The 71,763-nt window shown below is 41.6% G+C and overlaps 3 protein-coding genes across 8 annotated transcripts; 2 read left to right on the forward strand and 1 right to left on the reverse strand.

Annotated features, from left to right (window-relative positions):
• The first annotated feature begins 14,727 nt into the window (after nucleotides 1-14,727).
• Nucleotides 14,728-35,881, forward strand: LOC111230037 (sodium/potassium-transporting ATPase subunit alpha-3). 2 transcript variants are annotated; one of them, XM_022756574.1, is made up of 23 exons: nucleotides 14,728-14,941; nucleotides 15,085-15,179; nucleotides 27,426-27,542; nucleotides 28,032-28,091; nucleotides 28,350-28,553; nucleotides 28,784-28,897; nucleotides 29,735-29,869; nucleotides 29,982-30,099; nucleotides 30,304-30,572; nucleotides 30,916-31,114; nucleotides 31,231-31,475; nucleotides 31,604-31,796; nucleotides 31,954-32,129; nucleotides 32,247-32,383; nucleotides 32,473-32,623; nucleotides 33,342-33,510; nucleotides 33,756-33,910; nucleotides 34,050-34,173; nucleotides 34,422-34,567; nucleotides 34,687-34,817; nucleotides 34,993-35,094; nucleotides 35,213-35,304; nucleotides 35,754-35,881. In XM_022756574.1, exons 2-23 carry the CDS (start codon nucleotides 15,174-15,176, stop codon nucleotides 35,780-35,782), a joined length of 3,072 nt encoding a protein of 1,023 aa, XP_022612295.1. In that variant the 5' UTR covers nucleotides 14,728-14,941; nucleotides 15,085-15,173; the 3' UTR covers nucleotides 35,783-35,881. The 2 variants fall into 2 exon arrangements, with proteins under 2 accessions (XP_022612295.1, XP_022612296.1); XM_022756575.1 differs by having other exon boundaries at nucleotides 14,729-14,941; nucleotides 27,465-27,542.
• Nucleotides 35,882-39,035: 3,154 nt separating this feature from the next.
• On the reverse strand, nucleotides 39,036-43,022 carry rabac1 (Rab acceptor 1). 3 transcript variants are annotated; one of them, XM_022756683.1, is made up of 6 exons: nucleotides 42,949-43,022; nucleotides 41,777-41,912; nucleotides 41,226-41,438; nucleotides 40,831-40,928; nucleotides 40,225-40,326; nucleotides 39,036-39,983 (listed from the first exon to the last, which is right to left on the reverse strand). In XM_022756683.1, exons 2-6 carry the CDS (start codon nucleotides 41,896-41,898, stop codon nucleotides 39,895-39,897), a joined length of 624 nt encoding a protein of 207 aa, XP_022612404.1. In that variant the 5' UTR covers nucleotides 41,899-41,912; nucleotides 42,949-43,022; the 3' UTR covers nucleotides 39,036-39,894. The 3 variants fall into 3 exon arrangements, with proteins under 3 accessions (XP_022612404.1, XP_022612405.1, XP_022612406.1); XM_022756684.1 differs by having other exon boundaries at nucleotides 41,777-41,909; nucleotides 42,949-43,014; XM_022756685.1 differs by having other exon boundaries at nucleotides 42,975-42,993.
• Nucleotides 43,023-44,274: 1,252 nt separating this feature from the next.
• Nucleotides 44,275-56,407, forward strand: dedd2 (death effector domain containing 2). 3 transcript variants are annotated; one of them, XM_022756653.1, is made up of 7 exons: nucleotides 44,275-44,324; nucleotides 44,673-44,876; nucleotides 45,465-45,988; nucleotides 46,134-46,262; nucleotides 46,883-47,029; nucleotides 54,485-54,850; nucleotides 55,176-56,407. In XM_022756653.1, exons 3-7 carry the CDS (start codon nucleotides 45,514-45,516, stop codon nucleotides 55,187-55,189), a joined length of 1,131 nt encoding a protein of 376 aa, XP_022612374.1. In that variant the 5' UTR covers nucleotides 44,275-44,324; nucleotides 44,673-44,876; nucleotides 45,465-45,513; the 3' UTR covers nucleotides 55,190-56,407. The 3 variants fall into 3 exon arrangements, with proteins under 3 accessions (XP_022612374.1, XP_022612372.1, XP_022612373.1); XM_022756651.1 differs by having other exon boundaries at nucleotides 54,485-56,407; XM_022756652.1 differs by having other exon boundaries at nucleotides 44,673-44,779; nucleotides 54,485-56,407.
• The last annotated feature ends 15,356 nt before the right edge of the window (nucleotides 56,408-71,763 follow it).

Here is a 71,763-nt window from a genome sequence, read left to right on the forward strand (position 1 = left end):
TTTATCCTTGTACTAGTTGGAAATTTTGCATATTAACAACAGTAGCCTATTAGAGTGAGGGCGTTATAGATGATAAATTAATGGTGCTGGGCTCCCATGAGCCACTAAAACAGCTCTGTCTCTGTAAGTCTCTTGATCTGTACTGTTGGTATGAGCACCATTCTTCCAAATGATATTCCCTCTGTTGGTTTTTTGATAATGGTGGTGGAACATGCTGTCTAACGAGCGCTATGTCCCATTGGTGTTCATTTGAGTTGAGATGGTGAATATGAAAGATGTAGGATTTACATTGTTTTCATACTTGTGAAACTATTCATGACCCCTCACTCTCTGTATGGAAGCATCTGTATTCACTATGTTTCTGCACTCATGTATTCATCCTTTTTTGTCACTTGTCGGCAGATAAACAAATAATCAAGTGAAAAGCTACTTGTAGCTACACCACTTGCTTACATGGATAAATAAGAGGTATTCATTTAAATAAAATGACTCAAAGTAGTTGAGCATTTAATTAATCAGGACTACTGTATGTACAATAGAGCTACCCCTGCACTGAGAGTGGCAGACTTCCCAATTAGCCTCAGTTATTCTGTGCCTTATTATGTGTCTTTGTGACTGAGCAAGTAAATGAGTAAAACCAGCCAGTCAAGGCCACCACACCAAAACACTGCCAGATGTTTCATTCCCCAGTGATGACACAACATTTGAACGACTGAGTGCCTCTTGGGTACTCATCCAAACTCCCTCCCCTTCATCATCCCTCATTTCATTCAATCCGAAATCACATTTCTGGGCACGTGTGCAACCTTGCTGTTTCATACACAAACATACACACACACCCGCCTACATCCAAATGGCTGCCAGGGAAACACTTGAATAACAACATGTTTTCACAGAGTGATGAATGGCTCAACTGATCATTCAGTTGGAGTAAACACGGCTTGATTTCATTGCACAACATTAGTTAGTATGTGCTAGTGAACATGGCATAATCTAATGAATCATTACTTATATGTGTGTAGAGCTACTCAAGTTAATGAGGTGTATGTGCGTGTGTGTGTGTGTGTGTGTGTGTGTGTGTGTGTGTGTGTGTGTGTGCATGCGCTGCCAGGGTGTGTCCAGATGTTCATTTCAATCAAGCCTGCAACCACACCCTCGATTCTCCATAACCCTCAGGGAAACAGCTGGATGAGATTTGAATTTATCAATGAAATCTACAAGCACATTCAGCAGATGTCATGAAGACACAAAGATGTCAGTCCTAATTATATTCATGTCTGTTTCTCAGTTCTCTTGTTAAGCAGATTGAGTTTAACCTCTTAACATTACAGGTCTACTGTATATAATATGGAAGAACTTAATCCTAATTGACCTCTGCCACTGCCAGCTTCCTCAGGCTAAATAATGTGGCTAATACATCAGCATTAGTTAAACTGCGAACAACGTTTTTTATATACAGTCTATGCTAACAACCACAGTTTATGCTAACAAATAGTGGTGCATGGTGGGTTATGTGGCTGAAAGTGTTGCCAGGCACTCAATAATAGCTCTATGCATAGATCCATTCTTGAAAATATATTTCTGATGTTTAACTAACAACAAAAAAATTCAGATTCCACTTAATCTTTCAATTGTGTCTTATGGTCATGCTCACTTATTATGATGTTTTCAGGTGTTCTCAATTGTCACATGATGACAACAGAGCATTCTCCATGACAACAGAGCAAACTGAACACCTGACATATGGTTGAAAACTAGAAAGTGCTAGGTTGATAGGTGAAATCGGCGACTATAAGACATATCAGAACGATAAGTGTAGTTATTTGTTTATGTTGTTTGTTAGCTTGTTAGCTTGTAACTGTCAGTGGCTGATACAGTGTTAGGGCTGTGCTAATGCAAACCCTTTCTCTCTGCACTGACAAGGTTTTGTTGACCGGTGAAAGAATAGTGCGTATCAAGATGTTTAGCAAACGTCAGAGACTCACCCACATGTTTGAGCCTCAGTCAGACCCAGACTCAGACTGAGGAGTCTGTTTTGCACTAAAATCAGCAACAACAGACATACCAGAACGTTAAGTGTTGTTGGAATCTTTTATTTGTTTATGTTGTTTGTTAGCTTGTAAGTGTCAGTGGCTGACACAGTGTTAGTGGTTGTTCTAATGCAAACACTCGCTCTCTGTACTGACAAGGTTCGGGTTTTATTTTGCCCACCAAGACCTGTTCTTTAGGTATATGATGTATGAAACTCTGGCTGTCTGAACCTTTTCTTATTAGACTGTCATTGGTTCACTGCAGTTCCAAGGTGGAAATATGCAGTCATGATGTTTACTTCTTATTTCCCTCATGCTATTTCTTGTATTATTTAAAAAACATCATATGGGCATGTCAACAAGGTTAAAAACTTGATTTTCATCAGAGGGGATCTTTTCATTAGATTATTTAAATTATAGCATACTAAATGCCTATCGATTAATCATTTCAGAACCATATTTGTTCAGTACAAAAGAAACTGAAAAACAGACAGCATTATTTTTCAACAGGGTTGCTACCAAGAGTATCTGTTTATAGTTAAGCCACACGAGATAGTGTGGCTTAACTATAAACAGATACTCTTGTCCGTCCCTCACTTTGCTCCTCTGAGGATGTGAATGTCCTGTGATTTACTGCTATAACATGTCTGTAGTTTAAATGGAAATGTGATAATCCCCCAGGCTTTGCCAAGGATAAGGTTCTGCTTCACTTGTCTGTGCATGTGTGTGTGCAGTTGTGTTGCACGCTGCATGTTCCCATGTGTTGGCATGCATAACCTTGGGAGCTATCCTTCCTCTGAGCATCATGGGATGGCTCAGAGGACAAGGAATTAGCCAATCAGCCGTTAGGGTCACCTCAGTCAAATGCCCCTGGAGACTTACTGCTTCCCATCCCCCTCCCCTTTCATCTCACTCCTCATCACATTACTCATCTGTTCCACACATTGCTGTCTATCTCTATATCTACTACTTATCTATCTATACTCTATCTATCTACACACACACACACACACACACACACACACACACACACACACACACACACACACACACACAAGATGTTTGACATAAAAATGCAAATGTGAGATGCAAATATCTAGGGCATTAAAATTTAAGTATAATCAATGTATTCCAGCTAAAATCAGTTTCATCATGTGTCCACTCACAACAGAGACAGACAGAAAGGAGGAGATGGAAGAACAGAGGGAGTGAAATGTGGGAGAGTGGTAAGGAAGGAGGGAACAAATAGAAATCTGTAGAGGACGTAAGACAGGGTGACATACAAGAGAGAAGCTGCAACTTCAGCTATTTTCTACCATTAGCACTTGTGATCTGTGTACCATTTCTGCTCATTCGAAATTTCTACTGCCCAGGTGACTTGGTGGTAATAATAATAATAGTAATAATAATAATAAATTAATTATTAATTATTATTATCTATATTATATTATATCATATTTTATAATATATTATAATAATAATAATAATAAACAACAATAATAATAATAATTATTAGTATTATTATCATGATTATTATTATTATTATTATTATTATTATTATTATTATTATTATTATTATTATGGCAAATTAGGCACAGGACCATATTTTTTATCAGAAAAGACTGAAACAAGAGCATTCAAAATTAGTAAATGCCCTCCTAAACATAGAGTCTGGGGGCCCACTCATAGATATAAGAAAGTGCATTTCAGCAGTTGGGCTGGGCAGCTTAAGGTCTGATTTCTCATAATTCAAAGCTTAATAAAGGGGTTGCAAAATGTCAAAAGGTCATGTGATAAGAGGTTGGAAAATGAACCTTCTTCCTAGAGATTACATTTTTGACAATAGAAATTAGCAGTATATCAACATCATTTCTGGGAGACTGGTAAACTGGTGCATTTCTATACATGCAATACGCTGATTGGATTGGAGAAGAATTACAGACTCCTCTCCTGAGGGAGACAGGTAACCAGTGTAGTTCGTGGAGGAAAGTGTTCATGTAACCACACCCTCATTAGTATCCCAGCAGCAGGCTAGAGGCTCCGGGCAGGAATCCAAAGGTATGGCACACTGCGGTAGTCCAGCCTTGAGGAGATGAATGGACCAGCTTCTCAGCATCAGGGAGGAATTAAATGGGATGTAGCTCGGCAATGTTCTTGAGATGATAGAAGGTTTTACAGAAACGTTTGATGTGATTTGCACGCGTCATCACCTTCTCCTTCCTTCTCCCTTTTCCTTTTGAAAGTGGAGTTACGGGGAATCTGAATTAGGTTTAACACAGCAGGCGCACTAGAATTATCTATGTGTACTTTATATATACCCCTGTATTATACATCTTGTGTGGATGTGTATATGTACTGCATGTGGGAAAGATGAGTAATGTTGATGACAAGTGAAATGAAAGGGGGATTGGAAGGAGGAGGGCTGGTAGTTGCCAGGGTGACCTTCTCCAGTCTCCAGGGTCATTTGATGGGATGATCCTGACAGTTAGCATTCCCTTTACTATTCCGCACTACACCTACTGTATCTGTTGAATGACGAGTGTCTCAGTCAAGATCGAAGGCGTAAGGACAGCACCTGTCGTACAGACGACATGGCTCTCACAGACCATCAGCTTACATTTGGACTGCAGCCTTTGACTGTACGAGTGAGTGCACACAGAGGGGACAAAGCAGTGGCCGGTGGAGAGCCAATTATCTAGTCACTTACACACACTCACACACACTCCACACTCCCACTGAGGGAACAGTGTCTGTGAGAGTCTTACAATAACGAGCACACAGCAGCCTATTTCTGTCAGAACAGACTCAGGATGAGGGCACGAATACACATCCAGCGGACAAGCCTTGAGGACAGAAGACAGAAACACACACACACACACACACACACACACACACACAAAGCTACTTATGCACACATGAGTGACACACACTCAGAAGACAAATGAACAATCAAAATTAGCACACAGAGTAGAGGCATACTTATTTTTCTGCAATCTTTACCTTTTAGTTGTGTGTGTGTGTGTGTGTGTGTGTGTGTGTGTGTGTGTGTGTGTGTGTGTGTGTGTGTGTGTGTGTGTGTGTGTGTGTGTGTGTGTGTGTGTGTGTGCATGTGTGTTTGTTTAAAATGTGCTTGTCACTTGTGATCCATTAGACAGCAACTGCAGGACAGGGTGGGGTCCCATGTCTGAGGTGACTGGGTGCAGCAATAGTGAAAATATTGCTGAGTTTGCCTCGCTAGCATAGTGTCGGGCTAGCACTTCATCACACTGACTCATTGGGCACAGCAGCAGCACAGCAGGCCCCCAGTCACACATGCACACACGCAAGGATACACACACGCGTCACATATACATGCACACACACACAACCGCACACTACTAGTCCCATGGCTAAAAAACACATATTGACGCACACGGTGCATGAACAGATCTGCTGACGCACACAGGCAAGCAGCATATTCAGACACACTAATTTTCTTTGGTGCAATCTTCCTCTTACATAAAAAAGGCAGACACACACAAATACAAACTTGCACAAACATACTCTCACTCTATCATCTGGAACAGAATCGGGTCACACACAAGGCAACACATCTGGTGGGGCCACAGCACTGCTGTGTCTGCTGCTGACACCACATATGCAAGAGGAATAGTAACCTCACTTGGCACTCTGAAAGTGACCCCGTCATTAGGCTTTTGTTGAGATTATGTAGGTTATAATAGGGAGTGAATGCACTGAATGAAAGAGTGTTCACAAGCATAATCACTCCTGTATCTCACTTTAGTTTAAATAATTCTGTCTAAATTTTGTTTTTATTCGTTAGACATTTTGGAGATACACTTATCCACTTTCATGCCAATAGTTACATGGGAAGATTGATACCTCTATAATGTCTGTACAGTAAATGTGACTTTACAGCTAGGTCGTCACCTTAGCTTAGCATAACAACTGTAAACAGAGGGAAACAGCTAGCCTGGCTTGTTTTGTCCTCTTTACAGTTTAGTTTTTCTATGGATTTAACAAACAAAATATTATGTGTGTAAGTGATCTTAAGAGATGCTGGTAGACAGATTACGTTTGGACTGAGCCAGGCTCTTTCCCCTTGTTTCAGGTATTTATGCTAAGATAAGCTAACCGTCTCTTGGCTCGAACTTCATACTTACCATACAGACAGGAGAGTGGTATCAGTCTTCTCATCTCAACTCTCTCTTCAAGAGAGCCAATAAGCATATTTAAGTTGAATATTTTCTTGAAGGAATCTCCCATTTTCTCCCATTTTCTCCTTTTTTATCTTCTTCAACCACACTTTTTGTGTCTACGTTATTACCACTTATAAATCTGAGCCCTATTCTTATTCCTCTCCTTTCATCCCTTTCAGAGAAATTCTTATGCAACATAAGAGTGTGGCATGCTTTCAATTTAATCTGGACGGGATGACGTCTGCGTGTCTGTCACAGACGGAGAAAGAGACAGAGGTGGAGTGAGGCAGAACTACGCAGCTGAACTTTAAATCCTCTTAGTGTCCTCAACTATCTATCTCTCATTCATCTGTCTGCATCGACCTATCTATCTATTGATTTATTGCATCCATGTCGCTTTCATGTAGTAGTAAATTACCTCTATGGTACAGATGAATACATTTTTGCATCTTTCTTAGTGCGAATTTTCTCTCTTCCCCCTGATTTCCTCCATCATCCCAGCACTTTCTGTACCAACCCCTCTTGTCCTCCCTTCATCTATCCCCTCTGTGTGCTCTTCCCTGTCTACCCTCTCCATCCGTCGGCCCCCCTGCAAGGTCGTTCCCAAGGACGGCCTGCTCCCAGCATCCCCTGCCTGATTGGCTGATAGGTATTAAAGGGCCGGTTCTCCCACTGAGCACATGGCTCGACTCAAGCTCCGCTACGACACTGTCATCGTTCCCATCACTCTTGAGGCTGCTCACTGTACTTGCGATACACACATACACACATTTACTGGCTCACATGTACATGCAGCAGCGAACCCAAAGACATACTCAGCTAACACAAGATGCTGACAAAATATCTGACATACATTCACAGACCATCCTGTCTCTTAAATCAGGTTGGGGCTGCTTGCTTTACTCCAAATGAAATATCACTTATCAGACAAAAGATGCTTGCTTGCAAATACGCAAACATACATATGCGATGAGAAAACACTTGACCCATGCTTACAGACAGTCAGCACCGTTTGAACCAAGCAGATCTCCTCCCTTACGATAAGTGAGCGTGACATACAACAAGCTCAGCAGACCTGAAAAATACAAAGCAGCCAGCTTCAAAGCAGCTAGAGCAGATAGATAGTCAGCAAAATGGCCACCACTGTGAACAAATTTAGCCAAATATGCTGCCTGGAACTAAAAGAGGATTACAGGGTGGTTGTTAAAACATAAGAGTAAAATTCTGAAATATTTCTGCACCCCTTAATAGGTTTTACAGAGTCCATCAGTCCCCATCTTAGGCGAAAAGCTCATCTGCTAATCTGCTGAATAATCATAGCACCCAAACGCCATTTTCCCTCATCCTAGTGACCTCCTTTATATCTCTGTCTATCCAACCTAATCCTGAGCACAGGTCTAATCAGCCATGATTACAAAAAACACATACCTTTAATAAAATAATCAAAGCATATTACTGTGAGACATAAGGTGTAGAAAAGGCAGGGAATGAACAAACATTTTAGAGTATTACATTTGTGCTACTTGGAACACAATGAACAACTAAATATTTTGCTAAATAACCTGGAGGATTTTGTCAAATGCTCTTTCTCCGACTGAGAGGCTTCAGTGAGGCCTTGTCATTTCTTTATTTTTGTCAGAATGAGTCATTTGAACTACTGTAAGAATAACCCACGATATCATAGAAAATAACTGCTTACAAGGTAGGAAGCTTCTGTTATATATAAACTTTATGTAATCATGTAACCTCATTGCGGTTCGTATCCATTTTTCGAGAGACCATAATAAGACAACCACACAACCAGATTTAAAAAAAACAAACAAAAAACACAAGGGCGTAAGACAACCGCAATCGACAATAAACGAGTAAAAGATGTTAAAAGAATCCTACTACTTAGTTCCGCCAAAATTAGTGCACACATATGGAATATCTATGGTTACGTAGGTATTGAATTGTGTAGTATAATTACAAGTTTGAAATGAGAGAGGAGCTATAATTGTAGAGCTTTACAGATAAATATGAGATGATTATTTCTTCTTGTCAGTAAGGAAGTGCATCCAGGTTTGTGGCTGAGCAGCGATGAGCATGAATGAAATGTGTCAGGGTTTAGCTGCTGAAGTAATGATCAGTACAGAATATCTGTGTGATCAAGAGCAGACATCAAAGTTTACTGTGCAATAGTTTAATGGTTAAGAAAAAAACAGATGAGTGAACCTAGTTTGACTTTTAATTCAGTCAAACGCTGAATATGAATCTTGAATGACAGTTTGCTATCAAGTCAGTTTCCTAAATTTTTGAACCAGAACGAGTGATATGGGTACCATTTCAAGCTTTAATGATATCAGCATATTAGGGTTTATGAAGTCTTAATGGGAGTTTAAGTGTGCCTTTAAGTGCATACTAAGAATAAATACCAACTAAAAGGCAGTTACATGAAATGGAAAACAAGTGGATGGATGTTTGCTCTCTAATGGCCTTGCTGACTTTCATTAAATGTGCTTTAGTTTCACTCATAAGTCTTTTAGTTTTTCCTCTGTGTTTATAAAAAGATGTCATATTGAAACCACTGACTGGAGCACAAGACATTCGCATCTGATGATCTTTCGGGGGAAATGCATTAGTCAAACCCACCTGAAACAATGAATATTTCAACAATCGAATGCACTTAAATCAGAAAACATAGCACAGACCAACCGCATCTTCACATTAGAAGCATGGTGTTCCCAGTCCTTTGTTTGCTATTTGCAGAGATTACTGAAGCTGCATGTAAGTGGTATTCTGTAGCTAAGATGTAGGTGTAGTAAAAAAAAAAAAAAAACATGGTGTTAAAGGTAGAGTGGAGCAGAGTTTTGCTGCAGTGGTTTTGGTGCTGAAAGGACAGCTACGATAGGAGGAGGAGGGGTCAGAGAGGACGGAGGAGAGAGGGAGGAAATGCTATATAACCAGATGGGATGAGGGAGGAGGTGACTGAAAATGAATTATAATAATGGCAGGTTGAAGTCATGTGTACATTTATCATGAGCTGGTGAAAAGGTTTAATATACTGTTGGTGTGCAGTATGTACATCTATCTGTGCATTGAGGTGTATGAGTCCTAAGGAAGTTCTGTATGTATCAAGAGCTCTGTTTGCATTTTGTGAGACTTAAGAATGAAATCATGTTTTTCATGTCACAGCAGGAAAAGCACAGGTTTAACTAATACCATGGTCAATGGCTGCATTATGTGCCCCAGGTCCAGAGCCTGTGAGTTATAGATGCTGGCATGTATTACTGGGCCATTGTAAATGTTATTACTGTGTAAGACCTGTCCTGGCCTTTCCTGCCATGACAAGTTCAAATGTCTGCTGAAAGAATTTGTCTGTTCAAATTCAGGGCGTGTTACCAGGATTTTAAAATACTGAGGTCATGAGTTCAAGTCTTTTAATGTATCCCACAAAGACACCAAAAATCCATTCTGTAAGTGTATTTCCGTTAGATTTTATCCCCTGACATAAAGGTCTAATTGCCAAGCCAGTTTCCAAGCCATCGCTACACTGCCAAAAATAAAATTCTGTGGGAGACACACTGAGTCCTCAGAGGCCCTGTATACCCATGCTATACCCACACAGGTGATTTCCATTATTTTTGGTTGATTTGATGTCCTCTCTCAGCACTGTGTGTGGGCGTGTACAGACTGTATTTGATTGAAATCTCCCCTCTCTCTCTGTTTTCTTATTTTTTTGTTGGCCTAAAACAAGTCAAATTTGAACAGAGTCCAAAATACTGGAATCGTAAAAGCATATAAAATACTCGCCATGTGTTTATTTCTAATTGCAGATTAACTCCCTTAGGTTTATAAAACCCATAAATTCCCAGAAGAAACACACTTCAGACAAAACCGCAGTCTCCTCAGTGGTTAGCTACAGCCCTGTTGGAATTTTGCTACACTGGAATAACCACAAATAGGAAAAAAGAAACACACTGCAATACAGTATCATACTGTCTATACTACAGTATATTGTATAATACTGTACTGTAGTCAAAGAAAAAGGGAATATGTATGTTGTCATGAAATAATCAGTAGTTTCATAACTGAGTGTAATGGTAATGTTGAAACCAAATAAAAATGAAAGAGGAAGCAGATGTTGAGCGAGCTCTGTACACATTCATGTGTTGTTCCTCTTGTTTTTCCTCAGGCTGTGACATGTTCCTGACACGTTTGACATAGTTGTCTGCCTTTTCTCCAAGCAAACACTGATAGAACAAATCAATATAAGTCTCCTTTTCTCTTTCTCTGTTTCTAGCCAGTCATGTGCCTGTGTTTTCACTTACACGTGCACACATGAGTGGATTTTGATTCCACACAAACCCACAGTCCATTATATTGGCACATTCCTGTTTTCTCCTCTGCCTTTTCTGCCTTCTTTATCAGATTTCTGATTACAGACTCTGGCCTACCCCACCTCTCCTTTCTTCTCCTTTGTCCTTTACCACACTTCTGCCATTTCATGATAACTGAACCTTCATTGATAGTCCTGTGTCACTCTTTCCAGACTAAATCCCAGAGGAATTTTCCACCACCCACCTGCCTCTTTCCTCCTTCATCTCTCTTACTCATTTCTTGTCCTCTTCTTCCCCTCCGTCCCTCCCTCGTCCTCCCAACCCTAACCTATGTGTCTTTCCATGATCCATCCCCTGTGATCTCAGCCCTCTTTTTGTTCCTGTCGCTCTCTTTCCCTCTTTCCTCTCCTCTCCAGTCCTGTCTGTCTGTCTCTGCCTCTTTTGCTCCCTTCTCCCTGTTCTGGACACTGTGAGTGGAACACAGATTATGTCATTTATAAAACCGGATTAGCTCGGATCACCTTCACACACGCACATACACATGCGCACAACTACAAACGACTACCCACACGAAGCCTTATTTTAACTGTCCAAAAATAGACAACATGGCCAAAAGTATGTGAACACCCTTTTTTACACACTTTTGGGACTGTTTTTTATAGTTTAAATCTTAAGAGAAATTTAACTCAGTGTCCCTGTGCTCATAAAGAAATGTTTTCTTTGGAGTTTGTTGGAATAATTTGACTTGCCTGCAAAGAGCCGTGACTCTAAACTCATCCGACAACTTTGAGAGGACCTAAAATGTCGACTGCAAGCCTGGCCTTGTCGCTCATCATCAGCGCCCACAACCTCACAAGAGCTTTTGAGGCTGAATGGGAACAAATCCCTGCAGCCAGGTTCCAAAACCTTCCCAGAGGAGTAGAGACTGTTATATCAGCATATTAATGACCATGGGTTTGGAATTAGATATCCAGCAATCACATACAAATGAAATGTTTTGGTTGCCACATACTTTGATGATGATCATGATGTCTACGTATACATGGATACACTAACACATACCGCACTCATACACGTGCTATTTTAGTCTGACTCACACATATTTTCCTAAATCCTACACACATGACCTATGACACTAAAACCTCATGACATACGATATTCATCTGCAGCTCTGACTCACACAGAGCATCTCAACGTCTTTTCAAAATCTCAATCTTGGCTGAGTCCCGTGTGTTCGGCTTCTCTCCAAGACACACAAATCAGCTTCATGTAAATTAGCATTACACAGCACTGTCTTCATGATCAGCAACCACAGAGACAGAATCAGTTAGAATGAACAGTAAGAATAACAGCGTTCTCTCTGTGTCATCTCTCTCTCCGTCTCTTGTCTTTCTCCCTCCTGTTCTTTCCTCCCTGCATCCCCCTCACCCATCCCTCAATTTCTGACTCAGCAGAACAAGTCAGAGACAAGGTCATCTGACTGCTGTTGCTGTGGAGACGGAGAATTCGGGGATTTTTCCCTCCCCCCCTCCTTTCTTGTGCTGCAAGGCATGGAGTTGTGGGGTGGTGGGGGGCAGGAAGGAGCGAGAGAACATGAAGGTATGACAGAGGTTAAGAAAGGATAGCCTACTAGTGGCAGCCATTTTGGTTGAAATGAGATTGAATAGAGCTTTATTAACAGCAGCACAGTGACAAAGTCACCCTCATGGACAGCATGGTGGGTTTCAGGATCAAATTCTTTTAGTGCTTACTGTCCATTGCCTACATGGTATACATGTCTCAACACGTCTGATGTGCAGAAATCTTTTTAAGAGATTCAGTGGGATTTATGATTATATTGCAGGCTTAAGACTGACTAAACCAAGACCCTGAAAGGCTACAGACTTTCATTAGTGTTTCTGTTTTTTAGTGCATCCCTTGTATAGCTTTAATCCCAACATCCATCCCGATATTTTTGGGATTTTGTATTATTTTGTATTATTAGAACCTTGAAAGAGAAAAGAAAAAGGTATAATTATCTTCTTGTACTGCATGACACAGCCAGAATATAGGAAGCCACCTTTTTTTTGCTTCAGCTTTTTACTATGCTTTTAAAACAAGATGTTCATTACTCTTTTAGAAAATGGCCTCAAAGACTAAAAGACAAAAGTCTGATCTCTCAATACATACACTGTATTACATGTGTATGCATATTCATGTCTGTGTTAGCAGTAATATTTCTTCATAGTGCTAGCCTCCCACAGACAAATGAGTGATTAGTAAAAGATTAACAACCAATATTCATTTGAATTCACTTGCAGTAGCTTGCCAATATACAAATGGTGCAAACAGTTTTTTGAAACCAGACCCGGGTCAAACAGTAATGTAAGTGTCAACATTTAACATCCTGCGAGTGCTGTATGAGTGGGATTTGCAACAGAATGTGTACTTGAAGCTTTACCCTGTCCATCTGGTGATTCAAGAAGGTTACAGAAACTACAAAATTACTACAAACAAAATAATTACTCACTGCAAAATGAAATTCTTGCCATTAGTTAGTCATCTGCTCTATTTCAGATAGCATCAATAATAAAACCAACTGCACCATATCAGCATGTTTGAAGAGTGTTGTAGTTGACTATCCTCTAACCCTGAGCTGACCCTATTCTGATGCTCTGGGGCTTTATGGTGCTGTGTGGTCATCGTCTGGGCCCACAGCGAGGAAGGCAGTGAGGCATGGCCACAATCTGCTGCAGGGACAGCACGCATGACTCTCAGCTTTCCCTTGCAAAATAGGCAGGGCTTTATATGCATGCATTTGTGCATGAGTGTGTGTGTGTGTGTGTGTGTGTGTGTGTGTGTGTGTGTGTGTATGCAAGTTAGTGACTCTGTGTGTGTAGTCTAGCTGCTGCATCGTCTCTTCAGTGAAAAGTACAGAGGAAAAACGTGACCAAAGGCCTGCAATGGCATCTCACTGCTGCATATGGGCCAGCTTCCTCTTGCTCTCTCATGTCCTCTGTCTATTACTCTTTGAGGCTCTCTGTCTTTGAATCTCATTGGCGCTGTTTCTGAAACATAGTCTGTCCACCTATCCCTTTTCTTCCATGTCCTCATATTTTGTTCTCTGTAACTACACTGTTCTTGCCCTTGGCATGCCTCCCTTCCTGTCTCTTCTCTGTCATTTTTGTGCCACTCTCTTTCTGTCTGTCCAGGGTTTAAAGGATGCAGCCTGATCTGTTCAACTACTTAATTCCCCTCTTAGTATGGATAGTTACAGCTGTCAACAGCAGATTACATTTCTTTTTACAACTGTCCACATAAATGTCAGGCAAAGTTACAGCTCCAGAGACTGTTGAGCGTTAACTGAGAAAATATGGTGCTGTAACAAGCCAGGTTTGATTCCTTATTTTACTTCCACTTGGGTACACCCAATTTCACCTTTGTTGCGGAGTGCAAGTCTCTCCACCTCAGCTAAATCGCTGACCCTGCATTGTCAAAACTGTACACCTGCTGATATAGGCAGTCAGGTTGCAGGCTGTTTTCTGCAGCTGGTGCCCCTGATGTGCAATGACACTGTGATGACTTAAATGTGAAAGGATAGGATCACATATGAGTCTGGCTTCACCATACTCCTTTCTATCTGCATTTTTCTCTCACACACAGACACACACTATTTTCACCCCACCCACACACACTCACACACTATGACTTTATTGCTGTCACCTCTGTCTGCTGCGCCCAGGCCCACTTGTGAAGTGACATATTGAGGTGCACAACATGCTCATGACAGGACCAACACGACTGATGAGACATCCAGGGGTGCTTATAACATGCGATAATGCACACAAATCCACTAGTTTATGTTACATGAATACATTACATAATGAACAAACACAATCACGACAACTAGAATCTAACCTTGTGCGTCCATTTATACAAAATTTCAGCCTAGAGACTCGCGACGTTGCTGGCTGCAAGCCTCGGAAATCTGCAGTAATGCAGGAGGGGCAGAAATGGCTTTCTATTGGCTCGCTTCAAGAGTGAGCTTAAACCGATTGGCCAGCGATCCCATCAGCGATGAGACGCTCCGAATTATGATTGGCCGTCTGTCTGAGGGGTAGGCGGGTGTAGTTGGCCCCTCGGTTCAGTCATTTGCTCGAGGCGGCGCTTCTTCCACTGGCGGAGTGGTGCAGCAAGAGGAACGGAGTACTGCGGCAGCAGGCAGAGCCGCGGATGGACACCAAGTGCTGAAAAGGTAGCAGTGCGGCACGTTAGTTTCGCCGGTCTTTCACCGCAAGTATCAGAGAGCAAAGGAAGGAAGCGCATCCCCGCGTGATGCTCCGCTTGAGACCGCAACATTTCATTTGAAAGACGTCTCACGGAGGAGAACGACTGTAGCCTAACCTTTTTGAAGGTTTGAGAGACAATTTATTTAATCCCAAGAACACTATTTTGTCAGACACATAGACATCTTCCCTGACGTCTTTTTCCTGCTCATTTTTCATTTAGGCTAAGCAACCCCGAAAAAACTGAGCATATCCTCTTTTGTTTTCAAAGGCAAGGCATTTTGATATCTAATTCAACGTGAGGGGCTGACACCTCTCAAGCTGTGCATCACCTGAGAGGAGAAGAGTGACTGCGCCAACATGGGGGTAAGACTGACGATTCCAACTTTTTTACTGCATTGTAGCCCACCTGAAATGGCCTGAGAAGTGAGAGGTAGCCTGATATCTCGCTCTTGACGCGGAAAGGCTTCAAAACGAGACGTGATGTCATTTTTTTTCCTTTATGGAAATCTGGTTTCTCTGAGTGACATTGACTCTAATGCGGAACTGTGTTTTACCCTGCTCCCCTAGACTGCGACAAATTGATGTAGCCAGTAGCTTCTGTCTAATGCAGCCATAGACAGCAATGGCATTTAACAGCTCATCTGATTTGACTTTAGCCTGGTTTCGACAGGAATAGAATATTATTGGCTAATGTCTTTTGCTCTGATTTGCTCGTTCAACTTAAATAGGTCCCGAGATGAAATATGAACGAAAGTCTCAAAAGTAAAGAAAGTCTGCTGTGGTTTAAAGGTTGTCAGTGTCTCTCTGATAGGCCTTATTTTGACTAGATAACCTTGCCAGCCGTGGTAGGCCTAATCGGTTTATTCCTACAGAGAGCTCTCGTGTGGGAGAGAGGGACAGAGGGGGGAGGGGGGGGGGGTACATTTTAGAAACCTATGCTGTTCACCCATCATTAACCTGTGGTTTAAAATATGAGTTTTTATTATATTTGAAGGTATAAAAGTACATAGTTGGGAATTATGACTTTCCCAGTGATTAATGAACACAGTGTACTGTGACCTCCTTCATGCCCTCGCTGCCCCCTGCTCCCCCCACCCCCCCCCACCCCCTCCTATCCTGTCCGGTTTTAAACCCCCGCTGGCACTGCCCCTCTCTCCGGTCTGGTGCCACACAGGAGCAGCATCTGGCGGAGTCCATCGCGTCCTTAAAGCGGACGCTACCAGCGGAGGAGTCTCATCCTCGGCACCCTCGATGACCCATGCGTCATAATGCGGTTACCGGGAGTAAGCGCCTCACCAGCTTATTTCCCCTTTAATTTGTGACATAACAGGCACTCGATAATCGCCAACAGTGAACACATTCACACACACTACAGATTAAAAAAACGATGCGTTCAGTGCACCAGGAGCACGACGACGTGCTCGTTAGAGTTAAGTTTGACTTTAGAGAGTGCCGAACCGTTAAACCATTAAAAGCATCTGATCTGTCCCCAGTTATCTAGATCAACTTATTAGCTGTGCAAATGAATCAGTGGAGGATGCTGGAATAACACAGCGCCACTGTAAAATGCCAAGGTGATGATGCGACTGCCGGTTTGGGCTATTGCGCAATTTTTTATTCGATCACCATCTTGCGAAAGGAGTCGCAATTTTTAATCTCTCCCTCGGTCTGTCTGCTTAACGATGCGGTGGCATGACGCTGCAGAGAGGACCATGCGGTGCAGAAAGACAGCGGCCGCCCTCTAAGCAACGCAAACCGGTGTCAACGCAGTGACACGAGCTGATGTTGCCACTGCAGCATCTGACATCTCTCTGCCGGCTCAAGATGTAGGTTTCGAGGGTGGAGAGAGCCTCTGCTCCGTGTCAGGGTATTCATTTAGATGTGAAAGCCAACACAGGAACATTAGTGGGCACTGCGTCAAAAGGGATGGGATGGCAAAAAAAAGTGCTTACACATGTCGGCGCTGCAGCTGTGTGGAAATTTTGGTTAAACAGCATGAGGTTGAGATTCTGAAGCGAAGTGGTGTCATTTCGGAAGATGCCACGGATGCCACGGCTGCCCAGACATGATATTATAAAAAAAAAGAATATGAGCATCCCTGGCGACCTGTCAAAGGGTGTTTCCTTGCTTTTCACTCTGTGCGCTCTGAGGTGACCCTGAAGGGGAAAAGGAGGATGGATAAAAGGATGGAGAGGTGGATGGATGAGTGTACGGGGTATCATGTTATCATGCGTCGCCGGTCGACTACACTACCGAAAATTTCTTTCTTTCTCCCTCCAGCCACCCCCTCCCCCTCCCCCTCCCCCTGTGTCTGTCTGTCTTCCGCAAATTTCGCACTGGCGCACTGTGCGATGGCACTGCCAGCTGTCCTTTCCCAAGGCCGCAGTGGGCACCGCTTGCGACGTGCCTTCTGCGTCAAACCGGGGGCGGGGCCTCTGGTGTGGAAATTCCCTGTAAAGAGCTCTGATAGGTGGCCAGGAGGAGCCACGCAGAAAGTACCGGGTTATAGAGACAGCAGTGATGCTATAGAGCAAAGCTGCATCGTCAGGGATATTAGAGAGACAACAGGGCACAGAGACGAATGGAGCATCTCTAAAGAAATAGACGTACACCCCTTCACCTTCTCTTGTTCTGCTCTCTGCATTGATGCAGCTCTACGTAGTAGTGGCTGATGCTGATGAGACTGTAGGATGCTGGTGCTGATGAGACTATGTGATGAAGGGCTGCACACCATGCATGGACTGCTGGTTTTCACCTTCAGACACGTGACACTGATGGGGGGAAGGGTGCCACTGCTGAGAGAGCAAGAGGGACAGAGAGAGAGAGAGAGGAAGGGCAGATAAGTACTGACTGGTCTGCAGGTGTAGAGAGAGAGAGAGAGAAAGAGAGAGGGATTTAAAGTGAGGGAGGAGGCATGTGGAGGGGGAGGGCAGCCTGGCTGTATATCCTGTTACAGGATAATGACCTGAGGCTCATATTACCATGGCTCCTGTTTCCTCTTGCTGCGCTTTGTGGGATTGGTTATCAGGACGACAGGAGACAGATGGGATAGGGAGAGGCGGGAAGGGGTTGGGTGGATGATCTTCACAGGACATTGACTGAAGGGTGAACGTAGTGGTGGTGGAGAGGTTGGCGAGGTGTAGTGTAGGTGGGCTAATACACCAGGAGAGATGGGGGATTAAAGAAAGATGAAGGTGCCGTAGCAGCACTGAGGTTTTGTCAGAAGGTCATGGCGAGGGGTGTGGTTATGCTGATCTGAATGCAGCAAGACTGAGGAGAAGCTCCTGTCAGTGTTGAGTTTCCTCTAAGACTTTGATTAGACTTACTAATTACCTCATATCCTGATATAAAGGTTTCTAGAACAGCGTGTGCTTTCATATTGGCACTAGTGAGGCGTGTGCAGTGAAAGAGAAGAAGAAGGTGCTTGTGGAAGGTAGTTCAGGAGTTGGATGTGTGTGGCCTCTGCAGAGGCCCAGCCCTCAGTTTGGTGCAGAGTGCTGCACATCCCTCCCCACTGCACCTGCTGCCTGATGCTGATAGGCTGCACTGTACCACGACTGATCTGTCCCACACGTTGCAGGAACCAATAGAAAAGCGTGTCCACACAGTGTCTGATCATCCGCATGGTCTTTTTGACTGAACAGCCAGCTGGGATGTTGTGGCCCTGTGGCCTAGGGGTCAATTAAGGTCAATATGGTGACTGTTTGAAATGCTCCTCTATTGTCTCCTTCAAACCTCTTGAGGGTCTTTGATCAATAGATATCCATTGTAATGAGGACAATGTCCTTAGTGAGAGTATTGCTGAAGGGCAGAGTCCAGACTTCTCTAGTGCCTCAGCAAAAAAGCTGCAGTCTCCTCACTAGTGTGAGACTAACAGGAGAAGGCCAGAGCTGTGAGCTCAGAAGCAGCTTGTGTAATGCTAATAAAATGTAAAGGTCAGTGCTGTCTCCTTCATACATTACTTTAAAACAAGATTACAGTAGGCACTGTGACTGATAAGGCTAACAGTTTTCCAACAATAACGGGCTGATGGGCTCCCATAATGAGAACGATTCAGAAGGGTTAGGTTGCCTGACTACAACAACATGACTAATTCAGGGTGTTGTCCTGGAGATGTGTGTATGTTTGTGAAGCGTGTGTGACTGTAAATGTGTGCGTGTGTCTTCCTGCGTGAATACACCAAAGCACAAAGTGTAACTCTGGGCAGCCACAATGGACAAAGGCTGGTTAAAATCAAAAGCCTTGCGGCATTAAATTTTTTTTAAAATTTTGTTACCATGTAATTCTTTAAGTAGTTTTATAATTAACAGTAATTATATTCCTGATGAGTGGATTGTGAATGATTTCCCAGCTCCACTGGACACAACAGATCCTGGTTTGAAATCACAAATGTGATATGTTAATGGGTTTTTGGGTCGCTGGTTTTTGGGTGCAGCAATCAGCAGCTGTGTGTATGGATGTGCATGCACACACATCTGCACATCCCTGCGTGACCGACTGCTTGCTGAAGAGTCCTAAGGTGCCCTTTCTCTACCATGGCGAGATGCCATGTTAGCTACGAACGCCAACGAACCAAGATTTACAATGCTAAACTAGACCAGGCTACATTCACACACACCCCAAGACACACAAACCGCAGTATAAGTACATAATTTAGCCATCCGGGGGGGTGGGGGGGGGGTTGGGGTGGGGCAGCGCATTGTGTAGAACCAAAGTTACACAGTTACACAATTATCTCTGTGGGATGAACAGATGATGATGATGACAGACAGATGGGCAGAAGGGAACAGAATGGGGGGGGGGGGGTTAAAACTGCAATTGGGGTTTTCAGTTTGGGTTGCGTTTGGTTTTGTTTCTTGCTTTTGTTTATTTTTAGTTTTTGGAGAGAGCACAGCTCACACATGATTTGAGATTTAATCTCTTTGTGTTTATGTGGTTTAGAGATTAAGCTTTTCTTAGTGCTATTAAGAAGCCACAATCTTTTTATTCTACATTTACCTATTCACAGATACCATTCCATCAGATCAACTCGTTTCATGTGTCGGTACATGTCCCCTTCAACTGTTGTCTTCACTGTCTGTTTCTTCCCAAAATGTTCTTTTTTATCTTTCTTTCTTCTTCATGTCTTATACCTTGAATCTCCTCCTTTTGATGTCTGCTCACTTGAATATAAAGATAAGATGCCTTCACATCACTCTCAAGGCTGATATAAATAAGTGAAACAAATATCCTGACAGTCTCTTTTACAAGGCGTTCAAATCATTACCATCTGTTAAAAATAATCATCTAATCATTCCCCTGCCCAGTACTGTAAGAAGCTGTTCACCAAATTATAGGGAACCAGAACCTAATGATAAATGTGACGATCAAATTTATGTATTTGTTTTTACTGAAAGAGAACGGCACAGAAAGTAGAGTGATATAGAGACAAAGAGAGAGACGAGCAGAGTGGGCTAATCCAGTAGAGTAATCAGACTAGCTAATCCCAACAGCCATGTCTCTTGGTCCCTAGCCTGAGCCCCCTACTGTGGCCCAGAGCCCTGCCACCCAGCAGATGGCCCAATGACCTTGGCAAGGTCACACACACACACACACACACACACACACACACACACACACACATATACACACACACACACACACACCACACACCACACACATTGCTGCATCTCTACAGATGCAAAAGTTTAAGTACAGATTTCAAAATACAGTTTTACAAATTTTATTTATTTATTTATTTTTTTTACGAAGGGCATGTTGCCCCACTTAAAAGGAAATATACTTTTAACCAACCTGCTACCTGGCACCATGTTGGCCATCTTTTCCCCTAAATGAGCAGGCCTGAGACAGATGACCTTCAGCCCCAATATTAAGAGGTATTATGTTACCGTTAAATACGATTCAGAAGAAGCAGGATGCAGCAAGATACATCTACGTTCTCTCTAGTTTAGCACATCTGGCCTTGCTTTGAATGCTTTTGTATTTTGCACGCAAAATAAATCCCATGTGCCTAGAGCACAGTTGAAACCTGTTTAAAATGAAAAACACAGAATGAGGCCATGATGTAGATCTCACATGGTCGGTGGAGAGAAGCTCAGTCTGCTCTGTATAAAGAGGAAGTGGAGACTCATATGTTGGTTTGACAAATGTGTCTGTTCCAGTACGATAAAATAAGAACAGAATGTGAAGCATGATCATGTTTCTTCCACCTACAAACCACTTCCTCATATGGCCTCACATATAAAGAGAAACAAAATGGCACAGCAATGGCATTGCTCGCCTCTTCCCATCATTATGCGTGCCATTAAAGGAGAAGGAAAATATACATCCCAGTCAAACACACCCCCCAACCTGTTGTCCTTAACATGCTTGACATGGTACTTCTGAGGTGCCACTCCTAAATTGAACATGTCACTCAGTGGGTACATGATCGCACAATACAACAGGGTAATTTCACTCAATTTCATTCTGCTAAATGCAATTTATGACAAAATAAATTACATCTTTGTAATTTTACGATTGATAAGAAGTCCAAATTTGCTTTTACCAAGCCCACTGCTTGTTCAAGTCAGAATATCAGCAACTCTACATTTTTAAAAAAGATTTAGCTCTTTCCTTCTCCAAGCTCTTTGATTATAAGTTCTGAGCTGTGTTTTATTTTTATGCCTTATTATGTGATTTCACAATCACTAGGTCTCTCCCTCTCATTCACTCTACATCTCCCTTGCTCTCTCTGCCGCAATGCGTGTAGACGCTGCTCATACGGACTGTAGCCAACACAATGACTCACCTCTGCTCACGCAGACACATGCACACAAAAACACACACCGATTTCTTGAGTCACTTGCCTGTCTGTGTTATACAGCAGTGAATACAGTGTCCAGTTACAGATGCATCAATTATTAGTTGTCACGGATCACATCAGGGGATCCTAAGAGTACTAGGCCACTGCTGGTCACCATGGTTACTTGCCCTCCAAGCACACTCCCTTATCAAAGTTATTCACATGACGACAAAATGCAGGACTTAGTTTGGTCTGCCAGAGCAGGCCCACAGAATAGTTTATGATCAGATCAAACACACAACCAGACACATGAAGCGCTGGCCTAATTGAATTATTGATACTTTAATCACATTTTAATAAGCCACTATGTAACTGGACATGAGTGATTTCACTATGTAATCCATAGAGGAGTGTGTGATTTTTCCATTTCCTGATAATGTCAGAGATGTGTCTGTACGTCAGTCTGTTCATCTGTGTGCTTGTGGGAGAGCGAGCGTCTGTAATTCCAGCCACGGGTCTCTGTTTCCTTCCTCAGGACTGAGGGGGCTCATTACATTACCCAGAGCTGTGTGAGACAGCTGGACACCGACACAGACACACACAGGCGGCACACTTCAATGTCGTCTGCATATGAAAAGACACTTGGATTGTATATGCACAAAATGTAGACACGATATTTCTCTGCTGAATAATTAGATAATCAAGATGAGACAACAGACTCAGGCTTAAACACACATGAACACAGATGAGAGGGTGAACTGCAGTGACAACAGACATGTATGTAGTTTAAAGGCCTTCTTGTTTTGTGACTGAGGCAAAATGTTAGCACCAGAGGTGCAATAAGAAAATATGCTAACACTTTACTTTAAGTCCCCCTATTTAGCATTATAAGCATTATATAAATCTTTAGTTAAGCCTTTATACCACACAATAATATAGGTATTTGCAGGCATAAGGATATTTGTAGGTATTTATTAAGGAATAGTATTTCTCAACAATTATAACTTCTCCTATTTAGCCATAATTGATATTATTACAGATGTGTTTTACCATGTTGTCATTCATTATCTATTTACAGACCAGACTCTACTCAAGGCTGACTACAGCAGCATTTATATCTCATTACCACTACATTATAATGTGATATAAACACTCTATTGAATGTTAACATACTGCTTATGAATGCTAAATAGGGGGGCTTAGAGTGAAGTGTAATCAGGTAGCCGGGTGTGCACAGAGGAGGGGAAGGAGAGGCTTGGTAGGCTGTCTTGTCTATCATTAATGATTGAGTGGCAAGCACACACGTACAAACACGCAGAGCCAAAACAGGTATTCACGTAAAACATACTCAGCACGCTGTAAATGAACACAAAAGATAAATCAGCAACCTCTCTTTTCTCTGCGAGTCATACTGATAACATTCATATCCGCAAATGCACTTAAGGACACTCACGGACACCTGGAGTGAGAGTATAATCTTTTAGCATATGAGAACACATACTGAAAGTGACACACACCCACCATAAGTGAGGTTGTGCAATCTATTAGAGTGGGGGTGACTGTGGGTCAAACACTGACACGGAGCCAGCAGACAAAGACTGGTGGTCAATATCTAATTAGAAGCATGAGAGAAGGGTGACAACAGTTCCTCTCTCTCTCTCCCTCTCTCTCACTCTCTCTCTCTCATGCTCTCTGTTTCTCTCTCTCTCATTCACTCTCAGTCCCAATCTCCACCTCCCTTTCTCACTCTTTACCTGTCTCTGCTTCTCACCTCCCACTGACGTCTCCCTTTCCATGTGCCCAGTCACGTCTGTCATCCACCCCCTTCACATCCATCTCTCTGTGTCTTTACTTTTCACCACATATCGTTTTGTTTGTATCTCCTGTCCACCTCCCTACCAACCACTTCTATTGTCTGGGCATTTGTGTATGTGTGTGTGTGCATGTGCGAACGTGACAGAGAGCGATAGATCTGTGTGTGTCTATATTTCTATTAGCAATTTAAGCATGCATACACTCAGAAGAGCAGGTGCGCTTTTGAGCTGACAATGGTCCCTAATTCAGTCTGTGGAAAAAACTAACCAGTAGCCACAATCTATTAATCCATACTAACACACCTGCCAGTCTGTCATCTTGAGACTATGGCACCAAATTGACACTTGAATACAAGGTAAATCAGTAACTTCCATGTCATTCAACACCTTTGATCTTACATAGCCAGCATTCATTCACTTAATCGCCAATGAATAATATATACATATAATACATGTATGTTCCAACACACCCCCACACATGCACACATTAAGACCCCCCCCCCCCCACACACACACACACACACACACACACACACACACACATATCCAGGGTGTGTCTCAGAGGGGATGAGCAGCAGTACTTTTCCACTGCATCAGTTTCGGCTCTGTGCATCCCTACCTCACCAGGCCTGCCTGGTCTTGCTGCAGCAAGAGATTTGATCGGCTGTTCTTTTGTTGCAGAACTCTCTATGTTTGCATGTATGTGTGTGTGTGTGTGTGCATTTGAAGTCATGTCAAACAGCTCCCTCCCACTGACATACTACTCTCTGCCTGACATGCTTGAACGAATGGTTTCATTGTTTGCTTTGAATTCAGAAGTGGCTGTTGAGTAGCCCGTGCTCAGTGGTTAAGTGCGTGAGAGTTGTCTTCCTCATGTGGCTTCAAGAAACATTTTTTTATGACGACAAACCAGACAACAAACCAGAAAGACTGGTTTTTTATCAATGTACAATCTGGAATGTATGGATGTGATTTCACAAGAGCGGTTTGATTACAACTCAAGTGGGAAAGGCAGTGGCAAGTTGATATTTGTTAGTCACATTTAGTCCCACTGCAGGTGTGTGTGTTTTGGTGTGGTATGGGTGTGTGTTTGTCAATCAGCATGAGTGGAGACCTTTTGCAAATATACTAGTTTAAAGTTAGAATTTGAACAATGGACCCACTTAGAAACATACTTTTAAGCACTATATTTAAGGCCAACTCTTTGTCGTCCATATCTGTGTTATAATCTCAGATGACAACAGAACAGTCAAGTTACTTGAACATTTTGCACTCCTGAAAATGTCGCTACAGTATCGTACCACCAGGGGGTGTTTGCCTTATTTCACTGAATTTTAGGACACAGTCCAAGTCAAGTTAGATTTTATTTATATCACAAATCACAAATTTGCCTCAAGGGGCTCAACAATATGTACAAGATTACAATACCATCTGTCCTTAAACAAGGTGAAACTCTGGAGATGAGAAAAAATGAAATCAAACCTCAGGAAGAGCAGCAGAGGAGGAATCCCTCATCCAGGACGGACTGACATGCAATAAATATCTTATGTACAGAATGGAGCAACAAAGTAGATTTACAGTGTCAACATTCAGGGTGACAGCATTATAGTTCGGAAACATTAATGAAGACTATAGTCTTGGAGCAACATCCAGGTGCTGCCAACAGACAGGACCTGAGCAACACAACCATCTCTCCACCATGAAGACCTGGATAAGTACATTATTCACACATCCAGAAGAAGAAAACAAACAAACAGAGGGAGAGAGCGAGACAAGGAGTCAGATAGTCTGATGTTAGCAGGGAGGTTGTTACAGACGAAGGGGGCATGGTAGGAAAAGACTCTGCAGCCTGCTGACATCTTCCTAACTCTGGGGAAAGACCTTGCATTCGAAGAGCACGGGAGGGAATATAAGGTTGAAGGAGATCAGACAGTGTATGAAGAGGCCTGTCATTTAGGATTTTGTAAGTCGTCAAAAGCACCTTAGAAGCACCTTAAAGTCTCAGGAGCCAGTAAAGGGAAGCTAAATATTCTGCATGTAGTTAAAATTCTAGCTGCAGCATTCTGAACCACTTGAAGATTTGTAGGCAGGGGCAGGGCTGAAAACAACACATTACAGCAATAGACAGAAAATATTCAATTCTAACTATGTTACATAGGTGAAAAATGGTCTTTGTGATGTTTCTAGGGTAGGATCAGATGTAACGCCAAGGTTCTTGGCTGTCTTACTTTGATAAATCACACAGTTGTCAAGGGTTACTGTTACTTGGTCAAATTTGTGTCTATGTTGGGATGGGCCAGTGACAAGCAACTCAGTTTTTGCTTTGCAGAAGCAGGAAAAAATTCTGACATCCAGCTTCATAGCAGTCAATAAGGCCTCTAATTTCATCATTTTAGAGGTATCATTAGCTTTTACAGGAAGATTCAGCTGAGTATCATCAGCGTATCAGTGGACATTAATTCTATGACTGTGTATAATTTGGCCAAGAGGTGAAATAAAGAGAGAATAAGAATAAAGAAAGAAAAGCAGCGGACCAAGAACAGAGCTCTGGGGTACTCCATATTTCCCAAAACCCACTACTCTGATCTTCTGACACACATAACTTAATCTTATATTAAGATAATTGTTGTCATGGATGATCAGTTGATAGGTATTGATGTTTATGTCTGATCCAAGGTAAATTTATGTGACTTTATTATCAGCTGGACTCTGCTACTCTGTTATCTGTCATGCTGTACACCCCTGCCTGGATTCATCAGTGTATATTTGGCTACATTGATCCGCCACCAAGGGCAGTTCCTTGATGACTCAGTTGTGTCAATGAAAGGCCAGTCCATGGGGACCCACTCACACCTCCTGGGAGGGATTCTTGCCTCTCTTTGTCACCTCTGACCTTTGATGAGGGACATTTGTATTGATGTGGCCCAGCGGTCAGGCTGCTCTCCTTCCGGACGACAAGCTAGTTTTACAGTTACAGTGCTAGAAGGACTAGAACGTGCAGCCCTGGAGAAATTGTGGTTATTAATAGGCCACTCACATCTAGTTTAACAACATAAGTCAATTTCTGAGGGTTATAGTAAATGGTGTACCAGGAACAACAGGCAGGCGGAAGAGGACGAGGACATTTGATGTGACTGTGTGTGCATTCATGTGTGTATGTGGGACTTAATTTTTTTGTAATCTTGGCATCAAAGTGTCTCTGATCTAATAGCATAGAACATACTAGAATCTAATCAAAAAGCCTTTGATGAGGCTATAAACATAGTTTGTCTGCTCTCTCTCTCTCTCTCTCTCTCTCTCTCTTTCTCTCTCTCTCTCTCTCTCTCTCCCATGTCTTTAATACTCACTGCCAGATAAAAAAAAGAAAGGCAGCAGGAAGCATTTAGTTAAAACCTACAGGTTAAACCATTTGCACTTGGTTATGTTTGATGTGTCCATCAGGCTGTTGTGGACATCAGAACATCAGAGCAAGATTTATTTGATCAGATGGATATGGCAGAGCAGACTGCAGGGGCAGTTGTTAATGTGTGTTGATAGTGCACTCGAGCAAAACAGACCTACCAGGGTAATGCATTTCCCTTTCATGTCACAATGATTCTTATGATACTAGGTTTTTATGTTAATGCTTTTCATCTAATATCTTCCTCATAAACTCAGAATAATTGACATTATTACCAACTGAGAAATGCAGGTGACTTCTCAAGGCCATTTCACCGGGATACGATGCTATTTACTGACAGAGAGAAATCTCAAGGGCAATTCAATAAAGCCCACTGGCTTTATTTCTGTTGCAGTCAGTGACTGATAAATACTGTTTGAAAGCCAGGCAAGACAGCTCTCTGAATAAAGAGGGTATGTAATGCACTTTCAGAGACGAAGTATAGTTTTTAGTTAATACAATGTTCATGTACAAGCCCAGAGAACGGCTAAGATTATATACAAAGGCGCACAGGCCACTATCTCCTTAATCTAGTCCGAAGGCATGTATAAAACATGTGTGTGTGTCTGTAGTATGGGCGGTCAGACAGTTACCGCGTTGCCACCACACAGGACAAAGATGACCGATCCCCCAAGAAGAAGAAGGCGGGGGCCAAGGACATGGATGACCTGAAGAAGGAAGTGCCCATTGTAAGTAAAACCTTTAATCTCTGAATCCTTGTGGAACTGAGTGTTGTTATAAAGTCAATCAAAATGATTTTCAACTTTGAAGAACATCTTCTTGCAGGTTGTAGTAAATGAAAGTGAACTGACGCCAATTTTTGTTGGAGAGAAGGAAAATCTCATACAGGCCAAATTAATGTATTTTTGCTGGTAAGAGGGTTGACTTGTTGTCAGGAGGTCATCACTTTGATCTTACACCTCAGCGCAAGAAACTGACACCAGGGTCGCCATATCTGGCTGCCCTAACACTCTTATCTCTCAGGTGAACTGCATGCATGGAGTAAATTTCTAATTACCTTGTATGCCATTAAATTACTGATATCCTAAAAATGCAACAAAGCTCAAAACAATTTTAATCTGGAAACTTTCTACTATTTTTTCCTGCATGCAAAGAAATGGTAAATAAACGTATTGAACCATGCAGAGTACTGATTGTCCCTGTATATTTCTTTTCAGACGGAACATAAGATGTCTGTAGAGGAAGTATGCAGGAAATTCCAGACTGACATTGTCCAGGTGAGTTTATGATTTCAGGTTCTGTCAGCATGTACTGTCTATGTATCTATCTGTCTTTGGTGTGAGTCTGTTTTTCCGGTTGTCCACTAGATGGCATGAGAGTACCTTCAATGATTTATTACAGTTTTTGACAATCACAAGCCAACAGTCAACTAGACTCAAAAGTCATAATAAAGATATGTGAGAATGTTAACAAACTGTAGACCCACTGCCTTTCTCTGCTAACTCTACATCTCACCTCCTCTCTGTTCCCTCCAGGGACTGACCAATGCCAAGGCAGCAGAGTTTCTGATCAGGGATGGTCCCAATGCTCTCACCCCTCCTCCCACCACTCCGGAATGGGTCAAGTTCTGTCGCCAGCTGTTTGGTGGATTCTCCGTCCTGCTGTGGCTCGGTGCCATCCTCTGCTTCCTGGCCTATGCCATCCAGGCAGCCACTGAGGACGATCCCGCAGGAGACAATGTGAGCACCACATGTGCACATACACACAAACAGTCACAAAGATTTTGCACACACATATTCACATCTGGCCCATCCACACCTCATTAACACATCAGCCACACTCTGAAATACGGACATAAATAACACCTTTGACTGTCACACAAATTGTACCCAGTGCCTCCACACACCTGACACTCACATATGTTCAACTCTCTCTCTCTCTCTCTCTCTCTCCCTCTCTCTCTCTCCAGTTGTACCTAGGTATTGTGCTCACAGCTGTCGTCATCATTACTGGTTGCTTCTCATACTTCCAAGAGGCCAAGAGCTCTAAAATCATGGAGTCCTTCAAGAACATGGTGCCTCAGGTAAATATGCCTTTGCTCTAAAGGACTGAATGAAACCAACTTATGTCTGAAAATTTAATTTGAATTCTCTCTTATCAAATCTGGACTCAGACTTTTCAGCCTTGAAAGTGAATATACGTAGGACACTGGAAACTATAGATTCTTAATACCCAGTTAATATGTCTTTGACACTGGGAAGCAGAAATACTTGCCTCTATTCATGTCTTCACAGTGTGGCAATTTTGCTTTACAGCCAAGAGTTAGTCACAGAGTAATGTTTGCTGGCTGCTGTCCTAAAAGAGTGAGCAGTTTTGCCTTTACAAGTTTTCTTTTAGAGATTTTGCCTTTATAGGGATAATTGGTAGACAAAGACAAGCCTGTGGTAAAATACTGTCCATCAAGAACCTCCGGTTTTGACATTTATAATTGTATTGTTTTTCACTTCTTAAATGAGCCACCTCCTGTTACACACTTAAATGAAGGCCAAATACTGTATATTGCAAAAGGATGTGGCACAGCTGGTGGTTGCCACTCTCAGCCTGCAAATAGTTTATACAATGCATTCAGTGTGTTTTGATTGCGAGTGCATTAGATTTGATGAAACCTTTACTTACAGGATGTACAGTCAAACATGAACATGAAGGAAGAGAAAAGTTACTCTGCACTGCCTAGATTGAATGCTTATTCCAAATGACCGTGTTTCTGGCTGTGTGTGTGTGTGCTGTGAGAGGACGACTTCATGAGTGCTCACTCCGCCTGTTCTCGGTCGCAGGTGTGTGTGTGTGTGTGTGTGTGTGTGTGTGTGTGTGTGTGTGTGTGTGTGCATATTTTCTAACCATAACTGATATCTCCCTGCAGCAAGCGTTGGTCATCCGTGAGGGTGAGAAGGTACAGATCAATGCCGAAGAAGTGGTGGCCGGAGATCTTATTGAAGTGAAGGGAGGAGACAGGATCCCTGCTGACATCAGGGTGGTTTCTGCTCACGGCTGCAAGGTACACACACAGTTACACATACACATACACATACAAACACATATACACACACATTCAAATTCTTGATTCTTGTTATATACAACATGTTTTTATTTTTTCTGTTTCTTAATAGGTGGATAACTCCTCCCTGACAGGCGAGTCAGAACCTCAGAGCAGGTCACCTGACTGTACCCATGACAACCCCTTGGAGACCCGTAACATTGCTTTCTTCTCCACCAACTGTGTGGAAGGTATTGTCACCATGGCAATAACATTACATTCTCTGGATTTAAACCCACCAAACTGAGCTGATTAATAAACTCAACATTTATACTTTGCCGTTTGTTAAAATGTAATGGTGGTTTTATCTCAATTAAATGTGGTTACAAGACACAGATACTGTGGCTATAAATGATATTTTACAACATTATATTTCTGTTCTTTTCCTTAACCAGGCACAGCTCGTGGCCTTGTTATCTGCACTGGAGACCGCACAGTCATGGGTCGCATTGCTACTCTGACCTCTGGCCTGGAGACCGGCAAAACCCCCATTGCTAAGGAGATCGAGCACTTCATCCACATCATCACAGGTGTGGCTGTCTTCTTGGGTGTCACCTTTTTCGTCCTGGCCCTCATCCTGGGTTACAGCTGGCTGGAGGCTGTCATCTTCCTCATCGGCATCATTGTGGCAAACGTGCCTGAAGGGCTGTTGGCTACAGTCACTGTAAGTGGGCCAGTTATTAGCTACTTCTTTAAACCCTTTCCACACAGTAGTATCATATTGCATCTTTTCTTTTAGCAATTCGTTAATGTCGGTCATTTGTTTCTTTTGGACGCACAAGATTTTATTTCTTACTTATTTTAGCACCTACCATGTACATACTTTCTTATTACTATTTTGGGTCTATTTTGTTAAACTTAGTTAACTGTAATTGTACCATGAGCTCACTTTCTTAAGCATCAAGAAACAGGGAAATTCTCCCTTATAGCTTCATAGTTGCTACATCCAAATAATATATTCAGTCAACCTTAACGTGTTTTAACATCATGAATGTATTCGCCTGCAGGTGTGTCTGACCCTGACTGCCAAACGTATGGCTAAGAAGAACTGCCTGGTGAAGAACTTGGAAGCTGTGGAAACCCTGGGCTCCACCTCCACCATCTGCTCTGACAAGACAGGCACTCTGACCCAGAACAGGATGACTGTGGCCCACATGTGGTTTGACAACCAGATCCACGAGGCCGACACCACTGAGGACCAGTCTGGTCAGTGAGGAGAGGGCAAACACAAACCACTGGTGTCTGAAATATGTGTCTACTGTAAAAGGAGCAAACAGTTACTACAGCAGTGATTAATGCCCATTTTTCTGTTCCTCATTCAGGTGCCTCATTTGACAAGAGTTCAGTGACATGGCTGTCTCTGGCTCGTGTTGCTGCTCTGTGTAACCGCGCTCAGTTCAAAGCAGGACAAGACTCAGTGGCCATCCTGAAGCGTGATGTTGCTGGCGATGCCTCCGAGTCAGCCCTGCTGAAGTGTATCGAGCTGTCCTGTGGCTCAGTCAGGTTGATGAGGGACAAGAACAAGAAGGTGGCTGAGATCCCCTTTAACTCCACCAACAAATACCAGGTAAATAATGGCTAAATATAGCTGTGCACACACAAATAATAAGAACAACATTGTAAATAGCAATGCACATTATACAAATATATGGGAGGGTTTTTATCTTAACTTTCACTTCTGTTCTCCTCCTTTAGCTCTCAGTGCATGAGACAGAGGATCCAAATGACAACCGCTACCTGCTGGTGATGAAGGGAGCCCCTGAGAGGATCCTGGACCGTTGCTCCACCATCCTGCTGCAGGGCAAGGAGCAGCCTATGGATGAGGAGATGAAGGAAGCTTTCCAGAATGCCTACATGGAATTGGGAGGACTGGGAGAGAGAGTACTAGGTAAGGAATATCTACAACTTTTTTTAAACTAACAATCAGTTGAATGATGGAAACAAATCAATTTCTAAATGTAATTTACTGAGCATTAGATATTGTAGAGGTGATCTTGGGATAGGGAGAGAAGCTCTACTAAAGCACACATTTCTGTTCCTCCCAGGTTTCTGCCACTTGCTGCTTCCAGAGGACCAGTACCCCAAGGGGTTTGCCTTTGACACAGATGATGTCAACTTCCAGACAGACAACCTTTGCTTTGTTGGCCTCATGTCCATGATTGACCCTCCCCGTGCTGCTGTGCCCGATGCTGTTGGCAAATGCCGATCTGCTGGTATCAAGGTGAACCTCACATATGATCTCTTTTTTCCTTACAGTGCTTCATAAAACAGGCTCTGTTGCGAAATGTCATTGAAATCACATGAAGAAACGTCATCTTTATTGCTCTTGTTGTTGCAGGTTATTATGGTCACTGGAGATCATCCCATCACAGCCAAGGCCATTGCCAAGGGAGTGGGCATCATCTCAGAAGGCAATGAGACAGTGGAGGACATTGCAGCTCGTCTCAACATACCTGTCAGCCAGGTCAACCCCAGGTAAAGATTCTTAACAGAAAAACATACATGGTCATATAAATAATGTTAAATTATGAGGCTAACATGAACGTTGCAATGTCTGTGTTCAGGGATGCCAAGGCCTGTGTGATCCATGGTACAGACCTAAAAGATCTATCTCAGGATCAGATGGACGATATCCTGAGGAATCACACAGAGATCGTGTTTGCCAGGACCTCCCCACAGCAGAAGCTCATCATTGTAGAAGGTTGCCAGAGACAGGTGAGAAGAGCTTCTTTTTTTTTTATTAGAAATTATGTTCTAGACAATAAAATGAAATAAAAAATTGTACTTTGTTTTTTGGAAGTGACTTTGGCTTCAAAATATCATTACACTTTCACAACAGCAGATGGTGCTAGTTGTCTGTTGAATGAAGCTTCCCTGACTGACACATAAAATGTTTTCCTCACTGTGAGATGGTTAGATTGCTTCTGATATACCGAAAGGCTTTAGTTTTTATTAGTTTACATAAAAGACTTTATATTAAAATATTAACATTCATATTAGAATTTGCATACATTTTGTTGTCAGTTAGATGTCACAGTTTCATTTAAAAGATATAGGATTGTTTATTCAACTTATGATTACCAAATAAAATATTTTCTTATGTAAAAACTACAATTGGTTTTCCAAAAAAAAAAAAAAAATTCAAAAAACAGGTGCTGAAAAAGTAGAGGTTGTTTTGCAGTTTTGTAAATTTAAATTCGTGCCAATATAGTGTATTTGTGAATCACTGTCTCATATAATTTATTTATTTTGACTAATTTATTTAATATTCCTTGTGTTAGTATGAATGAAAAGAGGATTAATATGTGGCTCTTGCATAGATTGTTACAATAAAGATTGTTACAAAATAAGGGATAAATACATCTAACAATATAACTTTATTTATGCTATGTAACCTTCTGATTTTCACCTTCCCTTTTCTCATCTCTCCCAGGGTGCCATTGTGGCTGTGACAGGTGATGGTGTGAATGACTCTCCTGCACTGAAAAAGGCCGACATTGGTGTTGCCATGGGAATCTCAGGCTCTGATGTGTCCAAACAGGCCGCAGACATGATCTTGTTGGATGACAACTTTGCATCTATTGTCACAGGAGTGGAAGAAGGTGAGACATGCAAGAGACAGAACTGGAAGATTGAACGTGATTAAATCAGTAAAGAGTTTTTAATGAGAGAATATGAAAAAAATATGTAGAAATAGGAGGATGGAAAATTAGAAATCAAGTAAAATGGAAGTGTTGATGATTATGTTTCTCTGCAGATTAAATAAAACAAAATTTCTGACACAAACTCAGAGCTAGATCACTGACTTTACTTACATGATGTAACCTGTCTGCTTCTCTCTCTTTAGGCCGCCTGATCTTTGATAACCTTAAAAAGTCCATCGCCTACACACTGACCAGCAACATCCCAGAAATCACACCCTTCCTGCTGTTTATCATTGTCAATATTCCTCTGCCACTGGGAACCATCACCATCCTGTGTATTGACCTGGGAACTGACATGGTGAGAGCTGATCAAACACCCAATGCTTGATATGACACATATAGCTTCATGCCCACACACAGACACCCTTGGATCCAACTCCTTCGATATGACACGTCATACAGTACTTAAAGTTCACATTTCTTCCCCCTCCACTCAGGTGCCAGCCATCTCCTTGGCTTATGAAGCAGCTGAGAGCGACATCATGAAGCGTCAGCCCAGGAACCCATTCAGGGACAAGCTGGTGAATGAGAGGCTTATCAGCATTGCCTATGGACAAATTGGTAGGTGAATTGAAGATGGGTCAGTTGATCTAGGCTATGAATTGTCTTTGATATGGATTGAAGTTTGATCTTGGTTGCCTGAAAGTAATTTTGTCTTCAAATCAACTTTATCCCCCTTGATTGTTCACAAACAACAACAGCCGGATTATCTTTGCATCTGTCTGCAGTGTTTTTGGGGACACTAGATTAAGGAAGTCAGCAATCCTAAAAATCTGTTACTTCATCTCTCTGTGTATGTTTTTTTTCAGGTATGATTCAGGCTCTGGGAGGCTTCTTCGCCTACTTTGTGATCTTGGCTGAAAATGGTTTCCTGCCCTCCCAACTAGTAGGCATCAGGCTCAACTGGGATGACCGCTCTGTCAACGACCTGGAAGACAGCTATGGACAGCAGTGGGTGAGTGTGTAGTGTCTGTGTGTGTTTAGGTGAACCTGTGTGTGTGTGTGTGTGTGTGTGTGTGTTTCTGGGTTTTGTTACGTTATCTTACTGTTTTTCTGTCCTTCTCTGCCTTTTAGACATACGAGCAGAGGAAGATTGTGGAATTCACATGCCACACAGCCTTCTTTGTCAGTATTGTGGTAGTGCAGTGGGCTGATGTCATCATCTGCAAGACCAGACGTAACTCTGTGTTCCAGCAGGGCATGAGGTGAGTCCAACAACTATACTGTGACACCACTCTACTGAAACATATTCTGTCATTGCTAAATTGATGTTTTTTGCCAGGAAACAGTAGCATTGTATGATCTAAACTGGGTTGACAAGTATCTTAATTTCTGCATTATCATTTCTGCTCTTTAATAATGTCGTGTTTCTCTACCCAGGAACAAAATCTTGATCTTTGGCCTGTTTGAAGAAACAGCTCTGGCTGCCTTCCTGTCCTATTGCCCAGGCATGGATGTGGCACTCAGGATGTATCCTCTAAAGTGAGCACCATTACTATATATATCACGTGGATGCATATGCAGTACCTCTGATATTAACCCATATAGCATTTTCTGTTTATCATTTTTAATCATTCTTCTTCTCTTGTCTTACCCACAGGCCTACTTGGTGGTTTTGTGCATTCCCCTATAGTTTCCTCATCTTTGTTTATGATGAAGTCCGAAAACTTCTCCTCCGTCGGAACCCTGGAGGTGAGTGTTGCAGCTTTCAACAAGCGCTTAACCAACGTTTCTTCAGAGGAGCAGTTTAACAACAACATCCTGTGGTTTTTATGGGGTGGTTTATGTGCTAGACTTTGCCTTTGTTAGGTGCAGAAACATCCGGTTGTCTCTGCTTGTTGTCTCGTAAACCCTGTAAAACCAATAAATAAATGAGATATAATGTGTAAATTAGTGAGCTTACCGGTGCTGGTAGGTGGATTTTGACATCTTCTAACAGAGTCAGGCTAGCTCTTTCCCTCTGGTTCTAGTCTTTGTGCTAAGCTAAGCTAACTGACTGCTCACAGTAGCTTCCCATTTACCATACCAAAGTGTTGAACTAGTCCTTTAGCTAATACTAATAAAATGTAAATTGTCATAAAAATATGATAAAACATTGTCGAATGAACTGTAACTGTTTCTTTCTCTCATTTGCACTCCAGGTTGGGTGGAAAGGGAGACATACTATTGATCGACGGAGCATCTTTGCTCAAACCCCCTTCATCTTCCACTTATTGCTCCCTCCTGTCACTCCATCCCTGGCAAGACACACCTCCAGACGCCCCGCCCCCTTAAAGACAAAAACCGCTTTGAAGCAATTTTCATCACAACTGCCCCAAAGATTAAAAACAGCAAAAGCACCTTTACAACTTTCTACATTGACCCGCCCCCCTTTCTCCCCATCTCCTATGATACTCTTTGCATGTGTTCTCTCACTGCTGTGTACATAAACCAATATATCTACCAAACGGCAGCTGCATATTGTGTATGTAGATTTGAATGAGCTAAGGATACAAAGGGAGTGTCTATGCTCTGCAAAAAGGGCCATCCAGCTCCTTCCCCTCCCTCTTCTTCCCCTGCTCTCCCACCCTCGTCTTTCTCTGTACCTTCGTTCCTCTCTCTCTTTTCCCTCCTCGCCAACCCTTTGCTTGTCCTCCAATCACACACAGATAAAAAGATCACACAGTGAGATCCCACCGCCGACACCACTTCGACTGCCACCTCTCGCCTCCGTCTCCTGTCTGTGGAGGACCAGCGGAGTGGTCATCTCCCTGTTGTTCTCACTGCGTCCATTTTCCTTCTCTTCCGTTCTCAACGGCCACAGTGTTGTTGTTTTTTAATATGTGGGGTAGGGGGGTTTCGATGGTTTTACTTGTCTTTTTTTATTTCTAAAACGGGAGGGGGGATATGTGAGAGCTGCTTTTCCTCATTTAGGCCTAACAAAGCACACCCCATGGCGTCCTGTCCCTCCTCTCTCCCCCCTCTGTCTCTCACACCCCTCCCCTCCCCTCCCTCCCTCCTGCCCCGTTTGTCTCTGTTTGTGTGCACTGTGTGAACCATTGTCCTTGTTAATAACTATTACAGTACACCGCCCCAAGTTGATAAATACAAATCAATCTTTCTGTGTGCTCTAGGAAATCTATATAATTCTATACTGAATTTAAATGAAACAATAAAAAAACACATGTTGAAAAACAGCTCAAGAGAGACATTCAAAAGGAAGAACATTAACAATATTGGTGAGATAGGAAAAAGTGAGAGATTTGTGTCTCGTTTTGTTTTTTGTTTGGTTTCAGTTATTTTTGCTGGTTTTTCAGGAGGCTATTCTGAAACTGTAACAGCAGAGCAGGGTTTTGTGTTTTTACCAAAAGACACAGGACACCAACCAAGGCTTTCAGGTTCCTGTCACTGCAGGTGTGTCGGTATGATGTGGTGCAGTGTGCTGTGCTGTGGTGAGTGGTGATGATGAGTCCACGTGCCTGGGGTCTATTACCGGATCAGATCCAGGTCTGGTTCACTCCAGGTCCTGCTATATAGGTCGGTCCAGCCCGGGTCTGTGTGCATGTATGTGTTGGAGACCAGTGAAGGGCCAGCGGTCTCAGGCTGGGTCTATCTCAGATGGCTGAAAGGGTTGAAATTCAAGAAAAAAAAAAATTCACAACTAGTAGAACATGTGTGTCAAATAAATGAAACCAACACCAATAAAACATCTAGAACATTTAATACAACTTAGACCCGTCTGTGTGTCTCTCTGTCTCTGTTTCTGACTTTTGAATCTTTACTCTCATTTTATTCCTTCCTCATATTATCTGTCTTTCTTACCCTCACTTGAACATAGTTTAAAATGTGCATTACTAATTGTGGGTGTACACAATATAGTATAGTAAATCTAATGCAATCTATTGCCATAGCCCTGCAGGAAAACCTCCTTTTTGAATCTTGTAATATTCAATTTTTGCAAGAAAATATTTAACTCTATGCTAATTTTTCTTAATGCTACTTTGTCATACTTGATCTGACTACATATATGAATACACTTCACATAAATGAACAGCCTCAAGAAGTAATATTTGCTGACACCCTGTGTATCAGCCTCACTGTTGCCCCAATACATATATTCAAATATGAAATTATTTTTTCATTTATTTAATCAATTAATTATGAAACGAAGAAGTGATGCAGCTGTTGTGACACCAGTATTAGCACAGCAGGAATGATAAAAATAGAAACATGAGGATGGGATGCCACCTAGTGTTACGAGTTAATATGCACTTCAACCTGCAAACTGCATAATGTTAAACTGCCATAGGAGGAAGAATTGGCAGCAGTCCAGGGTAATGCACCAAACCACTGTATAAATGTGTTAGCCTTGTCTGACATCGACAGAGATGAGCTTCACTGTCAGCAGAAGTCTTACAAAGAGAATGATGTTCTACTCTTTCCCCAAACTATAAAAACAGAAATAGCACATGAATTAGGTGTCCATGAAGGAATGGGAAATTCTGTTATTAATAAAAGTTATTTCCAAAAGGTTACATTCCTGCAAACGAAACAAGGTAGTATATCTTTTATCTTTGGGGAGCAGACTGTAATTGTGCTTCCTCTCTGTGCCACAGGACTCATCTATTTTAAATGAACCTCTTATTGCCCAACTAGTACACAAATCAAATAAATTATACACAATATACAGCTCTATAATATGATAGTATTGGGTATTGTGAGAGGTCACTTTGCTGCATCCAGTGTAAATTTAGGACAGATCCCCTTGAGTGAGAAACACAAAAACTTTCCGGCACTGCTCATCCACTGTCCAATGACAAATGCAGTGTCTCCTGCTCATACATACACACACTAAGACACATGCACACCCACTTTCTGTCACTCTCACTGACAAACACACTCACACACTCACCCTCTCTCTAATTTCCCCCGTGTCCCTCTGCAGTGAGCTCACTGCAGTGCGACTCTCCTCTCTCCCTCCTCGCCACCCTCCGTATAATAGAATATCGATCGCTCGCCTTTGCCGCAGTGTGTAAGCGAGTGTGTGTGTCTGACTGGGGCCCTCCAAGGTCATCGCCATGGCAACCTGAGCATGGGGTGCTCTTGCTGTGCTGTCACAGAGCACAGGTCAGAGGGGTCACGTGAAAAGGGGGACAAGAGGGGGACCGCAGGGGGGATAAGAGGGGGTCGGTGAGCGCTGCAGTGTTTGGTGTACTACAGACGGAGGAGCCAGGAGGGTTGGAACTGTCCTATTCCACTGTGTATTCAGACCAGACCAGAATAATGAAGAAATGTACAAACTAAGTGCCGAGGGGCCACTGAGTTCACTGCGACTCGTGCCTTGCATCCACAAATATGAGTCAACTATAGTTTTGCATGAATGGAAAAAAAAAAAAAACTACCTGAATTAATAAATGGCAAAATAACAAAGAAACCAATAAGGAGCCATCTTACATCAGGGGTTTATTGCACTCCCAAGATATCATTAAATACAAAACCACACAAATTACATTAAAATGTAAACAAAGGAATAATTATTTTCAAAAAAAAATATTTCAGGTTTACAGGATGACCTTCAGATCTGAATACTGCCAGCAGAGCTGATAAATGTGCATACTGTCAGCAAAGTACCATATCCCCAATAAAAAACACCATTACTAAGCACTGACCTTTTAAGATGTCTTCTCATCAATTTATCTATGTTAGTAAGTAGCCTATTAGAAATAACAGTTTTGTTTGCGCACTCTCTCAAACAAAAGCATTGTTTCATTTGTGCTTGGTCATAATAAGAGGTTTATTTTTAAAGCTTTAAATGGCAATTGTTCTTTGGAAAATTCATTGTTTTGTAGCAGTTTAGCAGTGAGAACATTGCATGTATATATAATCTTTACATAAAGAAAAAGACAGAAGCTGTTTCCCAGATGTTGCAGGGAGAAAAAGGCTATTTGACACAAACCAGAGGCATCCACAGTTTAAAATTCATAGAGAAAGGCATACAATGTGTATGATAATGTGCTTAAATACTAAATTACAATTGAATTATTTGTGCATATGGCAAGTTATGTGTGCGAATGAATTTGAGAAAAGCTATACAGTTTGTAACCAACTATTTCAGAGGAAAGACGAGGTGCATTCTTGATACACTGGCAAAATTAAAATACAGGGAACACAGGATGCACATGTAGCTAAGGAATCACAGATCTAAGAGTAGTTTTTTCCTCAATCCCTCTGGGCTAATGCAATTACAGGGTCAAAGTGAAGCCCGATCGTCAACCAGCACCTGTTGGGAGTTCAGCCTGCTTTTCACACCGGCTCCATCAAGAGCTCTTCCATGTCTGATCCCTCCAGCTCACGGAACGCAGCATGAGAGCCAATCACAAACAGTGTCGCTCCTGACAGGAGACGAGACAAATGGAAAAGGGGGAATGTGAAGGGAAAGAACAATGAGGAAGAAGGTTTTTCTTTTAACATTTTTACACAGAGATTTTCACTCAATCCAACAATACAATATCATTTAAAACATTAATAATATCACAGAAACACAGGGGCTACAGTGCCCTGACCAGCTTTGCTACAAATGTTCCTGCATGACTAGCATAAATAATGAATGACAACTAATGTTGTTTGGCTTACCTAGAACCCAAAAGACTGCAGCTCCAGCTCCAGCCAACCAGAACACAGGCAGAGAGACAGCTCCAGCAAGGCTCATCTGGTGAGGGACAGCCAGCTCCTTGCCTGGTTGACAAGGAAATGGCAGATTTGACGACACATGCCACTAACTGTAAGTAGTTATTTGATACCTCATGCAAATCTGGTTAAGTTGACTGGTAAAATAATATCAAAATCTCAAGGATATTTTATTTTTATAGACTAGACTAAGTCCATTATTATGAGTGAAGTGTATGCACTCTATTCCTGAAGAAACAAACTGTTTCAGCATTTCTTTCCCTGTCAAAGCAACATACAAACAAATCATGTTCTGTTCGTATAGTAAAACAAGTGCAACTTTCACTTGTTTTACTATATGATCAGAACATGAATTGTTATTGCAACGAAATGAAGCACCTTTTTGTAAAAAAAAATAATACGGTTTTAAATATTTGAACTAATATGGGTGGGCTTGGTTTCTCTTGGCCAACACACACAAACACAAAGATGGATATTTAAAATATGATTCAAATATTCCTGGTGATTCCACATTAAGTAGCAGGAACACTTATATGTGACAGCTTCACTCACCGAGGACAACCAGTTTGGACTCCAGGGATTTGAGGTGGATAATGTAGAAGGCGCCAGCAAACACAGCCAAGGCAATCAGCAGCATGGGAGAGCTGATACTGAGGAGAAGAAACATTGACAGTCTTATCAATCAGGTGCTAATTTAAGCAGCATTTTTACATTTTGTTAAGTCTTAGATAAAACCTTAAAGCTTAAATCATATTATTTTTCATTTTTCTGTCTCCCTTTTTTTAATATATGCAGTGGCCGAAACAGATCTGTGAAAACCTGAACTGTTTTTAGAAAGTTCCTATATGCACATAGGGCACAGGCTGTGTTAGTAAGAGCTGATCAGCAGTAGGTGAAAATATTCCCACTGACAAAACAAGACAATACAAACTTGTTTTTGGCCTTACATGCAGTAGAGGATGAGACCCAGGAAGATGAAGGTGTAGTTGCTGTTGTAAGTTTCCACGTTTTTCACCACCCTCTGACACAACTCTCCGAAATTGCGAGGTTTTGAAAACTTGCGTTGGTCCACGAAGCTAGCCCATGGTCGAATGGACACTCGACGCCTGTCAATCCACTCTTTAGCCATACTGACTGAGAAGCCTTTAGGGAGCCAGAGCCTGTGAAATAAGACATTAAGGAGGGAATACATGAGGAAGTATTAAGTTTCTCATAAAGCAACATTCCAAACAGACCTACAGAGATTAGTTGCTCTGTTAGCTGTAGATTGGAGGTATCTGTAAAGGCCCTTAGATATCTGTTGGGAGGTGGATGATTTAATACAACTTGTCTGCATTGTAGACCAATAAACAATAGTATCAGATCGTTCAGTTTATTTCAATCACGTAGAAGGGAGAAGATTTGAGCAACACAGAATCACAACCCTCTTGATAACAGCATTACCATTACTACCATATGATTGATTTCCACAAAAACATAAAAAGATATGAGCCCTTACTTTGCCATGACTCCAACACCACCTGTGCCAGTTGGATGAGCATCATCAGCACTGAACAGATCTCCAGCCTTGCTGTCCATGTCTACAAGACAGTTCTCCCCCTTTGGAGCTCCAGATGACATCTACAGACTGTCTGCTGCAAGGCAACAGCAAGTGAACAAACACAAAAATGAGTACATCATTTTCGTTAGCTATTCATTTTTTCCTCTACAGGATTAGGTCAGCCTGTAGCAGAAATGAGAAGTAGCAATGTTTGTACTCAGTAAAATCAGATATTGTAAAGTATAATTCTGTTATTGTACCAAGACTCAGGCATCATTGATAATTCATCAATTCCAATTCAGATGAATAATCCACCAATCATATTAAATACAAAATACCAGTTAAGGTTGTACCTTAACAAAGGTGAAGAGTTGCCTGATTTTTTAATTTAATGTAATTTTAAATAGTTTTTTTTTTGAGGGGGGGGGGGGGTAATTTTCTAAAAAGACTAAATCAGCAATGAAAAAAATCCCTGTGGTATCTTGTAAATCTTGATAGCTTATTATATAATACTTTAGATATTTCATAATAGACTAACTTCTCCAACAATTAGTTTAAATTTAATAGAGTGATCAATTGTGACGTGTCATGAAAAAACAAAGTGCCAAAACATTTCACATAAAAATAAACAAATAAATAAACTAAGCTAAATCAATAAGCAAGTAAGTAGCTGGTAACTACGTTGTTACTCACATAACACTAAAGCGTCACAGTTAAGCTAGCTGCTTAGCTGCAGTGCAGTATTTCAGGAGTGGAAAAATTTGGTCAACAAAGAGAGGGCTTGGTCACTGCCACATCACTAAACAAGTAGGATATTTAAGAAACTGTTGCCAGCATACGACTACAGTCTTCATTTATAAAAATAACGTAGATAACGTTTCTAATTTCTCTACATATGTGCCGTTATATATAAAAAATATTAATGCTTAGTAAAGACAACTTTGCTGGTTGTTCAAAAGATTGTCATAGCTAGCTTCAGCACTAACGTTGATGTCCACTACAGATCCCAGCAGATAGATCGTTTTTCATCACCATACCGCACACAGCCGTGGATTGCTTAAAGATAACACAAAGAAGACAAGACCCGTCTGAACGGTCAAATCCGTAGTCGTTTAATCAAATATACTCACGGTAGAAGTTTGGTGGGAATGCCTACCGTCTTCTGTTGCTGTTCTGGTTCACGGATGTGATGTGGATGTCACTTAACTTCCTGCTGTCTAGGCGCAAAACACCGCCACCTACTGACCACATAGAGAACTGCCATCTTCTGCTGTGGTGTTTGAAGTTTGATCTTAAAGGTTAAGTTCAGCTACTAATAGCTTGCTTTCACTCTGTCATTAAAATAGTGAGTAGTAACTAAGTGCATCTACTCAAGTACTGTACTTAAGTGCAAAACTGATGTACTTGTAATTTACTTGAGCATGTTTTGCCGCTTTTACTCCACTGCAATTCAGAGGAAAATATTGTACTTGCCTTGTACCGCAGTACATTTATGTAGCTGCTTTAGTTACTTTACAAATTAAAAACTGCACAAAAACATATGAGCAGTTTATAAAATATAATGCTTTGTTATAAATTGAACTATCCAGCAGTACCTACATACAAGTAAAGCTGAAATTAGCTTTTTGGTTAACAGAAAATTGTTTCTTGGTGAGCTCATGGTAACTGTGAGCAAATCAAACAATCTGTTGATTAAGAGGCAAAATAATCAGATCAATCCATAATGAAAGTAATGATTTGCCTTATACAGCTGCAGCTCAACCAACTACAACAATGAAAACCTACATTAATGATTCAGTAATCTATAATGTAGGCTAGATGCAGGGGCCCTTTTTCTGCATTGAATACATACCTTTAATACTTAAGGTACATTTTCTTCATTATACTGACATACTTTTACTTAAGTAACATTTTCAAAGCTTGACCTTCACTTGCAAAGTAGTATTTTATAGTGTGGTATCAGTATTACTTAAGTAAAAGATCTGATACCAATTGCACCACTGTAAAAAGTTAATAAGCACAAATAGGATAATGATATTAGGCAATGCCCCCAAAACTGGCATTTTTCATTATACAACGTGAACCACTGCAGAAGAATTATACTTCATTCACAGACCAGCAACAAACTATGACCTGATCCTCTAATATTCTCTTTACTTTTTGAAGACATGCTTCTTTTCACAGTTCCTAGCGGTAGTGAGCAATAGGGAGGGCAGCGATATGTTATGGGGAAAACACTGCATGTTTTGTTTGTTTTGTTTTTTTTTGCGACACAGCTGAGACAATAGCATTAAAACAACTGACTTGTGATCAGTTGTCTTTTCTTCAGTTGTGCTGCCTCAGTGGAGAAAATCTGACTGTAGATCAGTGACATTAAAACGTGACCTGACGTCATCGTGATGGCGGAGGGTTGTGATTGGATCGTTCTTCTGAGTTATTGTGCTACTGCCAGTACTGCAAAGCGCCGTGGGAGTTTCCAGATAACCCAACGCTAATAACTAGAAAGGTGAGTTGTCAGTCGCTTTGCATTTTTAAATATCGCTTTCAGAATGCAGTAAACTCTTTTTTAATACCCGTTTCTTTTTGTGTTAACGTCGATATATAACCCAGGGCCCGTCTGTATCAAGGCCCGTGTTAAACTAACGTAAGATAACAACGTTGTTTGCAAGCAAGTAATTTCCCGTTAATGTCCGTTATTGTTGATGCAGTACACATTTCTGTCCATAATGAACGGTATATTTGTTATATTTAGTCATAATACACCAAGCTTGTTAAGTTCAACTTGTTCATTTAGCTGTATAGCTCTTTGAAGTGCCATTTTTTTCCTGATGTTTGTGATGTTTTTTTCCCTCAGAGAAACGTGACTGGTTACGTAACTTGCCAAGGGGGTAATTTGCTCCACCGGTTGCTGCTGGGCGTATAAGGAACTACTACGACTCTCCTCGGCTTCCAGTTGCTTTAGTAGATATTATTTGAAAACGACGACAACATAGCACATTCACAGCTGACATTTTGCATTACATGTTTCAAGTCAGCGTCGAGCAGACTGCGACAGTAGGTAGGTAGGTAGGTAGGACTGCCGAGTTTGCAGAAACAGGCCTTTCAACATTGTAGACGACAACACGGGCGTAACGCTTCAGTGATATGAATACATTAACATTAGCTTGGGGTTATAGCACAGACGGAGCAGACGACGTTTGTTTTGGATAGCTAGTTTTCAAGGAATGTAGCTTAGCTTGGTTTTGTCAGTCCCTCGTTGAGACGTCTGCTTTTCAGTCTTTTCCAGGAACATACCTCTAAAACAACTATACAGAATACAATTCAATTACATTTTCATTCTCACAAAATTCAGTAACTATACAGCATAGAGGAAATACGAGTATATACAACATGGCAGAAAATGGAGGTCAAACCTAATTTAGATAATGATGCAGACTTTACATGAAAAAGCAAGTATAATTTAATTTGCTGGCTTGCGCTGCAGAACAGCATTTTATTTTAGGTGGTGTTTGTAAGCCTCATAAGGCTGAGCTACAGAAGCATGCTGTTATTTCCAGACTTTGCATTTGTAGAGTTGCATCTTTACATGTCTGTTAATGTAATGTCTGTGTGTGTTTTATTTATTTATTTATTTTATTCTGAACAGTCTTGATACAGCTGGGAAGGTGGAGAGAGGCCATAGGCAGACGCTGATTATGGCTGCCGTCCATCACCAAGGGTACCCTCTCAGGGACTCGCTATACTGGGATGAAACGGAGTGTCTAAACTACTATGGGATGCTGTCTCTCCATGAGGTCTTTGAAATAGTTGGTTCTCAGCTGACAGAGACTGACATTGAGGTGCTGTCATTCCTTCTGAATGAAACCTGTTCTGCACAACACCCTCTTGACCCAGAAGGCTGGACAGTTGAGCACCATGAAGGTGATCCAGATGACTCAGATGTGTCCCCGAGTCCCGAGTTGCTAAAGGCCTGGAGGCGTCTAAAGCCTCAGGCCTCCCAGCATCCCTTAGTGGCCTCACATGAGCCCAAGAGTGGCCTTGAGCTGTTGCTAGAGCTAGAAAGGCGAGGATACCTCAGTGATGGCAACCTGGAGCCACTCCTGCAACTACTAAGAGTCCTCACCCGTCATGATCTGCTGCCTTTAGTGTCCCACAAGAAAAGGAGGACAGGTGAGGATGAATCACAGGAGTGATTGACTGCAGTGGCTGCTGCCTCTCCATATAATGACCTTCAAGAATATGTCAGTCATAACTGCATTCCTGTCCTAATAGCCCTAGCCTAATGATTGCTAATCTATGTTTTTATGCTTTTCAGTTTCTCCAGAGAGAACTGGATGGAGGTATGGAACCGAGAACAGGGAGTTGGTGTGCGTCTCTGGAATGCGACACAGCTGTAGACAGACAGAAATACCTTTTCCATCTTTCACACAACAATTGAGAACTGGTAAGTGCACTGTAGTATAGCATTTAGCTGACTGGAGATGTCAGATGTAGTTTTTAACTGTGTATATGTTTGTGTTTTTAAATGTGTCTTTAAAGTGCTCCGTTGAGCTTTGTCAAAGGAAAATTTCTCTAACTTTGTGGCAGACATTACATTTTCTTGAATCTACAATGTTTCCACACACCTTTTTGTCAGTCAAGGAGGCAGACTGTCCAAAAATCAGTGTTTATCATTGCTTACATTGTAACACTTTTACACTACACTGAACACCAGTGCCTACTTTTTCGTGAAGAGGCACTGGCTTCGTCTCCATTCTTCTGTTGTACTAGGGATGTATATGTGCATCGTTAAATAATTAAAAGTGGTTTTCCCTGGGTCAGAATTACATTACACTCAGTTGAAGAATTAAGAGTAGTTTTGCTGCCTGTGGTGAACCTTCCATGGGTAAAACAAAGGATGTTTTGCTCAGATATGGGCAGAAACAGATAAACAAAGGGCAATTAACAAAATGGGATGAAAGGAACAGAAATCAAAAAAGACAACAGCAATCCCAAAGGTACCCCATCCATGCTGATACCTTATTATCCTAATTCCACAAACTAATTCCATACCTGTTCTGTCAGGTATTTACCCTCCTATGCCTGAGCCAACCGCTAGAAGGAGGAGGAAGAAGAGGGGAAATGGCTGGAGCCGTAGGCCCAAGAAAACAGGCAGACAGGGCCAGCCACTGCATCCACCACCACCACCACCACCGCATAAAGTGTCCTGTGGTGAGTGCCGTTCCTGCATTCTTAACCTGTCCCTGCTGTAGTTTTTCTCTTGCTTTCAGTACTGCCGTCCCCCCCCCCCCCATTTTCTCTTCCACATCACCTCTCCTCCTTTGTTTTTATTAACCATATAAGTTTCAGTATCTCATTCAGTCTGTTAACTGCAGCATCAACACATTTCCTGTTTTATCTTCTTAATTCTGATGTTGTTTGTCTATGCTGCTGAACCTCAGCTTGAGTTAAGCAGTCAGCATGCCAAGTCTGAGTTTTTTTATTTATTTATTTTTTTAATTTTCATTTTTCACACAATCTGCCCATAATATCTTAAGGCACAGTAAACTTGTGCACTGAGTCAGTGTTAAATTCCTTGTGAACTTTTGTGTTACAAAGAAAAGATTCAACCATGTTTATTCACTCTCTTTTGTGGAGAAAGAAAAATGTAAAGAACAGAGAGAAAGTTTGACACATTACTAACATTTCAGAAGAACTGGACCAATTACTATGATCCAGTTATTCCTAAATAGCAGCTGGACTGCAGTACAGTTGACTGACATGTTCTTTTTTTATTGCCATGCTCTGACATTGTCATGCTCTTAACACTAACATCAACATCAGGGAAATTTTGTCACCCTATCTGTTTTTCCATTCAGTCCTTTGCACTTTTTCCCCCTCATTTAACCTTTTCTCTAACCCATTGGACTATATTCAGCTGCTGCTGTTGATAAGAGCACAGACTGGTAGGTTGTCTCCTGTCCCTTTGTCTACTCTATACTGAATGAAATTGTTCAGTCACCACTAGAAGTCACAAGAGTCAACTCTCAAACCTTGCATATCTTCTTGAAAAAGGATTTTGAGCAGTTGTTCAAAGCGATCTAACTTCTCTGGAAAGCTGCACTATATAATCCGTTAACAATGTCCCCTTCGATGTTTCAACTATTGCCTGCCTTTTTAATCAGTCAATGCTAGTTTCTCTCAGCACAGTACGATTCAGATAACACATCGGTCACTCTTTGTGTGAAGTTTGCTTAGTCATTCATGTAGACTTTCTCAAACATGTCTTTTGAACGTCCATCTTTGCCTGTTGCCGAAATACTAATTCCACAAGGACCTGATGATTCTAAATTGATTTTAAAAAATAAAAAAATAAAAAAGTAAATATGGCAATGAAGACAGCCCCTCTTAGCTATTCAGGATGAGTGATGTGCCTGTGACTATAAACATGTTGCTGTCTTGACTCCACATTTGATTCCACCAGGTTGACTCAGGATTGTGACTCAGATCGAGTAACCTAAGACACAATGGATCATGGAGACAGAGGGGGAGACTGAGGAACAAAACAAAACAGTCTGTCACTCCACTCTGTCCATACATACTGCAGTGTGTGTGATCAACTCAGTCATGCGCTCTCTCACAAGTCTGGGCGGATGCCTAAGGTAAAAGAGGCTCTCCCCCTTGTTACAACAGGGGTTGGTGCTGCCACTTTGCTCTGTATTCGATGCTTGTGTATCATAGCGTAGCTGCTCCCTACCCTGTCCCCCTCAGAAAACGTAATGTGCTCTAGAAGAAAAATCATCCTGTAATGCTATTTAGTGTTGTGAACTGTGGATCAGAAAACATTCTGTTTGGGATTCCTTATTTATCTATTTCTGACATGGGTTGTTGGTGTCAGTGTTTCACAGAACTGACAAGAGTCCTCAGTAGCAAGCCTCAAATATTTCCAAGAAGTCTTCAGCAGATTTTAGATTTTAATCTTGGAAATTTGATTTCACTAAAACCGTACTGATGGGGATATATGTGGTGAAAGTCCATTTTAAATTCCCTGATATTCACTGCGGATAATAATCCTGGTGAAGTTGACACATTTTCACAAATATGGCCAATGCATGTGTTTATTTTGTTAGACAACGACATGACTCTAAAGTAATTTGATGAAAGCCCAGCGGTTATTGTAAGCCTTGGTCATCTAGATGACATGCTAGACCATAACATGTTAGTAGCAGTGCAAGTATACAACAATAGGAATGTAAATGATAATTACATGATTTGTATTGTGTTGCATACTACACTGAAAATAGCTTAAATATGTCTGATGTTAGAGAAAATTCTCTGCATAACATTGCTGAAGAGAATGAGAACTAGTCTTTACCAGGTTTAGGGACTGAGCAAGTGCTACAGTACATGCTCCACTGTAAAGTTTGAATTGAAATTTTAATGTTGCATTCAGCATGCATAAAGTATTTTCCATTGGTGAAGTTGTAGAGAAAGTCAACACAAGTTTTGGCTGTGCTCAGTTGCAACAGTAATACAAGAGTTGGAACTTTATGTAGAACTGGCCCAGAAACCATTTACAACAACAGAAAAGCTAAAATATGATGGCATCAAAGGGTTTCATATAGTTTTAGGTTATCTGTGGTTAAGGTTTGAATTAGCTTTATAGTTAGGGTTGAGTGAAGATATAGTAAAGAGCAGCAGCGTTCACAGCTCCGAATCTTGGACAATGTATCTGGTGCACAGTCGTAGCAATCTGACCTGACTGACAAACAAAATACCGGCACTCAAAGATGGATAATCTTCTTGTTTATTGTGGCCCACAATTATTATCCATCTTTGAGTGCTGGTATTTTGTTTGTCAGTTTAGGGTTTAGTGAAGGACACTGAAGAGCTTAACTTGCAGCAGTAAAGCCCAGTTTATACCTGCAAAGACAAAACAGAAATATGCTGGACATGTTTGTGAAAGTGCCAGTTATCACCGCATGTGGGAAAACATAAAAGTGGTTGTTAACATCTGCCTTAAGATTTAATCAACTCAAATCATAATGTTGAACTAAAATGTCATGTAAGCCACCTCCTGGAGTTTCAAGTTATAAAAAATGGTAATTTGGGACACACATTCATACATTGATAAGGACTGGACCCTATATTCCATTTTGGAGAATCTAAAATGGCTGCCAACAGCTGTTTTAAAAAAAAAAAAAAAAAAAAAAAAAAAAAAAGGCCTATGTAACCTTTACTCAAGCAGTTCTGAGGAAAATAACCCAACATTGCTCTGCTGAAGGAAGCTCCTGCTGTATCTTATCTCTGTGCCCCGTGTGAGTCCTGGGTGTGCGTTTGTCAAGAGGGAGCAGAGATAGATAGGGCGGTTCAGTCCAATGCTGGCCCCTAGCATTCAAACAGACTTCAAATACTCTTCCTTGTCATGATCCAGCTCATTTTCAGTGAAGTGTCTCAATTACATTCTGACAATGACAATTGCTGTTACAAATGCCCATAAGGTGTTTGTTCCTTCAGCTCAGCAGTAGTTTTGTGCTATCTAAATGGGTTGCTTGTGAAGGCCCTTACTTGGTTTAATGGACATTGTTGATTAATGTTATGGTCGGGGCTTTAATAATTGGTTGGTGAGGGTAAGGGGATTGGTCAATGTAAGAGTAGTCCCAAGCATCCCACTTAGACACAACCATGTTATATTGTAGAGCCACAATAAAGGCATTTCTGAGCTGATTAACTTGTCAGTATCAACTATTGCCCTGACTCGAACCTCATTACAACTAAGAGAAGTGAGTGCTGTGCCATGCCTGCTTGATGTTGAAAAAACAACCCAGTCGACAGATATCCAACCCACTTGTGCTTGTCTCTTTCTCTCTTTCTCTCCTTTCTCTGTGTTCGCAGTTCTAAACAGACCAACCTGTGTGTCAGGAAAACAGTGTCCTTACACACAATGAGAGGGAGAGAACGAACACTAAATGCTCAAACTACGCAAAATGGTACAGAGGGTGATTATTGTCTATGGGGAAAAGAGAGAGTTCTGTCTGCCTGTCTCTCAATACTCCCCTAACTCTCCACTCTCTCGGTCAGTCGTTCAGCAGAAAAACGGATCGATAAAGAGTTGAAGTTCTCCGTGCCAAGTGACTCCTCGTAAATGGGTACTTAAACTTTTTTTTTTTTTTTTTTTTTTTTTTTGTGGGTGAGGGAGTGGGGGTGGTGAGATGGAGGAAGCCAAACGGGCTTGGTGTTTAAAGTGAGAAAATGAAAGCTGTGCTTCCTAATGTCCTGTCTAAGTGGATGTCTCTGTGTCTGATGAAGCGTGAAGTGCTCTGTAACCCTAACAAAATGACTATCACTGTGTTCCTGTGGTTTTAAATGGCCTTCTCCTCAGTACCACTATCTCTACCTCCATCCTGCTAAGTATGAAATGGGAAGGTAGAAATGGAGGCCATCCATAAATACAGTAATTGCATGAAGGGCAGGTGTTTATCATAGCCACAGCCCTCACACAGTGTAATGATCCAAAAGGTCGAACTGTTAACTGCGCTTTAACTTCATATTTCACTGAGTCCCTACTGAATATTGCAAAGGGTATAAAAGTAAGGTCCTCTCCACTATTCTATCCCCCTTTTAAGATGGATGCCCTGTTTGACATTCTGCTAAAACACATCCTGTCACTGATGATTTGTCAATGTGCTTGTAAGGACCAGATATGTGCAATGATGAAATGCTTTCAATCCCCCCTCCTAGTAATTTTTATGTTTTATTCTTTCACAACATTGAATCACAGTGGATGCATTTTTAGTCTGAGTGAAAACAAACCTGTACAAATTTCTAGGTTATTGTGCTGAAACAAATCTGAGCCACAGTTCTCCTGCAGTCTACAGCAGGTTTTCCTCAAGGATTTCTCTGTATTTTGCTGCATTCAATTGAGCCTCTACCTTCTCAAGCAATACAGGTCCTGCTGCAGAGATGCATCCCACAGCATGATACTGCCACCACTGCACTTCATAGTGGGGATAGTGTATTTCTCGGGCTGAGCAGCGATTGGCTTATGCCAAACAAAGAGGACAAAATCCTCAGTTTTGGCTTTGTTGATGGCTTGTCATTGTTTTTCCTATACTGACTTTTTCTGCACCTGCATGATGGTTGCGTGTACATTGTCTCTTGGTGGCCTTTCTTTTTAGTTGTTGCATCAGCACTCAATATTTAAATATGGCCTTCTCTAGACAGACACGCACTTTTTCAAGATTATGCACTGAGGGGTATTGTTGCACTGTAAGTTTTTTTGTACACTTCCCCTGACCAATACTTTTGAGGAACTGATCAGTATTAATTGGCAATTTGTTTGCAATGTTCCTTTTTTCTTCATAAATTTCGCCAGATGTTGGCAGTCCACTATTAATAGATGCTGTAAAACAATAAAACATGAAAAAAGGAGGGGGGGTGCATACTTGGTATAGGCACTCCAAGTCCTCTAAGCACAGTTATAATCTGTGGTATAAAAAGGTTTTCCTTAACATAATGTATCAATCTTGTATCTGTATGTATTGTCAATGGACTGACCTGAACAATCATTATTACAGACAAATATCAATTATTTAAGCCATTGTAATAGAACCAGGGTTTAATAATTTGTCAAATCACTATCACATGTCTCATAAACTCCTGTAAAATGTCAGTGTTTCATGTTCTTGTACCATAATGCCTTTTAATGAACAAAAACATTTTTGCCATCATTTCTTTTGTATGGGCTAACCGAAATATAAATTGAATGATCTCCTTCTTGCAAGTGGGTTTTCAATAGGATCTTATTTCCAACCCTGCATATTCAATCATGCATAACATTTGTTAAACCTTATTGATTAAGCGTCCCCTTTGATCCAATCCTCTGTTTTCATAGTAATCTAATTACAGCCATATGAAGCATGAATGCAAAAGCCAGTGTTTGGTTATCGCTCTCCTACAAATGTTAAGAGATGCAGAATCAATGCCTTAATTCAACATTTGCATTTCTAATGTTGGCATTTTCCAAACTTCATCCCCCTTGAGTCTGGCGCCATTCCCCATAGCCCCAGACAAAATATGAATGGAGAAGGGGTAGACCCAGCTCATGAGTTGAAGCATGTACCATTTATCTTTGGAATCATAGCTACTGTATAGATAACCAGGTACATACCTTCATAAGTGTTCAAGTCAGGTCTTTGGTGTGCTCTTGTAATAAGGTCCTTCTGTTCCATAACTGAAACTCTGGTCATTGTCTTCCCATCAGAGCTATAAGTATGAGCTTTACACACATACGTCTGGGTCCGAGAGATGTGAAGATATATTCTGACACATATTTTATTTTTTCCTTATTAGGAATTCATTTATTTGTCCCTTTTTAAAAGTTTGATTGAGAGCAGCGAAGAGGTTTTGTGTGTGCTGGGTTTTACATACTGGGGGATGCAATTATGGCTTTAAAACTGCTTGGAAAAAAAGGTTTCTGCGTAGCTTTGCAATGAGACGTTGATGAGACTGTTTCTAGACAAATGGATGTCATTGGCAGTGAATACTGTTTACCTCTAAACTAAAGGGGTTTGAGTGGGAGAGATGGATTTTTGTTGCAGCAAAAGTCGTCAGCAGCTGGTTTCCACTCGAAGTTCTGGAATAATGACATGGGGGACGGGCTCAGCGGTGCTCTTGCTCAGCACAGTATGTATCCTCTGATCTTTCTCGCTGTGCTGTTGCATGACCGCCAATCCTGTTACTGAGGAACTACGGGAGCTATCTGTTGTCAGCATTAAACATGTTGATCAGAATGAATGTGGTGTGTTTAAACACTTGAACAAAAAGCCACTCCAGAGCTTGACACTGTTAAGTTCCTTTCATTTCGCCCACCATGATATTTGTTGAAGGTTTCCAAGTTCATTTAGATGGATTCATTACATGAACTCTATGGCCTTAATATATGTTGAAAATGCCCAAAAATATGGGTGAAAATTCTCATCCATCAGTTTCTTCTGATCACTGGCAGCCATCTAGTTTACAGCTGACCTTAATACTTAAAACTATGGAAAACCAAAACCAAAACTAATTCTGAAGGACTAGAAGCAGTATTTAGCACAAAAATGCACACAGTTGTCATAGCTGGGTTTGTATAGCTCCAGTGCCCTAGACTATTAAGTTTGCTCTGCCCTGCTGCACCATTTTATTTGCTCTTTTAACAGGCTTTTATCAAAAGAAATATACTGAAGTATTTCACCACACAATTTCCTCTCCAGCCACGAATCAGCCTATTTGGTCACAATCTCCTTTTTGGAACTCTGCTCTTGAACCCTATTTTTAAATCGTGCCCAATGTAATGCAATGTAGATAATGTAAATGAGCTGCCATTTAACGATTTTGTCTTGTTCCTGTTTCTCTACCCTTTGTTTTGACTTCCTGACCTCCTCCCTTTCTGTTTATGTGGGCCTATCCAATTTGACTTCCACTGTTCACTTCTTTTCACTTTTTCTGTAACCTATCCTCCCTTTCCTCACCCTTCTACTGTCTTTTTTCCCTCTGTCCTCCCTCCTTTACTCACTGTATGTTTGCCTTGCCCTCATTATTCACTTTCGCCCCTCTACTCTTCTACCATTTTTTCACCCCTCACTTTCCTCCCACCACACCCTCACCCCTTTTTCCACCACTGCTTCCTCCCTCTTCCATTATCAGATATCCGCCTGCGTGTCCGGGCTGAATACCTGGAGCATGAGTCGGCACTCCGCGACGGTGTCTCCTCGGATAAGCAGCAGCCGCTGGAGCGGCAGTTTGAGTTGTTCAGCCAAGCCAGCTTGCTGCTGCGTGCCAGAGACCTTGGTTCCATCGTCTGCGACATCAAGTTCACAGAACTGGACAACCTTGAGGCCTTCTGGGGTGACTACCTAAGCGGAGCTCTGCTGGAGGCCCTGAAGGGAGTTTTCATCACAGACTCCCTGAGGATGGCAGCGGGCACAGAGGGAGTCCGCCTGCTGATCAGTGTGGACCAGGATGACTATGAGGATGGCCGAAGGCTGCTGAGAGCCAGGAGAGCCAGTAATGGTGGGCGCACAGAGACTCAGTGGGCTGTGTAGGCTGATAAGACTTTCGTGTATATTATATTGACTATGAAGAATGGAATTGTAAGGAATTCTATTGAAAGTTAAGGATACTGGCAAATTTTTGAAACATTTTTAAGGCCTCTTTTTGTAATTGCAATCCATGTAATAACCACTAGATGGCAGCACTTACCATTGGTTGTTTTTGTTCATAACAGGGCCTTCATTTTCAATAGTCATTCAGTTTTTAGTTGAACCATTGTCATTATTTGAAAAAGAAATGTGAATAATAATGGATCAATGTGCTTTTCCTTTGGATTCATGCGCAGGTGCTACTTTATAGGACACCAGGATGAAACAAGATACGTCAAGATTTTTCCTTTTTAGTCTCACTGAGAACAGGAGCAAGCAAGCCTGTGCCACAAGATCAAGTGGTAAGCCCTTCCTAACATAATAAATGTTAATTATAAACAATTATAAATAAGACACCTGGGCTGCCACAAATTACACAAAATACTATGTAGTGGTGACACACTGACATGCTCGTAGTTAGGGTTTTGGACCAAACACAGGCTTAATGAGCCACAATAATACCAAACTCTTGCGCATTTTGTCAATATTTACACATAGACAGTGGGCATCCAATTCCAACATGGCTCTTGAAATATTTCAAATACAAACTGACCAATATACTCAACAAATCATTCTTTAAAGACATTTTTGACATGAGGCATAATATGAATTTTCACTGGCACTGATGCTAGCCTAATCAAAACTAATTTAAAGAACAAAGTTACCTCGCAGGAAAAGTTTCTGTTCTTTGAAAAATGTGTGAGAAAATTGAGCAAGTGGACTGCTCTCAGTATAAACTGACCTTTGGTCTAACTTTGGAGATCCTAGTCCACATATATATACACCTAGATAACAAACACTAGGATTCTCAGCCTTGTGTACCACGATAACCCAACTTGTGATTGCCGTGGTCAGTGGATACAGCAGTTGCCAGTAGATGACAGCAGTGATTAGGGCTAGGCCTCAGCAGACCATGGAGGATTCATCATCACAAGCTTGTCAACAGCTACTCGGATAATGCAATGGTGGCTTGTGTCCGGGCTTCCAGCGAGGCCCCAGCAAGTGCTTCTCTCAGCAAGTAAAGCACAGGACAGTGCGTCGGTCAATAGAAGTGATGTTGGGGAGATCAAAATCAAAAGTGCACATCCCAGCTCCACTCAGCCCTGCTATGTTGGCCCAGTAGAGTGGCTCATGGACAGCTGTCTACTCACCCTGCTGGAACTAATGCCTGGACTTCACTCATAGAAGACGATCAATAAGGCCCCTCACTCTAAGTCCCTTCATACAGGCACGACTTAAGCAGACAGATTTGCTACTGTCTGAAGTGCAAGGCCCTGCCGGCTGGGCAGAGGGAGGGACAATGGACAATATCCATGTTTACTCTTGTGTTTTTGGTAAACAAATTTATTAACATATGTTTGTATTGTTTATAAGAGGAAAAAAAAAAAACATTATTCAGGAGAATATTTGTTAAGAAAATTTGCTTTTGGTATAGCAGTTCTTTTTGTGGAAATCTTTGTATATTAGAAATAATTTCTGGTGAATAATAAAGGTTTGATGGTCTAAAGCCATTTGTGCACATTGACTTTTTTTATAACAACCTTTATTGTATTAATAACAGAAATTTCCACAATGTTGCTGAAAATGTAATGCAACAGGAAGACATTGTAGAAATACACAAGTGTTCATTTTATTCAAATGCATTATTCAAATTTCCCCCAAACATCTAAGATTAATTTATCATCAAAATTGTCCATATTCAATTACAAACATTTTATAGACAAGCTGTTGTAAACCTAAAGTACTTGTTAAAACACTTGTGACAACCAGACAACTTAATACGTCTATAGTTTTAATATGTTATAGTTTTAAAAATGTTAATTTGTGATATACACAGCATCAAAAAATGTATTATAAGCAGTACAGTGTACATGCAAGTGTTTTTCACCTGTTTTGCTTGTAGGAAGTTCTGAAAATGAGCCGTTTCCAAATCTAACCAAAATCTCTTAAACCTAGCACCTCTTGTCATATTCTGAAATCCCTCTGTCTTACTTGAGTGTCTTTGTATCACACTTTGTTATAGTATTTGTTATTTTGAGCAGTTTTCTGAATTGTCATTTTTCCCTCCAGCCTCCCTACCTGTATTAGTGGGAACGCGCCCTCTCCCTGCCCCCAAACGGTCTGAAGAGGTCCATCGAATGCAGGTCACCGTGGATCAGATCCTTAATTATTTCTCCTTGCTCTAAGCTGTCAGCATGATGAAACTCCAGAATGGTGTGTGCTTCGAACATCTTATCAAACTACCTATCCTTGTGCTATTTCTTTCTTCCTTGTACTATTCACTTGCTTGAAGATGTGATTACAGTGAACATAATGACACGGCACTTTTGGTTTTCATGTTGAATTGTGTGACGTAAAAACCATTGCCAGAAAATTTGCCTGTATTCAATTTCAAAAGTTAAACATTTACACTTACAATTTTTGCAAACAATATGCAAAATACTTTTTGTTAATATCATGTCCAAATGGAGCATCATGAAAATGTTATTTCAAGTTAATTTCCTATAGATGGTACGTAAAATTTTTAATCATAAATCTCAGAAATGTCATATTTTAGACATTGAAGTGCCATTTTCATCCACACAGCAGCAGAATGACACAGCTTAAACTCAAACATGGTTCTGGTCCTCAGGACTGATGTTAGGAAGGATGCTTTCCTTACCAAAATTAGTGCTATATAATACCTACAAACACTTCTTAGTCTAGAAGCTGCAAGCTTGATTTTTATTTTCAAATACTTTCATATCCTTGCTTCAGATTACATCAGTGACCTCCTATAGATTTGAGATTATGTGCTTCTCTTTCACCTTTTAAAAGAAACTTTTTTTCTTTTTTTTTTTTTTTTTTTAATATTTTGCTTCTCTGTATGACTTTATACTTATTTTAGGGACTTATACTTATTATTTATTTAGCTCTGTAGTACAAAGATTATGGCAAAGTCCTCAGAATATATTCGTAAGGAGCATTTTATCCCTTGTTTTGAGGATGCTAAATCAATACTTAAATTAGGAATAGTGATAAGGAACAGAAAGAGGAGCAGAGATGAGTCAGTTTGCCAGTACATAGTTTATTTCATTGTAATATTAAGAAATGTTGATTTGTTCAACATAAGTGTTGAGTCTCTATGATAGTAAGTGAGGTCTTTGACTTATCACTGGGCCTCCTTAGACATAATTAAGTCCTCTGATGTAGACCAACACAGTCCTCAAGCACATGAATAAATAATGTAAATGTCGGCTAAAGGGCACTTCGAAGAGCCACCTCATTTCACTCGGAAATAGTAAGCACTCTCTACTGGCACTGTGATGGGTTTTAGGCAAGCTGTGGTTCAAGGTTAGGCCATGCAGTATGTAGTAACATGTAATCCGGAGATGTTATAAGTACCTCCAACAAAAATCCATCAAGAGATGGATAGCATGTTAGATAATGAACTTTTTTTTAAATTCAATCTTCCCTCTGCCTAGATTAGGTGTAACTTGCATTTAGCCTTTTCACTTCTCTTCCTCTCACGCCTCTTTTGCCTCCTGCATCCAGGTGGTCAGAAACACTTCTAAGCCTGACTTGTTGTTTTTGACCGTTTGTAATTTAAATTATATTTATTTAATCCATTATGCACACAAACTGCAGTCATCGATGCTGTGCAAGAAAGCTAATTGTAATTTTAATTGGCATTTCAGGGCACATTGTTGTTGAATTATTTCTGCTGCCAGATCTCTCTCATCTTATTTATTTTAAATGTTTAGTATTATATTGTTTCCTTATCACTTGCTGATGTTAAAACACCACCATTATAAGTTAAGTTAAGAGTGCTCTGACCACAGCCAGCCTTTAAAAATGTGGGCGAATGTATAAATGAAATTTTATCATTGACTTGCCATCATGGAGAACAGTAAGCGGGATCAACCCTAAGGGAAAAACGTGATAGGGCCGTTTCTGCCCTATTCAGAGTATGCCTTGTTTGATGGCCAGCTCAACTGCCCCAGGCCTGCCTTGGGGAAAACTGAGATTTGTGAAAGCCCAGTTCTCACCACACCCAGCCTTAAAGCAAGACCAGTGATGTGATGCCCACAGGGAGACCTAGGCACTCTTTCTGAGAAGTCTGCAAAACTATAGAGGTCCAACTCAAAGGATGCTGCCATGTTCCTCCTCTGAACAATGACTCCCTCTTGGATGACCCTGCCACTATGAGAGATTTGTTTGTCAAAGAAATTGGGGCGCATATCTGGAGCACTCAGGAACATTATGCTCACAAATATCCAAGGACAAACACAGGCAGAGCAGCATCAACAAATCCCACCCTTCTTTCCGTCAGACTCTTGTCTCCCAGAGGAATCAGATCTCTGAAGGTCTTCACTGAGGTGTCTCCATCAGGAAAAAAAAAACTCTCCAACAACCGGACTGCTATGTCCTGGACCCACTTCTGCAACTACTGACATTTCTCCAACCGACATATTTCGTCTTGCTGTAAAACTTAACCTGTCCCTTAACCTTCTCTGACCTTCCAAACATGAATCTTCCAAAAAAGATCTGTACAGAAGCCAGCATGTTTTCCACTAATTCTATGCCTGGATGCTTAGAGGAATAATGTGACCCAGTTCGACATTTTGAGAACTATACTGATTTACTTTCTTGCTGAGAGTTGAGAAGATTGATACCATCATCATGGCTATCCAGCAGCCAGTTAGCTTTACCTACTAGCATCTCTGTGTGCTCTTTGTGCAGGCATGCAGCCATGCCTAGCCGTTTACCCTGGTTTCAAGTCTTTATGATAAGCTAAGCTAAGCTAACTGGCCGCTCACTCCAACGTCATATTTCAGCAGACACAAGAGTGATACCAATCTTGATCTAACTCTCTCCAAGAAAATGAATGTCTACTTCCAAATTTTCTAACAATTACTTTAAAGAATGCCTTCACCATCCAAGGCTACATTGATCAAGGTAAAAGAGGCCACAGCTGTAGGATTGTTTTGAGTCCGAGGACAGGATTTGAGTCAGTCGTGGAGCACCCCAGGATCCTACTGAGCCTCCGGAGCCCACACCCCATCACCACCAACACAATCACATCTCCTCTCCAAGCAGCAGCTTTCAGCCAATAGGCTCCTTTGATGCCTCACTGATCTACATCCAGGTCAAGGTTTCCACAGACGGGGTCAAAGACCCCGTTGCTATGGTAACAGAGCTGGAGCAGGCCAGTGGCAGTCCTGTGATGTAGTATGCTGGGGACCAAAAGGCCATGGCAAGAGGGAAACTGATGCAACCAATATTGAAAAAAATAAAACCACATTGTTTTTTTAACGAATCAATCAGTTTCAACATGTGTTTTCACTTAATGTTTCCTGCAGCCGGGAATAACTTGGAGTAAAATATATTTTTTTCTTTTTTCTTTTTTTCTTTTTTTACAACGTAGCACACTGTGAACATTTGGTGCAGTGAATGTTCTGTTTATTGCCTAAAGCACTTCATAAAGACATCAGAGGTGGTTTTGTGTTCCATGGTGCAAATTGTATTGTGGTGAAAAAGCTAATGTAATGCTGGATTGTGTGGCCGGACACTGGTCATCATCCTCCTGTAGACTTTATTCCACTGTCCGCAGGTGTTCTTTGCACCTGCTTGATTGGATGGAGACTCAAGTCATCTTGTGGTAGCTCAGGCCTAAATCAGTCTCCTATCAAAACGTGTCATCTAAAGCTGATAGACACTATACCCTTCTGCTGGCCCACTGGGGCTGCCATTATTGTATGTATACCCTGCAGCATATGGTACATCCCTCTGATGGGGGAAATTCTACGGCTTTTATTGAGGAGAGAAAATTAGATTAGGTGATCTTCTGGGTTTCTTGGCTTTGCTTGATTTTCCTCTGCACAGTCTGTAGTACAGCTAGTAGGCAGTTGCAACAGATTTCAAACAAGATTTTTAAAAGACAACATATGAACACATTTTTCCAAATACACAAATTTGAGAAGGAATTTGTCAGGTTATTATAATTGCTTAAATTATAAATATTAAGCCAGAAAAAAAAGATTTGTTTCATTTACATATTTCCTTACGTGGTTATTCAAGACATAAAAAGCTAATTTTCCTTTGCACTAAATGTGGTGTAATTTGCTTAATAGTGTTAAATCTGACTCCTTGTATTTGGTAAATCAAATACAACAAGCAAGCCAGGTTCATCAGTCAGTGTGTCAGCTCGAGTGTGAGCAGAATCAACTGCAGGTTTCTCTGCTCATGCTGAGCAGGAAGGATTGTGTTCTCTGTGGCCTGCAGGTGGCAGCATACAGATGAATCACCAATTTGAGGAGGCCTCATATTCAAAACAGACCAGCTCCTGCTGAATATCCACTGTGTCATGTCAGAAGCATCTGTCATGTCATAAAGTTACAGGGCTTGGAGAAAAAGCTCTTAGAGCACAGACTGATTTAAAATGTGAACTTGAAGAACTTTATGGTTTGTTTATACTTAACGGCATTATTATGCAGGCCACTCAGCCCCTGTGTCACAGTGGGCCCTTAAATCAGCTCCATAAACATCCCACTGGCAAACTGGCATCTTTAAGAGAGCATAACATGAGGTTTGTGCAGTGATAATTAATCCTCGAAATGCTTTTGATCGCTAATTACCTCAGATGTGTCACGATCCCCTCCTTGCGCTCTTGTCAAACGAGCGTCTTGCCTTTCCTCACTCCTTCCCTCTCTCACGCACGCGCCTCTTTCTCCTCCTCAGCAGCAGCAGCAGCACCAGCACCACAGCCACCGGGTCGCCATGGAAACCACCGAGAGACATACTTCGAGGGTGAGAGATGGAGAGAGAAAGAGGGACAAGGAGGGACAGAGAGAGAGCGAGAGAAAAGGGGGACATGAAAGGTTAGGGTGTAACCATATGCCCCCCAAACATCCCCCGTCACCTCTAACCGTCCCCCACCCATCAGTTTAATGCTGAGCCCCCAACCCAGATCAACCCCCCCCCCCAACACACACACACACACACACACACACACACACACAGACACACACACACACACACTGCCCCCCCTTACATGCACCTCTGCCTCCCCCGTACCCTCTCCCCCCATCTTTTAGCTCTCCATCCCTCTCTTGTCCAGACAGGCTGCTCGCATGGCGGGGAGGATGGAGACGTTCACCGATGGAAGCACTGGTAAATTTTCACATCCACAAAAAGAAAAACAAAACAACAAGAAAATGATTTTAGGGGGTGGGTTAGGGTGTGTGTGGGGGGGCGGCTCAGATATGCATCCTGTAGACTTCACTCCTTTTCCTCCATGTGTCTTTTCACCTTTCCTCTCCTCAGCTGTACTATACACTCCCCTTTCCCCTTCTCAAATCACAATCTTTCTGTTCTGTGTCAGTTCAAAAAAAGGCGAAATATTTGAGTCCACTTGCTGAGGAGCCGGACTTTCCTCGTGGAAGTGTCCTGGGGAAAGACGGTGTAGATCGGGGAGAGGGGTAGAGAGATATCGGTCCTAATGATTTTTTTGTGCGGGGCTGGGCTTTTTTTTATTGATTAGAAAGAAATTAATTCACGGGGGCAACCCTCGTGTTCTGACTCTTACTCCCTCTCTCCTGCCGTCTCCCTGCCTCTCTCTCTCTCTCTCTCTCTCCTGTCCTCCCTTGCTCCTTTGCTCCGTGGACGAATAGCGTTGTGTCTTCTTGCCTGCTCTGCATGTTGTATTATCGCGGGAATATTTGATTCGGAATATGCTCTTGTGTTATGCATAATACGGAAGTGCCGCTGCAGCCCTGCACCTGTACTAATGCTTTCTCTCTTCATCTGCAAATGTCATACACGTTATTGTCCTCATATACACGACGTGAGTGAATGTGTGGTTGTTGTCATTGTTGCTGAATGCAGTGCTTTTATTCGTGCGCGTAATGCCGCCGCTCACGTTTGAATTCATGCACATCTGGCAGCATGTGGAGCTTTGGATGATGTTGGAACTGAGACAGCTACATACGGTTTACACTATTTACATTCTATTGTTCCGCTGACTCCTCCTCAGTCGTTATCCTCTTTGTTGTTTGATTCCTAATTGTGAACGGCCATGGCTGATTTGAGAGCTTTTTACGCACAGGTGGGTGCGCAGGCCGGTGCGTTAATAGGCAACCTGTGTCTTAATTTGTGCATAATGTTGCCTGTAAGACAGCGGTTTACGGCCAGATTCACCCGCGCTGGGAGGTTTTTAATCAATGTGGTCGATATTTGCTCGTCGGTATCCAGATGCCCGCAGATAGTACAATAACACCTCAGCTCGGTGAGTGCTGATCTTCCGCAGAAGGGAAATCGATGGACAGACTGAGTTAATTATGAGAAAATCAATTAAAAGGAGGGGATCTATGGGCTTTATAAGGCCGAGCAGAGGGCTCGCACCGGCAGAGTAGAGGAGCGGAGCAGAGCGGCCAGTGCCTCCCAGCCGAGGCTTGCCTCTCCGCCTGGCCGCTGCTCTGCCTGCTCGGTGCCCGATGTGCCAAACTACTCCGGTTCAGCCTTAAACAGACTAAACGTGTCCCATCACGTGCCACCAAAATCTCACTTAATCATCTGTCGCTTATTAATGTCTGATATTGGAATTTGTTCACCGTTTGCGCACAGTCTTGTACTGATAGACACACACCTCAGTAGCTGCACTGGTCCTGGATTTTCACTGCTGTGATTTGGTTCAAATGTGGCTTCCAAACACATTTCAGTCCATTTCTGCCTGACCTTTACTCTCCAGTAAAATGATACACATTACAAGGTCATATTTAGACTCAGTAGTTCCTCATTGGACCTTAACACGTGTTCAAAACAAAATGTGTTGAGGGACATTCTGTTTTTTTTTTTCTGATGACACTCACAAGTGTCCCAGCATCGCACCTCTGATTTTAGGAGGTAAGCTAAATACATAACGTAGAGGTAGATTAATGCTGACGATTTTAGGGGGGGGGTTACTGCATAGCACAACGTGAGCATCTGTAAGTTTGTAGCCTCATTTGAAACTGCAACCTGTGTTTCTGGCAGTTATGCAGATTAGTTCACATGAGTTCTACCTTCATGTGAAAAATACAGGCAGACAGTGTCATCATATTAAATAACAGTGAAACGTGGGAAGTGTGAACCACATATGACTCAAACCCCATGAGACCCGAACACACGGTTTGGTCAGCAAACAGTTCTCCTTAAACCTGCATCTCTAAAACAGACTATTTTTGTTTTTTATTTAACCCCCCACCCCCCGCGTTTGGATCATTTATTTCTCGCAGTTTGCAGTTATTGCACGACTCTTATTTTGCAAAGGTTGTCTCATTAAAAGTCTCGAGTTTGTGGCATATTCACAGCTGCTGCACTGAGAAACACATTGAGTTACTTTCCACTATATTCATGCGTAGGCCCTGAATTAAATAGAAATAATATTAATAATGATAGTAATAATAGTAATAATACATTCATGTTTTGTGTCTTACGAGTCTAGACGTTTTTTTAACGTGTGCATAAATGTTCTCACTTCGCGCCTCGTGTCTTACAATAATCAATAATTCGATTCATTTTCATGACAGTCGTCAGACGTTGGTCTTTTTGGTTGTTGCCTCTTTATCTTATCTTATATTCTATCTGCCATCATCTTATAACATCAGTATAATTCTAATTTCAATATGCCAAAGTGTGTGTGTGTGTGTGTGTGTGTGTGTGTGTGTGTGTGTGTGTGTGTGTGTGTGTGTGTGTTTATGTGTGTGTGTATGTGCGTGTTTGTGTGTGTTTGTGTGTGTGCGCGTGTGTGTGTTTGTGTTTTTTAAGATATTCCAAATCATCTGCGTTATTTGACATTAAATATCTTTTATGTATTTGCTATTTGCACTTGTCTTAAAATTGGCCTATTACCTGAAATAAAATAGGTTAATTTAAATGAAATGAAAAGCGAACTGAATTTGAGTTGTGCTGCAGCTGTGATGCAGCTGTGATGATGATGATCTGTCCACACTGTTGCTTTGCATATAAAATCTCCGCATCGCCGCGATACTGGCTGTTTGATGGCAGCATCCATCGCTGGACTCAAAGTTATTGATCACACTGAAGGTGGTTTACCTCATGTCACGGTTTAAATCGACAGTCTACAGGTGTTCCTGTTCAGGATTTGTCAGAGAATATGTAGAGATTAATACAGATTTATTTTTTTTGCATATCAATATTTTAGGACCACGATCCCGAGTTTGTTTCACGGACGTTTTCAATATTGCTGCTTATCCTACATCTTGTTATTCTAAAATGTGTAGTTATGGATGTCGTATGCATATTATTTAAATAAAAAAACGTTATTTATTATTTATTTTTGCTGTATTTCAATTGGTATTTAGGTAAACAGATTATAATCTACAGCCTGCAGTTTGGGGGTGATCAAAATTGCGATTTTAATTTCGAAGTTATTTAAAATTCTTTGCAAGAAAGTTGAAGAATATTTTGAGACAACGGGCCCTTATTTCATCTGCATCTTGGTGTGTGTCGTTCGTTTTTGGTGGTCTAAAAATGTCTTTATATCACAAATTGCCAAGCTGTTATTTACAGTAATACTTAATGCTTAAATGCTTAAAATTTCAACTTAATGCAAATATAGAACATAACTGGGAGAGCAGGTGGAAACTCGTACGTTCGTCTGCATATTAGAAAATATTAGACATTAGACCGTGTTTACAATAAAGCCTCGGCTGTTCAGGTGTGCGCAAAACCTTTTAAGGGAAAAATATGAACAAGTAAAAAAATGTGAAGTGCAAATTTAGCCGCTTATACATGGATCCCAAGTAAAGACGATAATTGCTTAATACTTGCAGCTTAAAGTTTTTATAATAATCAAATCAAATGCACCAAATCTTGAAAGTCTATTAATCAAGTGACTAGACCTGCATATTTTCGCGAAAAACATAAAACTGCAGGTTGATATTTAGTTATCTTTATAAAATCCCCCCTAATTCCGCGTGGCTTTTTGAAAGCAGTGTGTTCCAGTGGAAATATTATTAATATTTTATAGATTATCCAAATAGGATTGAGGCGACTGCAACAATGAGAAGTCAGCAGATGAAGTGGGAGTTTTTTTTTTTTTGCAGAACTGGCACCCTGACCCCTGTCCTGCACCTTATCAACTTGAAACAGACCACACAACCGATACATTCAATTTTATGGTTTATATTTAAGTCTATGCAGCCGGTCTGAAAGCTCTTTCCATAAACGGTTTATTGGCTCAGTTTTGGCGTTATGAAGCCCGATCGTTCATGTTGCCTTTGATGTTGGTTTTTCTATACATTTTTTGTTACTGGCCACTTCCACTCTGTATCAAGCACCACAGGCCATACAAAATTAATCCATTTTCTGCACACGACTCCCCTCCCAAATGGTGTGGCAGCTCTCTGCGGCCCGGTGCACAATGCGGTAATGACCAGCAGGTCAAAGGTCGCTTGGCCAGTACCTCAATTAAGCCGGAAAGATTGCAGTTGCACGATGTGTCGTTTTTGCGATAAGAAGGAGCCAGCAGTGACCGCTATACACGGAATATATTAATACAGGCTTTGCCTCAATAGAAAACTTTTACCTGCAAATGACCCACCACAGTGCAGGCTACATAAGGTGTCAGTAATGTCGGTAAGAGCTGTCCCTTTACTGAACATTATTTTGAAACAAAAGTAGTGAAAATACATTTAAATATACAACATTTGTCCATAGTTCGAGTGTTTGTTGTGAACTAAATCAAGTTTTATTTTAATTTAATTTCTTAGATATATTTCACATACACATTTTAAAGGCCCATTGCTACAGAGAAAATATGAAGAATAAGCATAAAGTCAGGTAAATTGTTACTATGGTCCTCGTTGAATAAAGTCAGTAAATATTTCCATGAACACCAGTTTGTTGTAGAGGAAAGCTAGGGGTCGTAAACCTTAATTTAAGCAGTGCTGCTTTTTTAGTTTTGAGTGAATGTGTGTATTCAGGCTTCTTGTCTGTCTGTCTCATGGCCGCTTGTGTTTTCCCCATCTAATAATGTATCTATTGTGGTTATTGAATATAATCAATGGGCAATTCATGATCATCGCTGCATCGATTAGCTGATAAATGGTGGTTGGATTAATCATCCGCAAAGATCCTGTCGTCGAAGGTGTTGTCTCTCTCAACCGGACCACTCGGGCAGTGCAGCAGCCGGTCAGACCGAGGCTTCGCCAGCACAGACAGGACTTCAATAAGTGACAAAAGAGAAGTGATAAATTGATCAAAAATGACCACAATGAAACAGGCCTCTTGTGAGGCCACACATGTCCATTATGTGAGTGTGTCTGCGGGTTTTGTGGTTGGAATACATCAAGGGCTCGGTGTCAAAGTTCAGCTTCATCCCAGACTGATGACCCTGCAGACGGACTGACCTTTGGGGGTCTAACAGCTGGGGGAGGAGGCAGCATACTGGACTGGCCAGGGAGAGGAGAGAAGATGGGGAAAGAGGGAAAGATGGAATTAGAGGAGGTAAAATTTAGGACAGAAAGGAGGAAGGAAAGAGTGAAGGGGAATCTAAAGAGGAACTCAGCAGTAGGAGAGACACCACAGTAGACCTTGGATACATCCTTGTGGTTTTTGTCTATCTGTTCTGCTCCGGTCTCCCCTGGCTCTGGTTTGAAGCAGTGAATTAACACCTGACCCCAGCTTATGACCCTACCCCCTTCCTCCTGCTACCCCCTCCAGATTAGCAAATATGTGCTATCTAGCCTGGACACACACTCATACACACTCATACACACACACACACACACACAATCACAATCACACATGTACACACACAGCTACTTAATGTACAGAGAGTAAAAAAAAGAACAATGCAACCTCGTGTACAATGTCCACACAACCTTTGCACATCCCATCGTCTGTCCACCATCCAATTCCCCAGAGTGAAGCCTCAGTGTGTCACTGCTTGTCACCATAACGGTCAGTCCGTAATGACTACCTCCCCCCACACAATGACCAGGGAGGCAGACTCTTCCCCCACACACTGACCCTCATCCATTTTACCTGCAGGACATAGCCCAGCGTCGGCCCCACCGCCGCAGCTTTGTACCCGGGATGCGCTCCCACCCTGGCACCCTGCCACACCCATGACCTAGCTTTTGTCCGTACCCGTTTACACCTCAATCTTTTACATTTCTTACCCCTTAAAATTAAATCATACTACAGGCATGCAGAGAGCTGGGAACCAAATTACCGGATGTTTTTTCTCAAGTTAGTTTAATTTGAAGTATCAGAGGAGACCTGATGTTCAGAAAGTATTTGGAGTTTCACAAGGGGAAAAAAAAACATCATTGTAACCTGAACCACAGCTGAACCACTGGTTCATACTGGTGTGGCTGCGAGAGGTGATGTGGAAGCTTATCTTTCATATAAATGCAAGCTATAGTCGATTTAACAATGTTATAGGTGTAAAACATTAAAAATAAAATTTACCAGGATGTACCGGCTACACTGAAAGAAATTCATCAGTACATGACAAAAAATAAATCAGCAGATGTATAAATAACCTCTGGTTGTCTGAAATTCAGTTTACTAATGTACCGGTTCCCATTAAGTCATTAACAGATTTAATATCACAGCAACATCAATTCCAGATCTGCCTTCACTTATTCTGCAAATTAATTTCTCTACTTTTTATCTTTGCACATTTGCTGCTAATGTTCACTTGCTTATAGAGTATAATTTCTTTCTTTACAATTAAGTCTAATCTTAAATGGTCAAAAATGCATGTTGGAAACACAAGCTTCCAGACTCCTACGTGATGTTACAATTGGTTTATTTTAAGAAGCCCCCCCAAAAAATCCAAATATTATTTTTACCAAATGTGAAACAGAGCTGAGGCCATATTTTTTTGATATTTCTAAAGGTGTAACTAGTAAGTGCTTGGTATTTTTGCTGGTTAAATTATTAAAATTATTGCATACAATACATTACATTTACAAATTATTACATTGATTTTCATGACTAGAACCAATCTTTTTGATAGACTAATCAGTTCATCAAGAAATGTTTCAGCACTATTGTAGTGATAAAGGTTATCAGATTGACTCAATGAGAAATACTTGACGTATTCAACATCTCAGCCCTATTGTTAACAATATTATCAGATTTTAAGGGAATCTCTACACTGATGGTCACGGGTGCGAGGTATAAAGAGCTCCCTATTCATTTCCACTCATGCCCAGCATGAATCAAACTCCTAATTCTCGACAGTGTTGAAAACGTGCGTTACCCATTGAGCATCGCAGGAGCACATCCCCTTCCCTCTCATCCCATCTCCCCCAGCCTCCTCCAGGCTATTGTGCCGGATTGATGGCCGCTCTGGCCGATAGGTGAGGGGGCTCTCGGCTGGGCTGGTCAGCAGAGTTTGCAGTGCCCACCCTCCACCTGCGAGTGTCAGCAGAGAGCAGCCGGTGTGTCTGGCTCGATTAGGTTTCCTACCTATCTTCCCACTGTGTCAGACAGAGGAGGAAGGCAGCAGAGAGGGGGAGAGCAGCGGGAAGTTGCCCAGAGGAGAGGGAGGACAACAGAGGAAGCAGGAAAAATACATCTTTTTATCCCTGCTCTCTCTGTCAAAAGCCCTGTGCAGTTTCTCTTTCTGTGTGTCTTCCTCTCCTGTTTTCTCCCTCTCTATCCCGCCTGCCTCTCACTTTGTCCTTCTCTTACCCGAACCCCTAATCCTCCTCCTTTTACCCCACACTCATTCCTTAATCCTAAATCTCTTCTTCCCTCTCTACCAGCCCTTTTTCAATTGTTCTCCCTGTACCTCTCTGTTACCCACCTCCTCCCTCTTCTCTGTTCTGTCTATCGCATCTGAACATGCCACCTCTCAGCATAACCCTTTTACACACTCCAGATGACTGCAGCACACCTTATTTTCTCTCCTTCATCTCTTCAACCCTTTTTTTTTTCAGTTTTTCCCCCTGTTGTTTTCTTTGTTATCATCCACACATCCTGTTTTTGCCCACCACACCTCTGCCCAGCATGTCTGTTCATTATGGTGCTTCCTGTCCACTGTAGTGCCTGATTTAAATGTCACCATCACAATTAATTTCAAAATTAATTAACTGGAGCTTTTGGGAAAATAATTCTTCTATGTAGGAACAGTCACCATGCAGTTGTCACAGTGCACTCGCCTGTGATTTCTTTTTTTCTTCTGTCCGGAGCAAGCTCAAGCTCACACCAATTTTAGTCACTGCAGCCATTTTGTTGGATGTGATCAATTTTGTGTGATTTGGCCTCAGTGATTTGCAGCCCGTCAGGTTCGCTGTTGTTTGAGGGTTCAGCGCCGTTGCCGTGTATAGCTCAACGTTTTCAGCCATTCCTCCTTTTGGCTGTGGATTTTGGAGCATAATCCTGGGCTGATTTTCAATTATAAAACAAAATGAACTTTTTTCCCCCTTCGCAAGATGATCATTGAAGCTAAATTGATGCTACAACCACACAGAAAACCTACTTTCACTTCCACGGTTCCACTTTTTTTTGTTGTTGTTGTTGTTGTTGTGAAAGCAGGCTGTAATTTCACCCCCGAGTTTAACCACACAATGTTTCACAAATTGTGTTTCCGTGCCACCTCAGCACTGCTCATATTATTCAGATAACAAGAGAGCCTCTGTCATGTCCTACAAAATAGGATATGTTTTCTTAATCTGTCAATGGCTCTGGCCCTGAAAGACATTTTGGCTGAGCAATGAAAGGCTCAAAAAACATCAATATGGCTGAGCAGGATAAGAAGAAAGAGCCATATTCCAAGTCTGTATCGCATTCCCTCCATATCCTCCTATTTGTATGGTGCAGATATTGGGTCTCAAGCGAGAAATCAGGATTGCGTTCTCTCAGAATGGAAGCGTCCGCCTGTTGAAGTGGAATAGGAATGTTATACGGAACCAATGCATCCGGACTTGCCTGGACAACTCAACAATACCCCATCCACACTTTCTCTTCCTCCCTCTCTATTCCTCTAAGTCTCTCTCTCCCTCTCTCTCACTTTCTCAATAAGTTTCTCACTCCAACTCCATCATAACCACAACAGTGTGGAGGAAGAGGTGTGGATTAGGCCTAAATGTAGAATCATGTCGGCCCAGCCATGACTGCCTGCCTCTCATGCCGGGTCCACCATGGAAATAAAGTCTACGAAGGGAAAGGAAAGAAAAGCGAAAAGCAAAAAAAACAAAAAAAAACAAAACTAAATTCACTCCACTTCATACGCCTCTCACTTCCATTCTCTTTGTGTGTTTAACGTGTGAAAAAGGATTGCTGAAAGGATGTCAAGAAGCAAGAAGAAAGAGATAGAAAAAGACAGACAGTTATCCTTGCTTTGCCTCGCCTGTCACACTACAATGTGCATGGCTGATAACTAATTCAAAAAACATGCATGGGCTGGGTTTAGCTTTTCAAATAACTTGTATGTCTGAATGCGATTTGAAGGGTGTTTTTTTTTATGCAGCTGCCTATGGCTGATCAATGCTGTTCCTCTTGTCATGCTGTGTGACTATCACATTGGTATACAGTAATTCATCACTCGTCGTAGGTAGCATTTTGCATTGTCTATGGATAAGGTTTGGTTTGCAGAGTATGATGTATATGGATGGGGGTTTGTCCGTAACTGTCAGTGCAGAGAAGAGAACAGTCTCAGCACTGCAGACAGTGATTTCACCGATGTACAGTCGCTTGCTTTTGCCTCCTGCCTTTTTTTTTCCCCCCTCACTCATCCTATTTTCAGCCTTTCATTTTTTTACACAGGGGGAAAATGAGGAAGAA

The sequence above is a fragment of the Seriola dumerili genome, unplaced genomic scaffold (assembly GCF_002260705.1).
Source record: "Seriola dumerili isolate Sdu_G_001 unplaced genomic scaffold, Sdu_1.0 BDQW01000258.1, whole genome shotgun sequence".
NCBI lineage: Eukaryota > Metazoa > Chordata > Actinopteri > Carangiformes > Carangidae > Seriola > Seriola dumerili.

Excerpts from the sequence above, each read along its gene's own strand:
- dedd2 (XM_022756651.1), top strand. The coding sequence starts at position 45,514 with ATGGCTGCCGTCCATCACCAAGGGTACCCTCTCAGGGACTCGCTATAC. Across the intron at positions 45,989-46,133 it reads CCACAAGAAAAGGAGGACAG|TTTCTCCAGAGAGAACTGGA; the intron begins GTGAGGATGAAT and ends TATGCTTTTCAG. Across the intron at positions 46,263-46,882 it reads CACACAACAATTGAGAACTG|GTATTTACCCTCCTATGCCT; the intron begins GTAAGTGCACTG and ends CTGTTCTGTCAG.
- LOC111230037 (XM_022756574.1), top strand. Across the intron at positions 32,624-33,341 it reads TAGAAGGTTGCCAGAGACAG|GGTGCCATTGTGGCTGTGAC; the intron begins GTGAGAAGAGCT and ends CATCTCTCCCAG. Across the intron at positions 35,305-35,753 it reads CCTCCGTCGGAACCCTGGAG|GTTGGGTGGAAAGGGAGACA; the intron begins GTGAGTGTTGCA and ends TTTGCACTCCAG.
- rabac1 (XM_022756683.1), bottom strand. The coding sequence starts at position 41,898 with ATGTCATCTGGAGCTCCAAAGGGGGAGAACTGTCTTGTAGACATGGAC. Across the intron at positions 40,929-41,225 it reads GGTCTCATCCTCTACTGCAT|TATCAGCTCTCCCATGCTGC; the intron begins GTAAGGCCAAAA and ends TCTTCTCCTCAG. Across the intron at positions 40,327-40,830 it reads GTCCAAACTGGTTGTCCTCG|GCAAGGAGCTGGCTGTCCCT; the intron begins GTGAGTGAAGCT and ends CTTGTCAACCAG.